The sequence below is a fragment of the Cryptomeria japonica genome, chromosome 4, assembly GCF_030272615.1.
Source record: "Cryptomeria japonica chromosome 4, Sugi_1.0, whole genome shotgun sequence".
NCBI lineage: Eukaryota > Viridiplantae > Streptophyta > Pinopsida > Cupressales > Cupressaceae > Cryptomeria > Cryptomeria japonica.
In genome coordinates, this window is record NC_081408.1 from 214,376,665 (window position 1) to 214,448,753 (window position 72,089).

The 72,089-nt window shown below is 36.9% G+C and overlaps 1 protein-coding gene across 2 annotated transcripts; it reads right to left on the reverse strand.

Annotated features, from left to right (window-relative positions):
* Positions 1–10,687: 10,687 nt before the first annotated feature.
* Positions 10,688–31,591, reverse strand: LOC131061167 (26S proteasome regulatory subunit 6A homolog). 2 transcript variants are annotated; one of them, XM_057994699.2, is made up of 11 exons: positions 31,405–31,591; positions 30,995–31,193; positions 30,785–30,901; positions 30,501–30,608; positions 29,934–30,125; positions 29,168–29,359; positions 15,736–15,854; positions 13,679–13,766; positions 11,650–11,769; positions 11,421–11,561; positions 10,688–11,086 (listed from the first exon to the last, which is right to left on the reverse strand). In XM_057994699.2, exons 2-11 carry the CDS (start codon positions 31,112–31,114, stop codon positions 11,009–11,011), a joined length of 1,275 nt encoding a protein of 424 aa, XP_057850682.1. In that variant the 5' UTR covers positions 31,115–31,193; positions 31,405–31,591; the 3' UTR covers positions 10,688–11,008. The 2 variants fall into 2 exon arrangements, with proteins under 2 accessions (XP_057850682.1, XP_059075716.1); XM_059219733.1 differs by having other exon boundaries at positions 30,995–31,584.
* Positions 31,592–72,089: the final 40,498 nt, after the last annotated feature.

Here is a 72,089-nt window from a genome sequence, read left to right on the forward strand (position 1 = left end):
CTTGTTTATTTCATTTGTTTTCCATCAAATGATGTATGTTTGATGTACATTTGATTCAATTCAACTTCATGAATCTAAAGAGAGTCATGTTTGCATTGCTTCAATATGTGCATCTCTAAGGTGATTGTTGTTAATGTTAATGTGGCTCAGTATTTCCTTCCATCGAATTTGGCTTCTTTAGTATGTTAAATTGTTGATTTGCATGCTAATGTACAAGATTTGTTCCTATATCCTCCAGATTCAGTCAATATTATTAAATCGAATGTGTGTTAGTGTTCATCACCTTCTTGCACCCCCTTTATCTTTTATTATTTCTTTCTTGTTGGTTAGTTAGTTTTAGTTTTAGCTTTCTAACTTATGTAGATAAATCATAAATATTCGAATCAACAGGTCCCTTAACAAGTACCGCTATGTCAACCACGAAGTTACCCAACACCGTCATGACCTGAATACAGAGACCTTGGAGTTGTTAGTCTTTCAAGATTGATTGCTTTTCAGGAGAGGTGGTATGCGCATTCATGTTCTACCTACTTGTTGGTGAGTTTGTCAAAACTCCCATCAAAACCTAGCACATTATAGAATGTGGAGCCTAAGTGTAGATTATCTTGAACAATGTCTTCGCTATCAAATTTCAACCTCAAGACATCATATGTGTCCATGGTGTATTTAGTTGCAACCTTTAAAATATTCTTTTTTTTTTACTATATTTTGCAACTATACATTCCTAGGGTGATGGGAAATTGAATAGCTATCTTCCTTCTTTGAACACACGTTTTATTGACCTCATAAGTTTTTGTACACAACTCAATCAAAATGAATTTATCTTCCACATACCTGGGTAGTTTTTAGGGAAAACCATCATAGCCTCCTATCCTTATGTAAGTGAGCATAGGGAATTGTAAAAAGTAACTCCCATACACCTTTATCATTGTAACTACCTCAAATGAAATTCCCCATTCCAGGTGTCCTTGTAACTCCCTTACAAACTTCATAGTGAATACGTCATTCACTCTTCTAAAATTTAGCATAGCTCTTTTGTAATTGCAAATATGTGAAGTCATATATCTATATATTATCATCATATTCTTTCACATAATTCATATCCATCCAATATTATGTGCGAGCTAAAACGTAAAATAGATAAGATAACATATAAAAGGATTTGTTTAGTTGAAACTAAGTGAACATAGAGTGTCTAGTTACTCACTAATCAAACTTTCCCAATCTAGGTACATTTCTCCAACACATGTGACCTAAACAAAGAAAAACATCCATTCATCCAAATTAAACACATCCTCATTTCTTTTGAGCTTGTGCAATAGAATGATTATGTCTACAATTTTCCCTTTCAAATATGATTTGTGAATTGTCTTAGGTAGGTGAGATTGCCCAGTCCTAGGTGTGGTGAACCAATCCTTTGCAAAGAAATTCCTATAGTGACCCTTCTTCTCATTGAACTCACATTGTGCCAATGTAAATTCCCAGTGGGCATATTCTACTCTGTTTAGGAGACAAAAGTGATTTTGAATTATAGCTTAGTCTAGGGTTATGGGAACCTCATTAGAATTAGTCTTAATTTCTCTGGTATTCGGATAATACTTGTTGATACATTCCAACACAAGGTTTGTGCACTGTATAGCCATCGAGAATGCAACCGCCTCTAATAACCCACTCTCTATCAATATTTCAGTCACGATATGTCACCCCGAGTTCTTAACTTGAGTCCAAGATTCATCCAAATTTATATATCCTAACTTGGCGTCTCCAGTTTTCAGTCATGAACACTAGAGCCCATTTAGGTGTTCATACACTAGATATTTATTTCATGTTTTCTCTTTTTTTTGTAATTTTTTTTTTGGCAAGAATTCAACTAACACCCCCTTTTTTTTTTAACTTGAATCACTTTCTAAAATGCAATTATAAAAACCCTAGCTTTATGCAAAAGAAGTCATTCAATAGCTTCGAAACAACTCACTTCTTTTTGCAATAATGGTAGCACAGCTATTTTCATGTACTGGACTCATATTCCCTCTCGCATTTCTCCTTTGTACTTTCAAATGAGGATTTTTCAAGTAATAAAAGAAATTAAAGGCTTTATTTTGATGCATTCAATGCTCACCTACCTTGGCTCTGAGTAATTAATGCCCAATATTCTCTATTAGTCAAATCAACTCTTCTTTTTTAAAGTGATTGAGAAAATTCGTCGAGCTCCAACACAAGTTTTAAAACTTCACCTCAGCTTCGCTTAACAATAATCCTTTTGTCTTCATTTCATTACTACTTTCTTCAGTTAGGAATAAACGCCAAGCTTTGATAAAAGTTTTAAACTTCATTCTATCTTTGCCTAACTCAGGTCATTTGGCTTTGCCTTTTTCTCTTTTTGGTTCAAACATGGATGTTGAACTCTACCTCAACTCTTCTATCTTTTTCACAATTCTTCTTGTTTAGATTTATTTTTACTTTGGGATTTCAACTTGAGCAATTGGGTTCCAATACGGTTAAGAAACTGTGTCGAAGTCCGATGCCTAATTTAAAACCAAAGGGGGAGGGGGTTCCACATTCATACATAAGGCAAGGAAAAGGGAGATGAAAACAGTTAGAGTTTGGGTGTCGAACTCCAAAGAGACATTTATAATTTAAAACTTGGACAAACTTTGAACATAGGTTAATTATCGAAAGAGTTGTCGGTATCTGACATGGTAAATAAAACTCGACTAAAAACCACTTCACTTCTCAAAAGTGATGGAGGGGAGGGAAAATAAGGACTGAGACTAGTTCGGGAAGGCTTATCGAACAATAACAAGTGCTTTAAAACCAAAACAAAAATTTGACATACTTTTAAAATGACTAAGTGGCAAGACTTACATAAGCACAGAGACGCACAAAAATCATTTGAACTGGTTAAATGAAGGGTAAGGCAAAAAATTATTGGGAAGAATGAAATTTAAGCAACAAATCTTTAGATGCACAACACTCCATTCCCATTATAAAATCAACAATTTATCCATCTCAAAAAAAATTGGCATTATAATAGTATAAAAAGAAAAATTCTCCAAATTTCTTCATAATTAATTTCATGTATAGAGAGGGTTTCATGTTCTCCAAAATCACCAAAATTTACTGTGTGAAAAAGAACCAATTTACCCTTATAAAACCCCATTCACTTTTTGAAATAAAATAATAAAATAAATAAATAAATAAAACTTTCAATTCCCAAATATTCAAATTTAGCCCCAAATATGCAATACGTTCCAAATGAATACAAATAAGCCATAATTAAATTCTCAAAACATTTTATAACCAATAAAAACCATAAAACTCGTATCAACATTAAATCTTACAAACAAAAGAAATTAAACATAAACATACAGACACTCTTCACGGGTCGATCACAAAGGGCATTAGGGTTTCAAAATGTTACTGATTGTGATATCCAAAGTATAACATTTGTAATAACATAGGAAATTGTAATTTCCGGAATACAAAAAACAATGTATCGCTCCTCTCCGCGCAACGGCTCTCCCGCCCACATCTGTTTGAATGCGTCTGCTCCTTCTCATGGAGGATCCTGCCCCGCCTCCTATGGATGTCGTAATTGGTGCCGCTGTAGGTGATGGTGGTTCTGATGTCGGCGTCGATGTAGTCTGCGCGGGTGTTGTGTTTTTTGCCCAGCCTTTGTTGGCCCCTGCGTCTCTGCTTGACACAATCATGGATACCAGAGATATGGGTACTGTTTCTACTGAGGTTATGGGTGTCGATTCTGCTATTGTGGGTGCAGATGCTGCTCCTTTTGTTACCTCTACTGTCGTGGGTGATCCTGTTGTGAATGTTAAAGTTCCTCCCAGACCTCCTTCCTTTGTTGGTGGGTGAAGCTTTGCTCTCATGGTCAGATCTGTTGGTCATCCTTCCAAGGGAATTCATCCTCTTCCCTGTGTTAAGACTTCCTCTATTGTGGTTTGTGGTCAAGAGGTTGTGGAAAATGTTGATTTCTACTAACAGTGTGTTTTGGTTAGCAGATTTGCTGGGTTTTGGTCTTTTCTTCTCGACTTTCATCGTTAGGTGAGTGATTCCTGGAAGCCTTCAGTTGCTCATAGCATTGAGTTTTTCCTTGTGCTAAAGGCTTTTTCATTGCTTCCTTTACCTCAACTCATGACCGCGATTTGGTTTTGGGTAAGTTGTGGGCCGGGGTGATCACTCTCTCTCTATCAAGCCCTGGACTACTTCCTTCAACCCTCTTACCGAACCTCTTAATGTCCGTTCGATCTGGGTCCACCTTTTTAATCTTCACATCCATTTCTGGGAGCTTTCTTGTTATGAGACTATCAATAACTCTATTGGAAATTTCTTGAAGGTTGATGATGCCATGTCATCCATGGGTTATTCTACCTTTGTTTGCATGTTAATTGATATCGACATATCTTTGCCCCTCCCTAAGGATGTGGTTCTTATGGTTGGGGATGGACCTTGGACTCAATCATTGGATTATGAGGGTCTCCCCTTTCATTGTCAAAGATGCTTACATCAATAGGTCACTTAGCTTCAGATTCTTCTCGCTCACGCTGCAGAGGTCTTGCTACTTGGTGGAAGGATGCTACTGCTAATCACTTTATAGTCAATGTTTCTGAGTCTAATCCTATCGACTCCTATCAGATGGATGATGTCTCCTCCCAAGATGAGGTGCCCCTTATTACTGATAAAGTCTATACTCAGTACTATTTTGGGTGTTTCTCTCCATTCTTGAGTTGGTTTTTGGGTTGTTGCAAGTTTGACAAGTTTTTGTGTTTGACCTATCCGACCTTGCTTGTTTTGGGTTTGCACCCTAGTTTTGTTTGTCTCTCTTTTGCCACCTATGGTCTGTTGTGTGCTAATTGATAGCCTTTAGGCTATGCTAAGGGTCAACGCCCTTGTTAACGCTTCTTTTATAATAAAAAAAAAACATAGGAAACTGTACTTGAATTGAGTGCAATGGGTGAGAGTTAAACATTTATGGCCAATGTGACATCTCCTTATAAACACCGTTGAGGTATGCACACACTTGTTTAGCAAGTGAATTCAATGCCATGTACTTGCAACCACTCAACACACATCAAGGGTACTTGTGCATGTACAATTTCCTCGAGCGGGGTCAAATACCACATATATAATTTCATATCATTTAACCAATTTAAAACAAATCATCATTTGATTTTAACATCAATATTTCAAACATCATAAATCATTATCATATTATCATTTCATCTTAGCAAGAAGATTGATGTCATAAAATATCATACTTTCACAAATACACTAAATCTACATTTAACAAAATATCTCAAACATCATTAAACTTAATCATACAAAATCAAGCAAACACTATTTCTCGCAGATCACAAAATAGCACATCAGATCCTCACAAGGAACCAAGCACAATAATACACATGAACACATATCAATGCAATAACATCAACGATCGACACATTGAGAGATCTTTATCTCAAATATGCGACGATCCATACACATCATAAATCATCAGGGCACCATAAACACGTTCAAGCAACACATATTATGATCACACAAAGAAAAACACACTTGCAACACATACATCCCTAGATAAATGGTTAGAGCCTGCAGAGATATACAAATCTCAAAGTTGCAAATGGGAAGAGCATTACACATATATTAAGCTTATTACTAAAGATGAGGTTATTAAGTATGCAACCTTACATTTATAGTAAATTGCACACAAATAGTGGTATAGTGGATCGATTGCTAAAGGCCATGAACCCATCAACTTGTACAAGTTTTTTTAAGTTACTAATTGAGAGGTTTGAGAGAAAGGATGAGGAAATACATTTCAATTATCGGCTCAACTCAAATAATAGATCAATGGAGAACTATAGACAAAAAATCAAAAGCTATCTATATTGGTTCTTGATGTCATAGTAAAGAGGTCAACTATGTTTTTGATAAAGGGATGAGTCTCTAAAATGATTGGTTAAAGCCTTTGAACCACCTTTCCTACATGAGGCAATCGAGAGCGTCTTAGAGCTTGAAACCTCTATGCCAAGGAATAGGTTTCGAAAAAAGACATTCCCTACCAAAAAAGATTTATCATAAGAAGATACAATAATTGAAAAATCACCCATTAAGACAAGATCCAAAGGCAAAGAATGAGTTGAGAAGGAAGAACTCATGCTTCACTTGCAAGGAGCCTCATTCATATAGGCACAAGTGTTTTAGAAAGGGTCAAATGCACTTCATTATAGTAGTATCTAAAAATGAGTCAAGACCTAAGGAACCAAGGCTACCATGCAAAGAAGAGGAAGAACTTGAACTAGGGATCGAAGAATGAGAAGTCAATTCAAAGGAAGAAAAGGGAAAGCCTAGAGGTTTCTTTGCTAAGCTCTGTGGTGTTCCCAAGTATAACTCTTTTTGGATTAAAGAGGTTTCAAAAGGACAAGAAGTTACTATATTCATTTATATAGGATCCACTTATAATTTTAAAGATGAAGATCTAGTGGCAAGGTGAGGACTAAAATTAGAAGACTTCAAAGGCTTCAATGTAATGGTCATTGATGGATTCTATATCTAATGCACCAAAAAGATCCCTCATCTAAATCTTCCCCTAGGATGTTACACTATGGAAGATGATTTCTACATGGTCAATATAGGAGACAATGGCATGGCTTTGGACATTCAATGTTTGCTCTTATTTGGAGAAATTACATAGAGCTTACAAATCATGGACCATAAGTTATAAACTAAAGAAAGGGATGTTATACTTCATGGAATAATGAAAGTAGTGCCCAAAACTAATTTTCCAAAGGAAACAAGGGAATTTTCAATCACAAACAGGTAAATCAATTTGTGTAATTCTTGGTAATAGAAACTATCTTGAAGGGGGAAAAGGTATATCTCATGGAGGTGAAACATCTTTTGATTAAACATAGCAAGGTTTTTGATAGAACCCCTCTTGGGAGACCACTTGAAAAATATTTTGAACATATTATTAAATTATAATAGAGAACTAAGTCTCTCGTTACCACCACTTATATCCATCTCAAGAGGCATAAGGATGAGAATGGGAATACAATAAGGGAATTGCCAAATATAGGGTACTTTAGGCCCACGCTAAGTTATTGGCTCCTTTATATTTCTTATCAAGAAGAAAGATAGCACAATGAAAATGACTCTAGATAACACAATAAGAATAACTTCAAGCATTCAGATATGTGGATGAAAACCCACATATATGTAAGAGATCAAGGGACAAGAACTTTGTAGGTCTTGTGTTGGAGGATGAAAACCCCTTAAGTTAGGAACAATCTCACATAAAGGTTATTTGAACTTTATTGGTTGTGGATCTTCAACAATATCAAGTCAGCCTGATTTGTAGATTATTTTGGGAGGTATTTCTAATTTGTATTAGAACTATGTAATTGTTATCTTAATTATTTGGGCATACTTTTATATTCTCTATTATGGTTTCTAACCTAGTCGTGTTTGGTAATGGGTATCAAGCTCGTGTAATAAATGAAGGGTTCTACAACTTTATCTTGTTTATGAACCTAACTTGTAAATTTACATAATTTGTCAATGAAATTTTTGATTTAATTGCTTATTTATCTATCATTTGTTTACAAATCCAAGTAGGTAATACTAGATATTTAATGTGAGCAAGTGAATGTGAAAAGGGATTTTCTAGGTTTGTCAGGCTTGATAAAATAAATTAAGATTTATCATTTCAAAATAAATCAATGAAGTTTGAAGGGATTCTTCCCATAGTATGTTGGTTAAGTGGTGGTGGTGTTGTTGTGACCATCAAGGTGTGAGCCCCCACTAGGCCATTGTGATTGTAGGCTTGTGCCTTCCCTGATCCAATATGTTCGCGGGGTTTGAGCCTCAACGTTGTTAAATGGGGATGAGGTCCCTTGATTGTGAACTCACTAATTCATAGCTCCAAGTCAAAAGCAATTCACGTAGTACCAGAGAGCATGTCATGTTAGTGCCATTGATCATATTAAAAATTTTACGCAGCACTTGCATCACTAATCATGTTAAAAAGGTTACCTAGTACTATAAAAAAAAATGAATGAAGTTTGAAGCATATTTGTCAAAGACATTACAACTTCAGTATTAATGCTTTTGACTCTCTATTTTGTGTTTCCTCTAAGGATGACAAGTCTTCTCAAGATGTTGGGTCTTCTCTTCTCATTCTCTCTATGGCAAGTCATGTACCTAAGGTGGTTGGCATGTCCCTAGAGAGTCCGATTCCTCCAATTTTTGTGGCTCTTCTTGGTGAGTCCTACCTAAGTCTTAATGTAGTTGCTTGGCTTCTTGTACTATTCTTATTATCCCTTGAACTCCAATTAAACGTCTATATGCTCCTAATGGAATTGATTGTTGGTAGGCATCTCTAGGGAAATGTTTGTCTATTTGTGGGGCACCCATGAATGGACCCTCTAAGGGGATATCCCCCCTTCTAGGTTTGACTTAAAAGATAATATTTGTTAGACAATTGTTCAAGGCCGAAAAATGGGTCTTTCCAAATTCATCTCCTAATCACACACCAAAGTTAAGAGTATGAGATTAAATAGGGTAAGGTTTGGCATTCTTTAGCCTAGATTCTTGATTGCTTTGGGCATGAGCTATAATGTACTCCTAATCCCCAATCCCCAACAAGTGGTATGTGTTATGAAGTATCCTCGACCCTCAAAACTTCACTACTCCCATATTTTGCAATTTTCACTTTCAACCACCTTCACAACCCAAAGCACCATTAATGACCAAATTGACACCATCTCAATGACACCCAATTCCAACATTGAAAGTTAAGAATGTCATTTTCTCATTAATGTGATGGTTGTGTTTCTAACCTGAATGATTTCATACAAGCTCCAAGCAACCATTTCAACAAATTCTGCGAGATTTTGACTTGTTCCACCACATTAATGACACTCTTCTAAATTAATTTCTCACAAGAATTTAGGTAACCAAATGAAATAGTATAAATATGAACTCATTTCACATATTAAATGTCAAGTCACAGTTTTTTTTATTTCCATGTGACTATAATACAAGAGCAAGACCTTACAATCCGTGCATACTCAATGACCATTAGAGCTACTCATTTTGCAAATCATTAAAAACAATTATCCTATATAAAATGTTTGTAACTATATGTCTCCTTGGCCAATTGTAGATTTGCAAGAAAACTAACACAAATAAATGCAAAAGTTCTTTATTAGTTTTCTCTCACCACATTTACTAATAATCAAATGTTATTTATAATGGTTTTTGTTTTAAGCATAAAATATTAGAAAGTTTGAAGATGGATTATTATTAGTTATTAAATGTGCAAATATAAGGCTCAAGTCTAGGAAGCATTTGATTCTCCATACACCTTAAAACAATCAATATCTCTAACAAGAAGTTTTCTCTCACCACATTTACTAATAAGCAAATGTTATTTATAATGGTTTTTGTTTTAAGCATAAATATTAGAAAGTTTGAAGACCGATTATTATTAGTTATTAAATGTGCAAATATAAGGCTCAAGTCTAGGAAGCATTTGATCCTCCATACACCTTAAAACAATCAATATCTTTAACCAGTTGTTAGGAAGAAATTGGTTTATAAGCACTTCATGATTCAATATTATTCTTTAAAAAACTTTTCAAGATAGCCATCAAATTTTGGCTTAAATTATAATTGTTTTTAATCAACATTTTGAATCACACTCGATGTTCCATTGTTAAAAAGAGGAACAGAGGAGCATGAAGAATTGGAATGCACATATAGCCTTAAAAATAAAAGGTGTGATAGTGTTACATAAGTGGTGCATTGATAACACAAAATCAACAAGAGTCGTCCAAAGCATTGTTTCTTTGTAGACTTTGGTAAGGCGTTCAATTCATCTTTAGGATATCTACAGAGACCTTAATTATTTGCCATCCATCATACAAAGAATCAATTATTTGCCATCCATTATACAAAGAATTATTAATGAATTCCAAACTTTTGACAGAATTGGCCCTCCCCTTGGCCCGATTCCCCAACCCTGAAATTCTGAAATTGGTGTATAAGGTTAAGAGGCACTAAGTTTCCTTTGGGCATTGCAAATTTACAGTTTTCCCAGGACAAGGTAGTGAGACATCTTTCTCTGTTACTAACTACTTGGGTTTCTTAATCCTCTCACATCAAGTAGTACACTCCTGTCTCCTCTAAACATGAAGGGCCATCTAGTTCTTCCAACCTGCATCATAAGGATTTGACTCAATCCAAGCTCTAATCGCATGTTTCCCCTTTGCTTCAAATAATCAAACTTGATATTACGAGATGTTCACATTAGCTTATACCATGTATCAGCCTTCTAGGTGATTACAAATGTGGTCATGATGGATAAACATTATATTTGCCAAGTAACCCTAGAAATAACCTTCAATATTTGTTACAAAATGTGCATTGCAATGTCATTACTGTTATTCACATTCTTCACTGATGAAGTCACAAGTGAGCATAGAACATAAACATGATATCTGTCGTGTGACCCTAAAAATCATTCTGATTCTTGTTATAATCATATTAAACTGCCATTCCTAAAAATGAGATAAGTTCAGCCTTTTTTATTGAAGCGGGCATGAGGTATTAAGAATATAGTTGCAGGCCAGAACCCATTCTAACGGATTCTGTTAGACTGACCCAGTTATGTAAGCAGAATAAATATTAATAAATTCTAATGAATTTGGCATTGTATCAGATATCAAATGTTAATTTCAAAAAAAATGCCTCAACATCCCACATGAACGGTCATAATGCCATCCATAATTGAAGCCTCTTCAAAGATGGTTCAGTGCTTTATAGTGTAGTTCTGAGGAGAATTCAGTGTTGCAACATTTACAAACCAATATACATAATGTTATGAGCATTTTAAGATCACTTGTGTAACACAAATTCAGCTCAAGATGAACTGAATATCAAAATGTCTCTTCAATATAAATTTCAACTGCGAGATGGTCTGATCATAGGTCTATGCATAGTAATTCAAGCTGGCCTTCTTTTTAGCTTGTACTTGAATGATTCCTTCGTTAAAATCTTCATGGGTTACCTACAAACAATAAATACATCATCAGCCTTCAAATCCACAATTTCCCAATGATATAATCATCCAGCCAGTATTAGATGTCCATGGATCAAAAGGAAATAGAAGCTCTGACCAAAGTTTTTAAGGCGACATTAACAAGAGAATTAAGCTTGTACAAGCACGGATATAAATTTTCCCACAAAACTTCAAATGAATATGAATAGACAGATACAACCATATAATCATCTTCCAGATATTAGATTTCAGTTAGAAATCTACAGAAATCAGAACAAAATGAGCTAGAACATCAACCTCATCAATGCAATGTCCTTATGAAAGGAAAAAGCACAGCATATACCTCAGTTGCATCCCTACGTAGTGCAAGCATACCAGCTTCTACACAAACAGCTTTCAATTGTGCACCATTAAAATCATCAGTGGAACGTGCAAGCTCTTCAAAGTTGACATCAGGGTTAACAGTCATTTTCCTTGAATGAATCTGCATCAGCAAAAATAAACTTGGGCAGATGAATATACAGCAGAATATTTTACACAAATTTACATCATTGGTTTAGGATGATATTTACCTGTAGTATACGTGCTCTGGCATCCTCAGTTGGGTGAGGAAACTCAATCTTTCGATCTAGACGACCAGAACGCATTAGGGCTGGGTCTAAAATATCTGCACGATTTGTGGCTGCTATAACCTGTACATATTATCAAGATTTATACGAAAGTCTTCCTATAATATGTTATATGCAACAAAGAGAACACAATTGTTTTTGTATTTCCCATAATGTAGCATTAAGTACATAATCTTTGCCTAAAGGATTGTTTTTAATTCATAACTTTTTATCCAGGAAGTAGATTTTGATAAATAAAAAAAATTTAATCTACGTAAAATTGTATTATAAACTTTCTAACAAATGGGTTTCACTTTAGCATTTATATCTTGTAAGATATAATTGTTTCTCAGTCTCTGCAAAAGTTGAATTAAATGTTGTCCATCCAAATGCATAAGTCTAACAAATGGGTTTCACTCTAGCATTTATATCTTGTAAGATATAATTGTTTCTCATTCTCGGTAGAACCCAACACCCTAGCAAACTTTTTGATTGTGGGAAGGAAGTCTAGTCCTATGAAGGTGACAAATGCTGGAATAAATGTTGTTGGTATAATCAGAGAGCTCCACAAAATCCTGTGGTCCACAAGGCCATCAACATCAACCTGGCTGAGTGAGCTTAAATATAAAAAGGATGGAGAAAAATTTCATTCTTGAGTTCACTGCTAGCTTGGAGATTGTAGATTATTGTTACAGTTGCAAGCCTTAGAGAGAAATGTTATACAGTTGAAGACAGGGATAAACTGTGAAGGTGGCGATGAAAAGTACAACTATAATCCTGCCAGACAAGATGAAAAGAGTGTTCTAAAGTGAGGCGCAATCGCACATTTAGTAGTAGTTAAAGTGAGCTCTAGTTCTCACCTAAAAGGATGAAATGTGCAAGACCTTTCCACCATTTTATCCAAAGATATGACGTGAACATATGGGTTTGTCCCTGTTCACATTGGTATGTAAGTGTGGACCAGTAGCAAAAATTTGCAAAAAATCATGATAACTTGCAACTGATCACGCGTGACGAGTTTGGTTATCTGATCTGAATCAGATTACCATTTTTCCCATACTCAGCACGAATTCTGAGGCACTGAAAAAACAGCAAAACATGTGATTTAATCCCAATTTTGCACTAAATTAATAACACTGTTATTTAATCCCAATTTTGCACTAAATTAATAACACTGTTTTTTTCTCTACTCTTATGAATTCTTCAGCATTTTTTTAATTTCCCAATTATTTTCTGTTGAATTGAAAAATTCTTTATCATTTGGCTTGCCAAGTCAGTCCTGAAAAATATTTTTTCTAATCTTTCGGTTTGCCAGATCAACCCCAAAAAGATTTTTACTAACATGGAACGGACCATAAAGTTTGTACTGGTCCATGCATATTTGATGTTTCTCAATGAATGATGACTGTCCTCATTCACCAACTGTTTGTAAGAATTGTGAGGCTAATCCTATGTTAAATGGTTGAGTATGTTTGTATTCATATATATTGTTTGACAAAGCTGTGTCCTGCTAAGGAGGTGTCACGAGATCATTGCAATTATGGTGAATGGAATGAATATCCCAATTCATGTACAAAGTTTATTCCCTTTGTTGTGATAGAGGTCGAATGGAGGAAGGGGCAGCATGCAAGGTGTAAAAATTGTTACACATGACTGGCTTGGTTATATAATACATAAGATGATCATAGATTAGCTTGTTGGGTTGTCAAAAGGACGTACCAACACCCACATGAAGAACAGAAAATAGTTGAGGATTAAGCAGAATGAGATAAGATGTCCTAGAAAATAGAACATAAACTACTGTAAAAATACCGTCCAATATTGAACAAAGAATTAGCCATCTATTAGAATGCATCAATGTATGTTGGCAAATATTATTTTTATACCAAACAATTAAAAATAAGACAATAAAAAATGTCTCTAGGCTGGGATTCTTGTTAATAACACATCTTGATTTTAAAGTGATAAAAGATAATAAAATTCAAGATCTCACCTTTATACGATCATCACTGCTAAAGCCGTCGAGTTGATTCAATAGCTCTAGCATAGTGCGTTGAACTTCTCTATCACCGCTTACTTCACTGCGAACAGAACTCAATTATAACTGTAGTGAATTCAAAAGAAAAAACATACAAATATCTTAACTTGATTTTACCACTTCCAACTGTTAGTATATCTACACTGGTAGCTCATAACCTACCAGATATGATATTCACAACACTCTACTTTATTTGAAAACCAATATCTAAACCTTATATCCTCATAAAATCATCTAAATTCTGACAATGAAATTACAGATCTGAACTGTCTCCATATCACAATAAGTTTTGGCATCAAAATGGCCAAGGAAGCTTATCCAACAATCTACCCATCCTTATTTTATTCTCCTTAGGCCAGTTTTTGCCTTTATTCTTCTAAAATAATATAAATTTCAATGGCTTTATTTATATTTTGTTACCTTAAAATAGACTTGTGTTTTCTTCTCTTTCTACTAGAATACCTTTATGTTTATTCTCACCCTACTTACCAGAATAGGAACATGCTTTAATCTTAACCTGTTTCCTAGAATCAGCATTTCCCCATCTTCTTTCTTTACACAATATTAAGCTATTTACACAAAAGGTATAAATGAGGATGAAATAAAAAAAAAATAGTACATGAGAAATTGTAAACTAAAATAATTGAAATACTCATTATGTTTATTCTCACCCTGCTTCCAGGAATAGGAACATGCTTTAATCTTAACCTGTTTCGTAGAATCAACATTTCCCCATCTACTTTATATACACAATATATGAGGATGAAATTAAAAAAAAATACATGAGAAATTGTAAACTAAGCATAATTGAAATACTGAACGAGTTTTTTTTCAACTAAAAACTTGCAAAGAAAACTCACCAAATTTTTGGCAAGTTTTTCACAAAAACTCAGCGAGTATCTGGCAAAAACTCAGCTGCATAAAAAAAGAGGCCCAGACACCTCAAAAAATTATCCAAAATTTTTTTCTTCAAGTCAACCTCATTATCTTCATCAGAATATATACATGAAATATAACATTCTAAGTCATGTATATATATTGGTAGGATGTTTGAGAGTGGCTTCAGATCTTTAATAGTTATAATGCAAATTCCAAGTTTTAGAAAATCTTACAAATTTTTGGACTTAGTCAAATTTCAATTACCAGTCAGCTCCTATCAGCATTCTATCTCATTCACTTTATCTACACTGAATTCTTGACCTATCTCTCTCCCTATCACTCTTCCTCTATCCCCTCTCTCTACTACTATCTCACTCTCTCCTCTCTCCCCTAGGATCTAGACCTATCTCTCTACCTCTCTCTCTCTCACCCTCAGACCCCCATGAGGGGTGCTACCCTCAACCTCATTTTGGCAAGGTGAAGGAGCCATAGCGAACTCATAGGACTAGACCCTCTAGTTCTACCTCTCCTCTAGTTTTCACTAGAGCTGGGAAGAGGAAGATGTAAAATGTTTTGATGCAGTATTTACTTTTAGTTTTACAAAAACAATTTGCTATTTTCATTTTGTTTCAGACTATTAGCCATCAGCATTCCACATTAGGATGCCATTTTGTACCCAATTTGCTTTTAAATCAATCAAATATAACTAGACTCGTCTTGTTTCTTTTATGTACTCATTTATTGACTCATTGGATGCATCTCCTCATTGAATTTTGCAAAAAATATGCATTTCTAATGAAATTTAAGAAAAAATTTAAGTTGTCAAGCTTTTTGTCAAGCCAGATTTTTGGGCCTTGCCAAGTCCATGTTTTTCAACTATGCATTTAAGAAAAGCAGTAAACAAGAACAAGCATACATAAAAAAGGTTAATTATTTTTCAATGCTGTGACAAAGGTTTAACTACACTTGAACAAAAAGCAACAGAAAAGTCACTTACCATATTGTTCAAAATTCACACACAATATGCAAATCCCTTGAGATATTCAAGCTTAAAACACAATCCAATTTTACAATTTAGAATAGTTTACAATTGTGAGCTTGCCAACAACAATAAAAATGAAAAAGCCCAATACCTGTCAAAACGTTTGGTTCCAATTGCATCAACCTCATCAATAAAGATAATACAAGGAGCTTTCTCTTTTGCAAGCTGAAATGCATCTCGAACAAGTTTCGCACCATCTCCAATAAACATCTAAATTGCAAATGTGCAGACAAAAATCAACATTAGCCACACTCTTACAAAGCAAATGATGATAAAGGACTTTTTATGTAATTGAAATCAAATGAAGATCAAAACAGGACTTTTTAAGTAATTCAAATCAATTTGTTTGATGAGCTTGAACAAATTAAAAAAATATAAAAAGAACCATATACTCTCAGTTCTACTGAGATTCATTAATATAAATCATACCTCTTTGTGACAAATAAAGCCAAATGTGTTCTATTTGGCTTCAAGGAAGTATGTCCTAATCATCTCTAGTATAGTACCACTAGAAATGCCAAAGACTAATGCACACTTTTCACATGATGAACATTCAAACCTTAGTTACCAAGAAACAGGCACGAATACAGGAAACACAAATCTTTTGGGACATTGGGAACATTCCATCTTTTTTTTTATATTAAGTATCATAGAATCACAAAGCTCCTTTCGAGCAAACTTATTACAACTACTAGCTCCTTTCGAGCACCAAACTAGAAACAGCAATTGGAAGACCAAGGGTCACAACTTAGAAATCCACTTTAAACAACCAATGGAAGACCAAGAGTCACAACTTAGAATTCTACACAAAGGTGTCCCTCATGGGAGTTGAACTTGGGTCTCCACATTGAGAACTCAATGCTTTAACCAACTAAGCTCAACCCCTTGGACATAAAATATAAGGAAATCTGGGTTAAAGGCATCATGTTAGCCGAGGGCAGGGGGAGTGTAGGAAACAGGTTGGGTTTGTTTTGACTCTAGAGTGAGTAAAACCTAATCTTTTTTTTTGTTTGTTTTTTAATTTAAGATAATCTGCTTCAGATTCATCCCTGAAATGCCTGTCATTTCCAGAAAACGTCCCAGAAATGCGGTCAGCAATTCGATGGCATATTCAGGAAGAAGCCTGCAGTTAACAAAATCCTGTGATGTTTCCAAGGTAACATAGTTATAAACAAACCTCATTCTGAAATTACACATTAGAAGGTAAGTAACATGCTGAATCTTCCTGATTGCTCTGGATAAAGCTCAATACAACAACTCCCCTATTTGTAAATAGCAAAGGCTTGCTAGAGCACTCTGATAAAAGTGCCAAGACCCTTTGAAAAATTGCATAGACGCCAAGCTTGGAATTCGACTGGCACCCCTATTTATACACTTATAAATAATTACAATTTTAAAAATTGATGTTGTCTTAATTTTATGCAAAAATTGTTGTCGACACAAATTGTATAAAATTTTCTAAATTAATTTAAAAACATTATATTATATCTTATAATCTATTTAATTTCCATCAATTTAAAAATAAAAAATATATAAAGATGGCAAATTAAAAATAATTTATTTTTCTTCTACATTCAATATCAAAGATCTGACTTCATGCTAGCAGATAATACTGATTCTCAAGATAATATCGATTCTAATTAGGCTTAGATCAGTTATGTGTTCACTCTTGGTTGGGAATTAATTTCCTCGCAGAGAAGCTCCAACATATAGTTGCCTTATTTTCAACAAAAACAAGATACAACATAGTCATTAGTTGCCTTATTTTCTGTGACATCTAGATTGTTCCCAGGATAACAAAGAACCCAGTCTATCATGTCATTACCAAGCATGTTCAAGATCATCACATCCATCAATTGGTTGATAATAGAGACATTTGACTTTATTATTGTTCTACAGAGGAGTACATTGCAGATATAATGACTAAACCACTTAGTAGAGATACATTTGTCAAATTTAGAGATAAACATGGACTCGTACCTAGTTGAGTTATTAAGGGGGGTGTTAGATATATTGTAATAGAAATATGCATTATTTTCAAAGTGGACCTTACCTCACCTATATTAGGATATTTAGTTTATCTGTCAAGATATTACTCTTGTCTGCTTATAGCGTTTGTTTTCCAGATATCTAATTGTTTACATGTTGTAACACATTGATGGGCACAAATACAGTAGGCCTATGTCACTCGTTTTTTACTCTGTACTGTTGCATCCATTTTCTCTAATAAGCATTTTCTGATATCATAATCAATCTACCAGGCTATGGTCTATCAGTAGGTTAGAGCACTTAGTGCCGCTATGACCACCCAACTTCAAAAGTGGGCATGCATCCTCTAGGGAAACGAACTTTAGACCACAAATGGAAAAGTTAAGTTAGCATCCTCCCTCTCTCCGGCACTAACATGGAAAGCAATTTTGATGCCATGTCTTGTGATCTCAATCTAACATGTCTTGTTATCGATGGGATGTCCATAAACTTAAAAGCTGTTTATTGATGTGGAATATCCCTTTGATATGATTTAGTTCCATATTCTTTCCCCCTTCTCAATCAGAAACAAGGCAAGTGGCCCTAGGTAGTCCCAGATAAAACCAAAGCAAGTGCACAATAGGCTTAATTACCAATTTCTATCCACAAACTATTTGCAAAAGTCTGAGAGGTTTCTTTTCATTGTCATGATTTTAAAACGCTGAAAGTCTATTGCCTCGTGTTGCAAACACTGATGGATTGGAAAATCAAAAATCCCTTTCTTTCACCGCATGTCTGTTGAAGACAATCTGTTTGAACTTAGACACAACATGTCTACATAATGATAAAATAACTGCAATTCAACTCTCTCCTCTCAGCTGGGGAGAAAGCTGAAAGCATCTTGTTTTGAAATTGCTATGGGCATCCGGAAAAACAGTGGAAAAAAAACCACTGGTTGAACATTTTCACATGTCGTTACAAAAAACATCAAGAAATCATAACAAATCCTTCAATTTTGCCCTAAACCCAATCAAGATCATCAAGAATGGAAACAGGGGATCGAAAAGAATAGACCTTACTAAATGGGCGGTGCGTTCTGGTAGTCATTTTTCAACTGAATTCTCGGCAACGCAAAAAAAAAATGGCGTCCAACATTAGACAATCACCATATATAGCCTATCAGCTAATTAATCTATTTATAACCCATCAAGCAATCATGTAGATAAGAGAAGGAAACGCAAGAGAGGGAGAACTGAAACGAGATCATCATTTAAGTAGTAATAATTTCTTATATTGTTAATGATCAACTTAGGTTTTTAGATTTCATTAATGTATCTACAGTATTAGGTCGATAGAGGTAGGTAATATTATTAATTTCTACAGTGTTTTGTCATTTCTATATATTATAACATTCTCTCAGTTAATATGAACAAGACATTTTACCAGTGAATCTGATTTACACATGGTATCAGAGCTACGGCACGGAACCTGTTTTTCTCTGAAAATCTGCACATTTTTTAACACCTAGGGTTTCTGCAACTTTGCCTAGGGTTTTGACCCTCTGTTTCAAGGCAAAAAGAAATTTTGATCGCAGATTCTTGGTGGGTTTTTCGAAACCTCAACTGGGTCACTATCAGATTTTTCAGGGTCTGCAGATTTTTTTTGCCTAGGGTTTTGACCCTTTGTTTCAAAGCGAAATTTTATTCGGGTTGCAAAATCGTTGTGGTTTTTTTGAGAGCTCAGCTGGGTTGTAATTGGATTTTTCTGGGTGCATCGTTTTTCGTGCCTCGATTTTTGAGCCTGTGGATTTAATCCTTCATTTTCAGAAAATTTATTCTGATTTTAGATTCTTTCTGGGTTTTTTGCAAGGATTTCTGGGTCTTCATCAGATTTTCTGGATCAGTTGAAAATTTTACCTCAAAAACTTTGCTATGGTTTTGAGATTATCTCCTTCATTTGAAGTCAAAAAACTTTTTATTTGCAGAATCTTTGTGGGTTTTTCGAGATCTGAACTAATTGTCATCAGATTTTTCCGGGTCTTCCAAAAAAATTTCTGCCTCAAAAACCGTGCCAAGGTTTCAATTTCTGCCTCCGAATCCGACTAACAGAATTTGTTTCTAAAAACCCTCTGTTTTCATCCTCTGGTTTTCGTGCCTTCACCAATTCGACCTTGGGGTATGTGATGGCATCGCTAAAGAACATTATGCTCGAAAGCAGCCAGAAATTCAATGGCCGCAACTACAACACCTGGAAGCAGCGTATGTTGACAATTTTTTAGTACCGATGTCTTGATGCAGTTGTTCTAGGCACGTCTCAACGTCCAGACACTGCAGGAAAATATCAGGACAAATGGGATGAGTGCAACCGGGAAGCCGTCATGCTCATCAAACTCTCTGTTACCGATGAGCAGCTACCTTAGGTACCGTCCGGCAAAACTGCAAAAGGAAATATGGGATCATTTGAAGAGTCTTCATGAAACCTCTGACAAGAGCAAAGCATTCTTTCTTAAGAATATGCTCTTCACGATCATGACGGATGAGAAAACATCTCTTCAAGAGCATCTGACAAAGATCAAGGATATTCGCGACCAACTGGAAGCTATTGGTCGAAAAATGGAGGAAGAAGATATGGTGGTCATTACTATGAAGAGTCTCCCACACTTGTATGAGCATTTCATCGAAACACTCAATATCACTTCCACTGACATCGATTTGAAGTTTTCCGATCTTTGTAACAAGCTTTTACAGCAAGATCAGTGGCGACAGCAATTTGGAAGCAATACCAGTTCTCCCTCCACCGAGCAAGCGTTCTCTACCAAATCTTCTGCTAAGAACAAAGGGAAGGCTCAATCTTCTCAGCCGAAAGGCTCTAGTTCTTCTCAGGACAGCAAGAAGAAAAAGAACGTTCAGTGCAATTATTGTCACAAGTTTGGTCACATGAAGGCCGAGTGTCGATTTCGATTGGCTTCTGAACAAAAGAAGCAGGGAGGGTCTCAACACTCTGAGCAGAAAGAATCTGCTTTCTATGCTTTTATGGCCAAGAGAATAGCAGATCCAATACACTATTCTGCCCGGTATATTGATTCAAGAGCTTCGCGGCATCTTACTCATCGTCGAGATTGGTTCACGAAATTTGAACCATTTTCGGATTCAATGATCTTCAAAGGAGGAGAAGAGTACATAGTTGTTGGTAAGGTCACTGTCCAAATTCACTCGGGAGGTAGAAATTTATTTTTTCTTGATGTCTACTATGTTCCAGGCATGGAACATAATTTGCTCTTCATCAATCAAATCATGAGGCATTCTCCTCAATTATATGTTGTCTTCAGTTCGTCCATCTACGGCATCATTGATAGGGAGACTCGTACTACAATCGCTATGGGACTTGAAGATCAAGGTTTGTATAGACTTGCTGATTCTGTGATTCTCAAGAGCATGCTATGGTTGCTAGGAGTACATTCATCAGAACACTTTGCCATCAACATTTTGGGCACTTAAATGTGCACTATCTCTCTCAGTTATATCGGGAGGGTTTGGTTGCTAGTCTACCTGAGATCCAACCTCAAAATCATGGAGTTTGTGCAGCCTATCAAGCTGGGAAGCAGCATCGGACACCATTCTCAAATGGTGATTCTTGGAGAGCCTCTAAGGTCCTTCAATTGGTTCACATTGATGTATGTGGGCCAATAAACACTCCATCCGTTACTGGTTGCAGGTACTTCTTGTTATTTGTTGACGATTTCAGTCATAAAATGTGGGTGTATTTTCTGAAAAAATAAATCAGATGTGTTCAATAAATTTTAGCAGTTTAAGGCCTTAGTGGAGAAAGAATCCAGTTCTCAGATTGTCACTCTAAGGTCAGATATTGGGGGGGGGGGGTTTTGTTCCAATGACTTCTCTACATTTTGTGCTACACGTGGCATTAAACGCCAACTCACCACCCATACACACCTCAGCAGAATGGTGTAATTGAACGTAGAAATCACACCATTACTGAAATGGCTCATTCTATGATAGAACATAGAAATGTTCTTAAGAAATACTGGGCTGAAGTAGTTTATGCTGAAGTCTACCTTCTGAATCGGTCACCTACCCATGCTGTCAAGAAGATGTCTCTTGAAGAAGCCCAGTTAGGACGCAAGCCTAAAGTGGGCCATTTGAAAGGCTTTGGTTCTACCGCTCATGTCTGGATTCCAGACGCCAAGCAGGCTAAGCTGGATTCAAAGAGCCAAACACTTAAGGCCTACAGGTTGATTGATGTGGAGACAGGTCGTCTCATTTTCAATCGTGATGTTGTGGTTGATGAGACTACTGGTCCATTTATGCCATCTACTACTCCTAGTCCTGCTACTCCATCTGTGAAGACTTCTGATGTTGGTGTTCGTCTTTCTCTTGGTTCCCATGATGGGAGGGCTTCAGAGCATTCTAACTCTGAAGATGAGGAATCTACCGATCCAACACCACCTGATTTGTCACAGGATTTGCATCCAGATGACTTTGTTCCAAAAACTCCAGGGGATGTTGTTCCTCCAATGCCAAATGTTGGTACTTCTACCCTCAGGCCTAAATGGTGGGCCAAGACAATAGGAGATCTTCATGATGATGAGCTTATTGAGGGCAGATCCACTCAAAGAAAGAGAAAGCAACAAAATACAGTCAACTTTGCACTTATGGCCAACATCCACAACATCCATGAGCCCCAAACGTATTCTGAAGCTAAAGGCATTCCTGAGTGAGAAAAGGCTATGGAGACCGAATACCATAGTCTTATGAAGAATCACACTTGGGTTCTTTCTAATTTACCTCCTAGGAAGAAACCTATCAGCTGTAAATGGGTTTACAAAGTCAAGTATCATGCAGATGATACTTTGGATAAGTACAAGGCCAGATTGGTTGCTCAAGGTTTTACACAGCAAGGGCATTGACTACGAGGAGACTTTTGCTCCTACTGCCAAGATGAGTACCATTCGTCTTCTTCTCACCATTGCAGCTCAATTTAGATGGAAACTTCACCAAATGGATGTTAAGAGTGCATTCCTCAACGGTGAGTTGCAGGAAGAAGTTTATATGACTCAACCCCCTGGCTTCAAGGTTCCTGGTAAGGAACATCAAGTTTGCAGATTGGTAAAAGCCCTCTATGGCCTGAAGCAAGCCCCTCGAGCTTGGTACTTCAAGATTGGTCAGTATTTGGTTGAACATGGTTTTCAACGTAGTCCCTCTAACACTAATCTGTACGTCAAACTTTCCAGTGATGAGATCCTTTTTCTTGTTGTCTACTTGGATGACTTGATCATTACTGGAAATTCAGCACATTTGATTGTCGCAATCAAACAGGACTTGTGCCAAGCTTTTGACATGACAGATTTGGGGCTTCTCCATTATTGCTTAGGTGTCGAAGTGTGGCAAACTGATGACAATATTTTTATTTCACAGTCCAAGTATGCCCACAGTTTGCTGGATAAGTTTCGAATGCAAGATTGTAAACCTGCTTCCACACCTATGGAGAAAGGGCTGAAGTTATCAGCCAAGTCTAATTCACCTGCAGTAGATGAAACAAAATTCAAACAGCTAGTAGGCAGCCTCATCTATCTCACTGCCACTAGACCTAACATCAGTTTCGTTGTCAACTACATCTCTCGCTTCATGAGAGCTCCAAAAAGTTGATCATTGGATTGCAGCGAAGAGAGTGTTACAATATGTGAAAGGCACTTCAGACTATGGCATTCTGTATACTAGGTGCAACGATCCAAAGCTGATTGGTTATACTGACTCAGATTGGGCAGGATCGGTGGATGACAGAAAATCCACTTCTGGGTACGTATTCAATTTGGGTACCGGTCCCGTCACTTAGGCGAGCAAGAAGCAACAAGTCGTGGCTCTTTACTCGACCGAAGCCGAATACCGGGGAACAGTCAAGGCCGCATGTGATGCAATTTGGCTCCGAAGGATGCTCTCTGACATGCAGATGCCACAGACATGTACTTCTCCCTTGTATACTGATAATCAAGGGGTGCTCAAACTGGCCAAAAATCCTATGTTACCCCGAGTTTCCGGGACGGGGATGTCAGGGGACAGCGGGACGCGTTTCCGGGACGGCAAATATTTTTGCCAAATTTGGGGACAAGGGACGGCAAAGGGGACGACTATAAAATATAGGGAAAATTTAAAATATATAGGAAAATTCTAAATGTTCATATGAAAAAATGGATAAAGCATGCATATATACATTATATTAATACGAAAACATGGATATAGCGTGTATGATACTATGAAAACATTTTAGAATGTAAATTCTGAACATACAACATTGTCAATACTCGATATGCGATTATGCATTCATAATTCAGAATTTCAATTCATTCACATTGTCAATATGCATATCATAATAGATATTAAAGAAATAACAAACAAAATGTCAAAATGCCCAAAGGCTACACTGCTGCCATATAGTTTCATTGTCAATTACGATATGAAAATCAAATAGTACTAATGAATTAATATTTTAATATTTTGATTTCCTATTTATAATTTATTATTTATTAATTTTAAATTTTTAAATGTTTAACAATTAATTTAACAATTTAATATTTTATATTTATAATATGAATTAATTTTAAACGTTTGATATGAATTAAATTTTAATAAATTTAAAACTTAATTAAAATTTTATTATTTTGATTTCCTTTTTATAATTTATTATTTATTAATTTAAATTTTTAAATGTTTAACAATTTAATATTTTCTATTTATAATATGAATTAATTTTAAACGTTTGATATGAATTAAATTTTAATAAATTTAAAATTTAATTAATGTTGCCTTTTAATTTTTTTAATAACAATTTGAATTTATAGGGGCCCATATTAGACAATTAAAAAAAAATGAAAATACCACATTTTTCATTTTTTAAATATTTTTTAATAGTCTTAGATGTACAACATTTTTCATTTTTTAAATATTTTTTAATAGTCTTAGATGTGGGGGACTCGTCGTCCCCAGGACGGATCGGGGACGTCCCAACCGTCCACAGGACGTACGGATGTCCCCCCCAACTAGGGCAGACATCCCCTCTAAATTCTTGGCAATTCGGGGACAAGGGGAAACGCCCCCTGGCCATCCTCAAGTCCCTAAAACGTCCCCAGGACTAGGACGGGGGTTTTCAGACCAGGGACATGTCCCCGAGTTACATAGCAAAAATCTAATCTTCCATGAACGTACCAAGCATGTCGAACTTCATTGCCACTACATCCGCAAGCTGGTAGAAGACGGATCAGTTCAGTTGCAGTATGTTCCAACAGCGGATCAGACTGCGGATATTCTCACCAACTCTCTAAGTCCGGATAAATTTGTAAAATTCAAGTGGCAACTTGGTGTTTTTGATTGATTGACCATTAAGGGAGGGTGTTAGAATAATAATTTCTTATATTGTTAATAGTCAACTTAGGTTGTTAGATTTCATTAATGTATCTACAGTATTAAGTAGATAGAGGTAGGTAATATTATTAATTTCTACAGTGTTTTGTCATTTCTATATATTGTAACATTCTCTCAGTTAATATGAACAAGATATTTTACCAGTGAATCTGATTTTCACAAGTAGGCCACCCCATGATAGATGACTGACGTGTCTGCCATAGGTGGCCAAGGGGGTATAAAGCCTGCTAATGGGTTTAGATAGGAGGATTTTCAAGCACCCTATTAATTTCCTCTATAACCTCTAATGATTGATTGATGGAGACATCATAAGCAAGTAAATAAGGTGACATGAATAGGAAGGGCAGGGGCAAGCATTCCCACTAGGTAGCCCACCCCATGATGGATGGCTGGCGTGTCTACCACATGTGGGCCTACGGATATAAAATTTGCTCTTGCTTTGGGCCAACCTATCATGCTCCTCATACAAACCCTATTATGGTTGAATACTAATAATGAATATAGATGTGACAACTCATCTAATGGATTAAGATGACTGTTAATATATACATATTTGTACTTATATGTGTGATCCCTAACCCTTGTACAAATAATTGGTTTTATGAATTTTATATATATATATATATGATTGCAGGACCTACACCAGGATTTATCTTGATTAAATCATTTTAATTGGTAAAGTTATAACCTTAACTAATTAAAGCTTTTATTTCAAAGCAATTTGTAATTCTAGAGCAAGATTCAGGGCAATCCCAAAAGGGGAAATTACATTTCTACAAGTTTCAATAATTCGTTCTTGGAAAAGCCCTTGAATAGTACATGTGAAGTGTGGTGGTTACAAATAGACATCTACACATCTCTAGCATTATGAATATCTTGATTGATCCAACCAATTGTGCCCATGTCCTTGAGTGCATTATTCATTGCATGCACACAAGGAGCCCACCAAATGTGATTGTAGGCCACCTCAATCAGCTTCCCTACAACTCTGCATAAATCAGTTGTATCTGTCATTGCTCACAACACATTCTCCAACCCAACCTAATCAGAAGCATCTCTAAGGATATAAAACTGATAATCGGCATCCTTGCACTTCCCTAAGGCTAACAATCAACATTCCTAAAGAAATAAAGGCCCTCTATACATGCGACCATGATATTGATGAGTGCACAATGCCTAGTGCCTATCCACCCATGCATGACTATGTATGTGACCATGATCTTGGAATAGTGCTTATCCAAAATTGTTGTCCTCGTTTTTGTGTCCCATGGTGGCATATATGATGCTAGAATAGTTCTTATCCAAAATTGTTGTCCTCATTTTTGTCTCCCATAGTGGCATATATGATGGTCCTACCATAATATATGTATATGTATATGTATATGCCATTGGCAAAGAAAAATATGCCAATGGAGTCACCTGCCTCATCTTTATTTTGCACACTGAATAAATCAACCACCATGTTGGCAGTTACTAATTCTACATTTCTCTTTCCACTATTTTGCACCTGAACTACATGGAAATGCAGCAAATCATGGCTCTTTATAAGTTTTAGTACTATTACTAATTCTACATTTCTCTTTACACTCTTTTGCACCTGAACTACACGGAAATGCAGTAAATCATGGCTCTTTAAAAGTTTTAGTACTAGCAACAGCAGTACAACCCCTTGGCGGAATGGTACAAACTATAGATGCTTTTCCTTCACCACAACCCTACAAACTATTTGGTGCAGCCCTTTGTTTGAGTGACAACTGGTCACATACCTTCACACCTTTATGTTAAACATGAAGGATATGTGCATTAACTCTTAAATTATTGCCTTGAAATTCAACTTGACAAAAATGATATCTACCCAGCCTAGTGCCCCCAATTGCCCCAGGTTTTGCTAATAGTTTGGTTGCAAACTGTATGAAAGAGGACTTCTTATCAAATTAACCGTTGGAAAATTCTTCTAATAGCTTCAGAAGTGCAATTAAAAATGTTTACTCACAATAGACCACCTCCAATCACTCCACTGTGGATCAACCAGAGGCCTTTAACAAATTTGGAGGCCATCATTTCCATCTGACAAAAATAAAACATTATGGTTCACACTCTCCATCATCCTTGTTGCCCATGGACAAGGCACTAGCTTGGTTTTCGACTTCCAATTAATCTGTGATATCTGATGCTCAAATGGATATATCATCATGGTAAAATGACCAAATATCCTAATGCCAGAAATTTCATCATGCAATGTAATAAATAAGCTAGAAAAATATGTAAAAACTAAAAAGGAATGGTTAGGTTATTATAAGAGAAAGGACAGCAGATTTTGGAAGTTAAAGGCTCTGGAGGAGCCATCATATTTTTTAAGATTTTTATCAAAAACCAAATGACTTGTGTCACTTTATTGGTAACAACATTCACATTATGTCAACAAAATGCAAGTTTTGAAATGATGGAATTCAACTTGCTCATGAATGGATATGACTTATTCCCTACTGCAAAATGTAAGTTTCAATTTGCCAAATAGAATTTATTCAAGCCCAGTACGTCAATTTTTAATCACACATCGTACTTTCTCCCCTTCATACTCTGGGATGCAAGGGTTTGAATGGTGAAAATTTATATACCCTACATGTTGCCGAATCTGACTTATGAAGATTGTGTTTACACAAAGTTTCTGTTGTTTCATTGTGTTAATCATTCACACATTCCTATGGAAATTAAACAAAAGAGTCTCAGATTTACAATTATCATCCTTTTTCTAGATTAGCTAGGTTTTCCTGTGTGTATTTAGTCCATCTAGGGTTCCTTTCCCAGCCTTTTGTTTTTCAAGTTCTTTTTGTGCTTTCTAGTAATAAATACAAAAAAATGCAAAATCCACCATCCTTGGAGGGAGCTGAACCTCTCAAACGCAGAGGGTAATCACCTTGTTGGTGAAATTCCCATGTTCTGTTAATGTATTTGTTGCTGTCCATGGGGTGAATCACAACATATTTAACAAAGAATCAAGGCAACAAATGCAAACATTAGCATATCTAAACATAAGCACCTTTCTGAGTCATTGCAAGAGTACAACCTCATTATAAATGAGCATAACATCACATAATAAAAACTCAAAATAGAATAGAATTCTAAAATGTGCCCACACTTATGTGATTACAGATAGATCCATTTAGATTCAAGCTCACCGATTCAAGGCTCCATCATATCCATGCTAAACATTTAGAGGCTAAGGAACACTCTCTTTGAAATGTCTCCTTATTCACTATGAGATCCAAGGACCACTACCTATATGGAGACTCAAGCAACAGTTTATCTACTTTCTTCAGAGATTCTAACCAGTAGTGCTTGGCCCTTTATCTTCAGGAGGTCATCACCTTTCAGCACAAATCCCTGCAAGGGGTCCCTACAGGCCCAAGAGCTCTCCATGCTGATCAAATCTCTTTCTTCCAACCCATTTAAGTGATTGGTGGCACTAAACACCCTTTGGATACTGCTACTTCACATATGGAGGCAAATAGACCTACGACACAACATTTATCTAGCATACCAGTGATACTCAAATTTCCCTGCACAATGTCCTTCAGCAACATGATTCAGGTCCTTTTCAATGTCATCTCCTTCTTGACAACATGAATGTACTCCTTCTTGACCACCCCTTGGGCCATAGGTACAAACACACATTATAAGTTTCTTCACTACTACAGAAGTAACACTACCCTCGGATTCTAGAAGAGATTCTAGATTTAGATTTGATTATATCGATTATCTTTATACCACGCTGCTAAATTTGTTTCTCTCTATTCTTGTCCAATTTCTGAATGATAACAATGCTTTTCAGGGTTGAAGGGCCAGGAGTCCCATTGGCTGCTCTACTTTGAATTACAAAAAAATTACCAAGTCTATAAAGTAGAAATGTATATTTATATCGTTACCTATGGGATTCGAGCAAAAACTACACTTACCCTATCTGAAATTCAAAAAAACACAACATACACAATAATGATCACAAAAAATCAAATTACTGTTGTCAAACCACTACTAATCAATATACACTGCAAAATTCCCCATCATCCATCTACTCTATTGGTGGGTAAATTCTATTTGGCATAAAGAACTGCAGTTCCATACCTGGACAAGTTGTGGACCTGCAAGCTTTAGAAAGGTTGCATTAGTCTGTGCGGCACATGCACGTGCCATGAGTGTTTTACCAGTGCCGGGGGGACCATAAAGCAGCACACCTTTTGGTGGACGAATTCCAAGTTTCTCAAAACTCTCCTTGTGAGTCATGGGCAGAACAATTGCCTCAACCAACTCGGTAATCTGTACAGAAGAACAAATTCATCAGCTCTCCTGATTTTCATACATGATAAATCACAGACACACAATTACAAACCAAAACTCTTAGAATCTCACAATTAAAAACTGGGAAACTCCTAAAATGACATAAATAAATAGTCGTACACCTGACTCTATTCTATGTAATTCAATGCTTCACAAAGAGTTCTATTCAGAATACATTATGAACTTTTGTGTGATACTGATTTATCGCCTTACAAAGGAACATTATTAAGGCAGGCAGAGAGCACTTGACTGTATACATTTCAGTGCTTACTAGGTCAAATATATATCACATATTCAGGGCATGCTTCATGGCAAAATCTAGGCATATATCTATCTTAAAATTTTCAGTCACATATTGGCAACCAAAAAACGGTGCTCAAATTAAATAGTCTAAGAAATCAAACAATTGCAAAGAAAATAAATCTAAATAGTAAGATGGATTAGGTGCAAATAAAGATAAAGTTAAAATAAATAAATTATCAATAAATTTGATTTACAGAACATTAATACAGATAGTACATTCCTTTTATTGCAGAATCTGGTGGCTTATTACCTGTTTTTCAAGCCCCCCAATGTCATTGTAATCCTCAGTTGGTTTTTCATCTACTTCCATAGCCTTCACCCGAGAATCATATTCGGATGGCAAAGTGTCAAGTATTAAATAGCTATCTTTATTCACTCCCACTAGATCCCCAGGCTTGAGTTTGTCTGGATCTACTAGCCCAACCACAGGCAAAAAGATTGTCTGCAACCACAATTAAATAAAATATTTAATGTCACTCAAAATATATTATATTATGCATTGGTTGAAGCTTCTTTAAGGCCATCAATTTAACGAGATTCTGATGGTGTCCTAGAGAAAAAAATGATTTTAGAAAATGAAGGAAGCAGCTTTCAAATAATCAAATAATATGCCAGAAAGGGATGTTAGATTTTGTATATAAACCAAAGAATCTGTTTCCAGCATCATAATCACACTATGTCAAGAAATTCACTCTCATACAAATTGTAATGAAAAATAAAAATGCACTATCATTTTTTGTTTAGTGAGAAATACAACATCATTCAAAAATATTACCTGAAAAAGTACAATTCCGTAAATAGCAGCTATAATACTTACTTGCCGTGTTGATGTCTTCAGCACGACACATTTGCCTTTCCTCTGAGAATCTAAATCAACATTTGCACCATCCTCTTCGGCTTCTTCCTCAGGGTTCATCTCCAATATCTAATGAGAATAAAACAAAAATTAGATGGATTACCAATACCACCGTTTCCCATAATTTTGACCAAAAAACAATTAGGTTCGATCCAATCTCTCAGCCTACCATTTGTTTTGTCTTTCGAAAAGTAAAGTTGCAATAAATCTAACCTACACAATTAAAACTGTGTTCAAAATCATACCTCAACGATATTACCCACTAAGTACGGAAGTTGTTTGTTTAATTTGATTTTCTCCTGATTTTCCTTTATTTTCTCTTTGGTTCCATCCAATTCCAGTGTTGTTCTCTGCACCTCATCCTTCAAACAACACATAAACCAAACAAATAACTAACTGCGGGGTATTTCCTTTAAAAGAAGAGCAGAAAACAAGAAAAAAGACATTATAGATACCTTCAGAATACGGTTCTCGGTATCAAGAAGCCGAGCTCCCCTTATAAGCTCTTCCGTGGTCATTGAAGATAGCTCATCCTCGCCTTCAAAAATGCTATCTTCCGTCATGCTCGATGTCATTTTCACTCAAACCAAAGGAGAAGATGGACGCATAAATTTGCTCTTCCCCGTACCTCCGAATTTGCAGAAACCTAACCTTCTGCACAGGCGACAAAGATGACAATCAACGAAGAACTCCTAGGGTTTGTGGATCGCAGATTTCTTCTGCTGCATCCACCGAAAAAAAAAATCTCCAAAAAAGCTTTCTTTCACAAACCGTTTGCCAAAGGAAGGGTTAAATCTAGATTTGTTTTGGAAACTTGTGTAATTAAGAGCCCAAGGCCTTTCTTATATTCAATCCGGAAACTTACTAGAGCAACGATTCGCCTCGTCTGAGAAGCGTGCTTGCTCGTCGTTGGATTTCGCCGTCACTGTTTTTACTTCTCGCTTTCACTGTTATTAGTCCTTCTGCTTTGATAGGGTTTCATAGCATTTTTAGTCTAGATCATTGCCCCTTTTTTTTTATCCTCGGCATTGTGCAGATTTACTTTAAGAAATATTCTGCTTTGGTATGTAATAAAGCTACTTTAATATGCAACGATCTTATTTTAATTGAAAAAATTGTAAATGATTTAAGAGAACATTTGAAGGCACACGAAGGTTTTTTGGTGAAGAGGTCGTAATGTAAGTAAACACATTCGCAAGATTAAAATCATGATTTTCTTTTTGAAAAGAAAAAGTAGTAAATTAACTTCATATTTGAAGGTTGTCCGTTAGAGATAGTAAAAGAATATAAATATTAGGGAATTTATTTCTACAATAAGTTCAATTGGGAGACTTGTAGGTCTAAAAGGATTCAAGGAGGACGGAAGGCTTCTTATTTATTGCAAAATAGATGTAGGAAAGCAAAATTATGGGATTGGAAAACCAAGAAAATCCTTTTTGGTTCATCGATTACATCTGTTATCCTTTATGTTTGTGAGATTTGGGAAAGTATCTTGTCAAACAACCACAAGTGGAGACAACTAGAAAGAATCCAAAAGCATATTATCATTAGTAGCCTCAAGGTCAAGGCAACAGTCCCTTATGAGATTCTTCTAGTGAAAGTGAGAATGTTCCTAGTGGAGGCCTCTGCTAATCTATTTGCTAAGTTATTTAAAAAAGGTTAGAAACATGGACAAGCACCGCTAGCCCAAAATTGTTGTTGAGGAGAAATTAAAACAAAGGAAGAGGACTAAGAGAAGACAAAATATCAAGTGGTTGAGCAAGTGGTACATCAAGTTGCAAGATTGTCCCAACAATAATGAAGAGATTAAAAACAAAGTATGTGCTCGAGAAAAATTTAGAATTACCATTTGGACAAAACAAGTTGGTTGAAAAACTCTTGATTAAATGGCAATCACAAGGAGTGAGGAGATTAGGCAGGCAAGCAATCTCAAAGGGAAGACCTGGAACAAAGTGGAGGAAGCAAAATTCTTGAGCAACAACCACGACAGGAAAGGAATAGAGGCACAATTCTGCAATGGGTCTATAAAAATAGTAAGTGGATGGATAAATGTTTCAATCATAATTAGGAAGGGCATAGATCCAATAAACAAGATGAATGGTAGGGGAAAGAGAGAAATGGATACCCTGGATCGTCATATCGGGGATGGAATTATCAGAACAAAATTATACATAGAAAAATTAGGGTGGCAACTCGAAGTGGAATCTTTATCAGGATAGATAGCAGGGATTGTCGTGACTACAACCGTAAAGGTAAGCACCTACAAGGAACATCTTGAATGGGAACAAGCGACTAGAGCATCAGGAGTATGGGAGGAACTCTCAACTTTCTGAATTTTTAAGAAATGGAGGTTTCAAAAAAGGCAAGAATGGGTGGTCCAAGCAAACAGAACTCCTAAAGGCGAATTTATTTGACAATTGGCAAAGCAGAGATAATGCAATGCCAGGCTCAAAGGAATGGGCATGCACTAGCGAACCGTGGAAAGAGAAAGGGATAATGGTTAGGGATGAAGGGCCATCACAACAATATGCAGATTGGCCTAGTAAGTCATCCAATCCCTGTTTAATAAATCACTCTATTACAATTTATGGGAATAAAATTAGGAATGTGAGGGGAAGATTAAAAGAATTGGGAATGTTTATCAAATAGGGAGGAAGTCCTAAGGAGGTTGGAATCATAGAAACTTGTTGTCACAAAAAATGGGGATCCCACACTCAAGTTAGAGCTCTTCCAAATGGATATTTTCTGGTAGAATTCCCCAACCTATTAGAAAAAGAGAACGCCCTAAATAGTGGACCACATTACTTGGACAATACAAGGATGCATCTAATTGATTGGTACCCTCACTTTAATCCTTGGGAGCATAAAGTGGGGGAAGGTCCAGTATGGATCCAATCATACAACATTCTGACGGACTATTGGGGGGAAGAGATTCTCCGAGAAATTGGTAAGGGATTGGGAACCTTTATATATATAGACAAATTCTAAAGGATGGGGTTTGGGGAGCTTACACCAGAATGTGTATAGGATTAATTCCCTAGCCAACCTTGCCATTGGTAATAGAGATTCATACAAAAAGGAGGAGTGTGGAAACATAAAGTAGATAGAGAATATCTAATGATGGTATGCCCTAAGTGTAAATCCAAAGAGCATGGAATGTTGATTTGAAATGGATCAATTGAAGTTAATATAGCAAATGAATACAACCAAAGACTAGCTCATCATAGCAAGAGGTTTGAGACCCATCACTGGGAGATGTTCATTGGATTAAGGAGCAAGAGACAAAGGATCCAATGGTGGATATCAAGGATATGAGTGGACAAGCATGGGAGGTGGGTAGGATGAGTATTATGCACACACTTGCAACAAAGGAAATATATGGCTTAGGAATTAATCAAGATCAGTCAGAATATCCCCTGTTCAGTAAGGAGGACAATTCGAGTAAAGAGGATAATATTGAGGGTCTTGGATTAGTAGACAAGGAGAAGGCAGATACTTAGGAAACTACAAATGAAGGTATGATTAAAGAAGAGGATGAAAATGAATCCAATAAGCCCGGCATTGAAGAGTCATGGATGATGATTAAAAACTTGAAAGATAATCCCAGGAACTCATGTCAAAAAAGGGGGGCATATATAAGGAAGTGGAAGAGTTGACTACCAATTTAATAGAGGAGGCAAATGCAAATGTCATTCTTGTGGAATATGTGTTAAATGTAGGGCATGAAGTGACAAAAATAGAGAGTTTTGATTCTGATTATGAGTTTGATGGAAGTTATGAGGAAGACCGAGGAGATATTTTGGCTGAAAAAAGTATAGAGAAAACACATTCTAAGTTGAATAAGATGAATATTGAAGGAAAGAAGCAGAGGGAGCACAAATCTATAAAAGCCAAGCTGGCAATAGGAGGAAGTACAAAGGGTCAAAGAAATTTGAGAAATGGGAAGGAAATATTCATTCTCGAGGAGGCATGAAGGTTATTACCTAGAATGTTAGGGGCATTAATGCCCCTGCCAAATGGCACTTAATCAAGTGCCAAATAGACACGAGTAAAATTGATATGGTACTACTACATGAAACTAAGTGGAGTAAAGAAGAGTATCAAATTAGAATGAAATCCTAAAGACAGTGGAAGGGGCTTTTTGTGGAATCAAACAGTGTTTTTGGTGGGTTGGGCATGGTCTGGAACCCACAATCCTATCAAATGTGCAATAATCTTAGGAAGTTAGAACTGGATGGTAGCAAGTTGTAAATCCCTCAATCAGAACAAAACATTTATAGTAATAAATGTATATGGGCCTATCTCAACTCTAGCTAAACGAGAATTATGGAGTGAAATCATGCAATATTTGAAGCAACAAAGTGGTGTAAAAATCATTATAGGGGGTGACTTGAATGCTACACTAGACAATTCAGAAAAGCAGGGTGGACCGCAAAATTTAACAAGGTTGTAGCTTGATTTCCAGGCCTTTGTAGATGAAAACAACCTAAGAGGTGTCCTAATGAAGAACGAGAGATACACTTGGACTAATCATGGGTAGGGATTTACTAATATAGCAGAAAAGTTGGATCAATTTTTCTTGTCTCAGGACTGGGAGATCACCACTGATACCTATGAGGCGACCATTCTACCATTCACCAATTCAAACCATGACCTAGTGCAACTAATCATAAATCTAGATTGCCACAAAGGTGGATCCCCCTTCAAGTTTGAAAACGTGTGGATCTAGAAAACATGTGGATCAGAGATCCTAATTTATATGACTTGGTTAAGGTTTAGTGGAATGAGATAAGGATTGGGGACCATTCCAAGTTGTATTTGTTCAACAAGAAGCTCCCACGCATCAAAAGCAAATTGAAGGAATGGAATGAGGAGTACTTCAAAAACATCTTTGATGAGAAAAATAGAGTGGAGGAAGAGTTATGGAAGTTAAATGAGGCAATAATTGAGAAAGGTATGGAGCTAGAAGATTATAAGAAGGAAAAAGGATTAAAAAGTCAAACTAGCAGAGATCAGGGCAAGAGAAGAGTTCTATTGGAGTCAAAAGTCAAGAGAAGTGTGGCTAAAGGAGGGGGACAAAAACACCAAATTATTTTACAGAACCACAATTGCCAACTAAAGTAAGAAGAGGATTGTAGAAATAGAGAAGGAAGATGAAATGATGACTCAATCTATGGAAGAAGATAACCAGGAAGCAGTGAGATATTTTCAATCCATTATGAACCGAGAGACACAAGATCGCAGAGAGGAAAGAGACAAAATTTTAAGTGAATTCCTTCATTGATTAGTGAGGCAGACAACATGGAACTATATAAGCAAGTATGGAATAAGTCATAATTGTCACTTTTCAACTTAGCCGAGACAAACCTTAGGGACCGGATGACTTCTTTTTCTAAATTCTATTAGTTCTTTTGGGATATTCTGAAAGAAGATCTTCTCAAGGCGGTGGAGGAGTCCAGGAAAAAAATGTCTATGTTGGGGACCCTTAATCATACCTTCATAGCATTAGTTCCCAAGAAGAAAGAAGCACATATCATAAGTGATTATTAACCAATAGTATTATGTAATAAAATATTCAAGATAATAACTAAGATAATAGCCAATAGACTAAAAAGAGTGATTAGTATGATTGTTTTAGGAGAGCAAAGCAGTTTCTCCCAAAGTAAGGTTTCAATGTTGCCTATGAAGCAATTCATTCAACCAAGAAATCAAGAACTCCCAAAATGGTCATCAAATTAGATATATTGAAGGTATATAATCTTGTGGATAGACATTTTTTGCTTGGTGTCTTGGGTAAGTTTAGATTTTGAGACGAATGGATTGAGTGGATTGGTAGTTGCATAAGGTCTCCCAAGATTTTAGTATTGGTCAATAGAGTATCGCAGGGATTTTTTGAAACTTCAAGAGGTATAAGACAAGGTGGCCCCCTATCATCCTTTCTCTCTATAATCATGGAAGAATCACTTGGAAGAAGCATTATGCAAGCCAGGACAGATGGTTAGTGGACGAGTATTGATATCACCCCTGGTATTGACTCAACCATCAATTAACAATTCGCAGATAACACAATACTATTTGGGAGTGCTATTAGGAGTGAAGCAATAACTATAAAGAAATTGTTGGATGACTGCAGTAAAGCCTCAGGGCAAAGTGTCAATCGGAGGAAGTTTGAAGTCTTCTTCCTCAATGTTCAACCTAGCCTTCAAAGGGAGATTGCCAGGATATTGGGCTTAAGAGTGGCTAATTTTCTAGGAGATTCTTAGGGATGTTGTTATTTATCGGATCAAATAAAAATGCTATTGGGAAAGTTTAACCAATAGCTGCAAGAAGTAGATGTAACTTTGGAAGGGGAAATGGTTGAATTTAGTCAGCAAAATACTACTAATCAAGGCGATGCTTGCTATTTTTCTAATATATCCCATGTCCCGTATGAAGATCCTTGGAGCTTTGGAAGATATCCTCATTCAAATCATGAAGAGGTTCTTTTGGAATGGGGCTAATGACACATAGAAATTCCTATTAATTTTATGGGAAAAGGTATGCAAACCCTAAGGTGCTGGAGGAGTTGGGGTTAAACAACTCAATATCATGAACAATTCTATGGGAGCTATATTAGTATGGAATATGTATAAGGGAAACCAAAAATGGGTTCAAATCCTAAGGAGAAAATATCTTGATGCTGATGATCCAAATTCAAATATTTTCCACAAGGAACCCTTTGAAAGGCTTTGCAATTTGAAATTTTATCCTTGACAATAAGGAAGTAATTACAAAGCATATCACCTGAGAAATCAAAATTGCCAACGTGCCTCCTTTTGGGAGGATTCCTGGGAGGGCTATTCAAAGCTTCAAAATTTATCGCACCTAGAGGAGCTTAAGAAGGAGACTATCAGTGCATGGGGAAGCAAGGTTTTCAATTACAGAGGCATCACTATCATCAACAATATTCCAAAATGGGAATGAGTCCTTCAATGATGTAAATGCTCCTCAAGATAAAAAAAGACAACCCAACAAAAATTTTGAAGAACAAATGCTTATCCATTTTAGACTAGGTTGATGTGATCAAATGGTGTGCTTCTGCTGATGATGAATATAAGGTCAAAATCAAGTATAAATTAAGGGAGGTTGTGATGGATGACAATCAATGGCCAAAGAATCTCCTATGGGGCAAGCATTACTTACCCAAAGCTGGAGTATTCTCATGGATGGCTATATAGAACATGACTCTCACTCGAGATAGACTGACTAAGCTTTGCATTCTTGAATCGGGAAGATTCCCTCTATGTAAGAGCAATGATGAAATTCAAATCACCTCCTTCTCACATGTACTTATGCAAAAGCTTGCTGGAAACATTTCACTACTAAGCTGAATTTACAAGGTCCATATCCTCAGAGTTTGAAAGATTGGTTTGGCATGTGGTCGAAATGGCACAAAGAATAAGTATTTAGAAGCCATTGGCAGGTTATACCATCCTCAGTTATATGGGAATTGTGGAAGGAGTGCAATAGAAGGATCTTCAAGGAACAATTGATGCCAAGAGAAATCCTAATTAAGAAAATGGAGGCCTTGATTGTTGAAGTAACAAATTATGGTTGCTAGAAACAAATATATAAAAGGAAATTAACTATTATAATCGAGATGAGGAGATGATTAAATTATTCAAAGGGTTGGTCGTTCCTCTACTAGTGGGAGATAACGAAGCCAACCGAACCTCAGATCATTGAAAGAATGCTAGGTGGTGAACCCGAAAGGCTTATTGGGTCAAAATTAATTTTGATGACACTTTGAAAGGTAACCCAAGACCTTGCGGAATAGGGTATATGGCACACAACGAGCTTGGAAATGTGATTGTAGGAAAATATGAATTTATTGGCGATATGACTAACAATATAGTGGAATTCAAAGCTGCTCTCAGGGGATTAGGATTAGGTAAGGAAATTGGAGCTGGAAAAATCCATTTGGAAGGGGACTCTTTAGTAACCATTAATGCCATTAGGCAAAACCATATGCCTAATTAGAAATTGAGTAGGTGGCGTGTTCTAATTAAGAAGTTGATTGATAGTCTACAAGAATTCAAGATCAATCGTGTCTATCAGGAACCAAATGGGATGGCAAACGAGTTGCAAAAAGAGCCTCATAAGACATGGTAAGACAACGATTTGGTATTGGTCGGTTTTTCAATTGGATGTGGTAGATCGCACATGCAGCTTGGATTCTGGGCAACCAGAATTGAGTACTTTCAAAAAAAATACATCATATCTCACTCCTTGGCAATAGAGCCATACTACACGTGTTCATACAAGGGATCATTTCCTATGCGATCTTCAAAAGATTGGACTACTACTTATGAATGGTCGATCCAATTGTGGTGGCAGGTATTACTTGTCACCAATCTTATAGATGATGGAATCAACGCCACCTTAATTCACAATCGATCGGGGCCTTGAAGTGGATGTATATCTCATGATGAAGACAAGTGTGGGAGGTTTATTTAAGGTAGCATTGGCATGCAAAAACTCACTCTGGCAAAAATCCTAAAATTGTGATTTGAGATTGTTGGCATAAACATGGACATGCCATAACTACTAGAATCAACCAAAAGACAAATGACATTCTTAGGTGAAGTCACAAATAAGAGGCTAGTCACTATCGTGATGTATGGGCACCTATTGGTGTTGCATACGGTGAAATTGATTTTGGGGAAGGAATTTTTGAAGGCTTTTTGCTACCATAGGGTGAATATGGACATCGCTGCGATGTTTTTAGCATTATTGTTATATGGTGGAGTGACAAAAGGGAAAGCTAAAAAGTTGTCTCAAATTTTTTTTAAGCATAAATTTCTAGGGGAGATTGACGTAGCACTAAACAATGTGACCCAAAATTTAACAATTCCCCTTCCACAATTATTACATGACAAGCAATGGGGACAATGAAATAAAAAAGGTCCCAATTGTGAGGACTTTGGAGCCATATGTATTAGAGGAGTGTTGGGAGGCTATGGGTCGCAACATCCTCTTCTTGTAGAGACTCTTGGGGATGATAACATGCAAAGAGGATGATTGGATTAGCACTTACACGAAGGAGGAGGATTTGGTGGTTGTTGAAGAAGAAAACCAAGATGATGTTGGGAATCTTGGTCCATCTACAATTGGAGAGGAATGGCCAGAGAATGTCATGTGGGATTTTATGTAGATAGCCAAAATCCCAACTCATCATGCGTGTGGTCTGGAGTATCCTATGGTTGCTCATGTCGTTGCTGCTCAACAAACCCTTGCAGATGAAGATGAGGAAGTTGAGACTAAAGAAGATGAGTAATATGTTTGTCATTATGGGATTGTGCTATTATAGATAATATTGTCTATATATATGGTATTAGTATAGTTCTTGCATCATTGGTGGGTTTATTGTAGATTGCCCGCATTTTGTAAATGTCACTGGGTTTCTGGATGGCTTGCAGTTTGGGGGTAGTTCTGGTGGGTTCACCCCCCAATTTATTAAGATTTTCTATGTTGAGTTTGGAACAGGGTACATGTCTTCGATCTATATAGGGTAAACATGTATCTTTTGGATATATGGACACAATGATCATAATGTAATGCACTTTTATCATCAATACAATGGGAGTTGGCCCTTACCAACTATATTTTGACCCAAAAAAAAGCTAGTTGAAAAAAGCACAATATATTAAAGAGTTTAACCCCTTGAGGGAACATGAAGAAAACAACTACCTAAGGGTGACAATTAATGGAAATGCATTTACTTCTAGTTGTGCAACTAACAACCGGTTTTCATCATCTTAGATGTGAGACAGGTAGATAGGCAATCCCCAAGGAAGTGTAGGATGAAAGAACTTATATTTTATGCAATAAAGGGTTGGTGAAAAATGTGTTGGAATTCAATAACACTGTGAGGGGGGGGGGGGGGGGGGGGTGAATCAGTGTTATACTGGGAAGTCCAATTTTAACCTTATTAAAACATGCATACACCAATCGGTATACCGGTACATACAGAATTGAAAGAAGTAAAGCAACCAATAAGCCAATCACATAAATGAGAACCATAACACATAGAATTATACATGGAAAACCTGAAAGAGGAAAAACCACGATGTGATTTGTGACCCACAATATCAATCCACTGGCCATATGAAGAGATATTACAAAATATAAGGGGCTTGCACTTGCAGGAAGGCTTATAGCCTAGAGCACACTGCTCAATCATAAAAGGAGCCTCACTGAATACATATAAATACAGACTACAATCTGGAGAAGTGTTGAATTGCTAAGATAGCATCTTCTATGCCAAAATACTGTTCCGGTTTAAGCTTTGTATGTTCCAGTCTTAAACCCTAAACCCTTTACCAGAATAACCCTTACAAAAATATCCTCACATACATAGTCTCTCTGATATATTTTGCAGCATATCTCATCCACATATCCATCACCATATCTATATAAAAAATGATCTAATCCATTTGACCTATATACCCTATACAACTTATCATGCCTTATGTCGGATTGCAAAGATTATTACAATATCAAATTACATGTCGGCTAGATAACATAAATACATGAATATCAAAATTAATTGTCAATGTCGGATCCAAGAGATGTCGGCCTCCAATACCGATAACCATATTCTAAACCATGTCGGCCTGCATTTCCGGTAACCAAAGAAATCTTTCTATCCTGTCGATGTCGGTGCTAGTGTAGTGTTTGTGAAGTGCCTGTCGGTACACAACTGAACCAAAATATGAAGTCGGAACAAGATACCATGTTGCCATCAATGACAACATAGTGAAACCAACCGATTGAGTGTCAATTGCCAACAAAACGAATGCCACTTCATGTTTGAATGTGCAGCTTATGAGGACATTCGTACATAATATGAAAGCAATTTTAAAGTGAGCAGTCTAAATGAGTTATTTGAGGAGGAAAGGCTTCACAAAACTGCAAGCTTCTTAATCAAGATCCACAATAGAAGAATTAACACGGAAAGGAACTTGAAAATTGTCAACAATGATACTCTTGGTCAATTAAAACTCATTCATTCATTTATTGTACTATCGGACTTAATATTTATGAGAATTGGGAAAATGGATAAATTTTGATTAACAATGTTTATTTTAATGAGTATTTCACTTAACTTAAATTTCTTTCCTCGCTTATTTTCTTTTAGTGCTTAATAATTGCTCTATTAAATTAAATTAAATTTTTTTATCTCATTATTTATTACATTTTATAATCAAGTGGGGTTGTTCATCAAACCTTGGCATGTGGGATTTAACCCTTCAGAGGAGCTTTTGAATCGTGTCCCGATGTGGGTTCGATTACCTAGATTTCCAATGGAATGTTGTCGGGAGGATGTGTTGCGCATGCTAGCTTCATTGCTTGGGAAGCCTGTTGGATCTTCTACGCAAACCTTGAGGAGGAATGTAATGACTTTTGCTCATATCTGTGTTGAAATTGATCTTAGTAAGCCTTTTCTAGATGCTATAGATATATGTGTGGGTTCTTACTTCTGGGTGCAACAATTGGATTATGAAACTCTTCCTTTTCATTGTCGGTTGTGTCATGAATATGAGAACCTGTAGCATAGATGTCCTAGAGCCAAGCATGTGGAACCACGAGCTTGCCCCTACGCCACCCCTTTATGGTTGACAAGGGGAAGGATATTGCACAGGGTGAGGTTGAGAGTGCTGATGGTTTTGCTCCTATCAAAGCTCATGCCAAGAAACGAGATAAAAAAAGGACATTTAGGGAAAGGTAGGAGGAGGACACTTTTAACAGATTCGAATCTCTGGATGATCTCAGGCAGCAGGAAGTGAAACCAGGCTTGATAAACCTAGACCAAGGGGTGGTGGACTCTATTCATGAGGGCCATATTTCGTGTGTTTCCTTGGATATGAAGGGAGATGGGAATTTGCAAATGGATATGGATCAACGGTTAGAAGTTCCAGAAGTGCTTGCTCCTTTGGTTGATGTTCCAAAAGGGGATGAGGATTCTCCATAGCCTAGGCGTAAGGTAGTATTGGATGCGTCGAAAATCAACAAGCCCTCTTCTTAGCTAGGCCTTATGCAAAAGGACCTAAAGAAAGGTGGGGCAGAGAAAGCAATTAAAGTTGATATGAAGAAGGATTTGGAGAAAATTAAGTTAATGGGTGAATCTTTGGTGGAGTCAGGGTCAATCAAGACTCTATATTCATACTTTTTGAATCCCCTGAAATGATTATTCTATCACGGAATGTAAGGGGCTTGAATAGCGGCCCTAGACAAAAACTAATCATGATTTGATTAGAAGTCAAGGTCCTAATGCTCTTTTTCTTCAGGGAGACGAAGCTTTCAATGGAGTCTATGTCTAGTTTAGCATCTAAGTTATGGAGGAATGGGGAGTGTCAGTGCACTGGTGCTATTAGATCATCTGGGGGTGTGGCTTGCTTATGGAATCTAAGGAAGATAAACCCTATGGTTTGTATGTCTTCTAAATCTTCTATATCAATGTTTGCTTCTAGTTTCAAGATGGGGGAGATTATCCTTTTCTCAAACATCTATGCACCTATAGATTTTAAGGGTAAGCAGTTGTTGTGGTCCCATATCAGTTTTGTTCGTAGTATGGCACCCCTTCACCCATGGATTATGGCAGGAGATTTTAATGCTATCTCTGAGTTGACTGAGAAGCGGGGGGGTAATACGAGGTTGGAACCCTCAGCGCTGCTACTTCGGGAAAGCATGGATACTCTGAATTTAGTGGATATCAAGCCTAGGAATGGTCGATTCAACTGGAATAATCGTAGGCTTGGAGAGCATTGTACTGCTGAGAGATTGGACCGGTTTCTAGTTTCATGCTACTGTGTGGGTGGTAATTGGTCTTTGCGTTTAGAAATATTGGATTGGAGAGGTTCAGATAATTGGCCTATCAAGATTTTCGTCAATTCCACTCAGATTCCTTGCAGTCCTTCATTCAGGTTCCATCTCATGTGGTTGTGTGACCCTTCTTTGTATGATTGTGTGGTTGAATGATGGAGGTGTGGTAGACCTGTTTTTGGTACAGATACGTACACCTTTGCTAAGCAGCTTCAATTTGTGAAGTATCAACTCAAGCGATGGAATAGACAGTGTTTTGGAAATGTTTTTCATGCAAAGGCATTGGCTCGGGTGGAGTTGGATAGGATTATGAGAGTTATAAGGGATAATGGAGTGACTAAGGATTTGGTTCAGGAGGAGATGTGAGCGGTGACTATCCTAGAGGAGTGGGAGGTAAGGGAGGAAGTGTATTGGAAGCAGAAGGCGCACATAGAGTGGCTTCAAGAAGGGGAAAAAAATATTGCTTTCTTCTTTAATTCAGTGAAAGTTAGAAGACATGGAAACTCCATCCCAACTCTGGTGAATGATAGGGGGAGCAACTTTCCTCTTTTTTTGATATATCAAGTGAAGTTGTGTAGTACTTTGCCTCTCTCTTTAGGGAGGATTCTCTTCGGGGGTCACCTGAGGAGGCCCAAGTTCTCTCGTGTTTTCCTTCTCTGGTTTTTAGAGAAATGAATGAAAATCTTATGAAGGACATCACTCTTGAGGAACTAGAAGAGACTATTTTTCAAATGAAGAAAGGGAAAGCTCCCATCCCAAATGGCTTTCCGATTGAATTTTTTCAATAATTCTAGGACATTATTAAGGTGGATCTTTCGGTAGTGGTCCAAGAGTCTTAGAGGAATAAGCAGATGCTATGGGCTTTAAATTCTAATTTTCTTACGCTTATCCCTAAGTGAGAGGGGACAAATAGATTAAGTCAATTTCACCCCATTTCTTTGTGTAATGTGATATATAAAATTATCTCTAAGCTTATCATAGATAGATTGAAGAATGGGCTTAAGGAGCTGATTTCAGAGGAACAAAGTGGTTTAGTGGCAGGAATGCAAATTTTGGATGGGATTGTCATCGAAACAAAGGCTATTTATTTTATGGCCAAATCTAAGGAAAAGTCAATGTTCATCAAGTTAGATATGGCTAAGGCTTATGACAGAGTCAGATGGTCCTTCTTGGAGAAGGTGCTTGGTACATAAGGTTTTGAGGTAGATTGGATTTGATGGGTTATGAGTTGTGTTGCTTTAGTTTCCTTTTTGGTGTTAGTTAATGGGGAGCATTCTGAGCTCTTCGGTGCCTCCCATGGATTGCGACAAGGGGACCCCCTCTCTCCCTATTTATTTATTCTCCTTGCTGAAGGATTGGGGAGGCTTATTCGTAGGAATGTTGAGTCTGGTTTTATCCAAGGATGGTGGTGGGAAGGTGAATTGCTTCCATAGTCTCATTTGCAAATTTTTGATGACACCAGCTTTATGGGTATGACTATAGTTAGAGAAGATTCTAATCTTCTGAGGGTGATGTACATGTATCTGGCTGCTTCAGGTCAGATGATTAATGAGGATACATCTTCCATTTACTGTTTTAATACTTTGAGAGCCATCCAGCAGGGTGGCCCAAATTTTGTGATTTCAGATTTGTGATCTCCCTTTGGCTTATCTTGGTGTACCTATTGTGGTTGGCAGGGTGCCAAGGGGGGCATGGAAAAATATTTTGGATAAATTTTAAGCGAAAGTTAACCATTGGACCCATAGGTGGTTATCCTTTGCAGGTCGTGTGCAGATAATAAAGTCTATGTTGTAGGCACTTCCCATTTACAAGTGTATACTCCAGGTTGCCCTAGTGGGTTTTTTTAGGAATTAGATTTAGTCACTAGACAAATTTTATGGGCTAGATATTTGGAGTCCTCCAAATGGAGTCTGGTTAAGTGGGAGGTGGTTTGCAGTCCGAAGTAATTCGAGGGTCTTGGGCTTCGACAAATGACTTTGGTTGGAGTGGCTTTGGCTACGAAGCTATATTGGAGATGGTGTATTGAGCAAGAGAGGACTTGGGCCCAAGTATTATTTCAGAAGTATATATTAGGGACCTCTCTGCGAGATATCCCCCGCTTTCCCCTCGGTGATTTTGGGCACTCTGAAAAAAAAGGGGCGATGCTTAGTAAGTAAGGTTTATTTTGGATTTGTAAGAAGGGGAATGAGGCTCATTTCTAGTTGGACTCGTGGGATGGATTCCCTCCCATCATTTCTCAGTTCCCTACTTTGTAGAATCTTTGCCAAAGGTTCCTGGAGGCGGGTTGGTTCTAGGTTAGCAATTTCAAAACCTTCACTTCTTGTAGGTAGATGGAGATTGCAAGTTGGAAGGCTATGGATGCTTGGCCGGATGTCAAATTGCAAGAGGATTTTGCTGAGTTGTATAGTATTCTCTCTAGCAGGCTTTGTAACTCTCTTCATGATGAGAACGTACTGGCCTGGTCCCCTAATCCGAAGGTTATTTATACTATTGTTACTGGATACCAGGGGTTCCTGGCTCAAAGGTTAGTTGGGGAGGAAGGTTTGGAATAAGTTTTCTTGGCCAAAATGTAATTGTTTTATCTGGTTGTTGGCTTGGAACAACTGTTTGACTTGGGAAAATATTCAGAAGAGGGGTTTTCAAGGTCCTTCTATCTGTGTTCTATGAGGGATGGATGAGGAGAACTCTACTCATTTTTTTTCCGTTGTTCCTTCACTCTTCAGCTTTGGCATTTTTGGTGGGATGTTTGGCAGAGTTCTTGTATTCATGCTTCTTCCTTGATTTATTTTTGGGGTTTATTGGGTAAGCCTCCTTCTTTGACTTTATTTTTGTAGGATGTGTGGTATGTGGGTGTTGCTTTCATTTTGTGGCAGATCTGGTTGGAACATAATCGTAGAATTTTCCATGGAGAGAAAAGGTTTGTGCAACAAATCTGGCAGAGAGTCCTACATATGGTTCAAGAGACGATGGAAGCTAAATGTGAGGTGTTTTTTTTCCTTTGGAGGAAAGGGATGCAATTGTGGCGGAGAGATTGGGGATTCAAGGGTTGTCTATGGCTTCTGCATGTGTCAAGAGAGGGCAGCGGGTGAAATAGAAAATTCAGAGGGGAGGGAGGTGGCATTGCCCTCCTGAAGGTGTGTTGAAGATTAATACGAATGTCTCCTCTAGAGGTAATCCTAACACCGCTGGTATCGAAGGGATTGGCAGGGATTCTTTAGGGTCAGTGATGTTTCTTTTTTCTTTCCATGAAGGGATGCAGACTGTCAACCTCATGGAAGGATTGGCCATTCTTCGGTCTTTTGAGAAGGCTTGTGCGTTAGGGTGGAGGAGGATTATTTGGGAGTCTAACTTCCAGGTTTTGATTGTTTTGCTTATTAAAAAGAAAATGGACGGGGTCAATTAACAGCTAGCTACGGTGGTGCAACAAATTTTGAAGGTTAGTTTTATGATGGATCAGGTGACTTTTGTACATATCCCAAGGGAGTGGAATAAGGTTGTTGACTGTTTGGCGAAATGGGCTTATGAGCGGTTAGATGGTGGTCAACTCGAGGATTGGGAGTTGGTTCCCTTGTAGCATTGCATTGAGTTAGAATGAATTCTTGCTGAGGATAGGGATGGTAGTGGAAAAGGATGATTTTTTTGTTCTTTGTGCTTGTCTCTGTGCTTTATGGGACCATGGCTCTTTTGTTCCTTTGTATTGATGTTTTTTGAATTTCAATAAAGTTTTTACCTTTTTCAAAAAATAATTTTTTTTTTTTTGAATTGATTTATTTATTGTTTCGATAAATGAAAAATAAAATTACAAATATTTTTTTCATTATTATATTTAATTATAATGAAAAAATTAATAAAAATAAATCTATTCATAAATAAACAATAAAATCAATATGGATTCATTGTAGGGGTTGACCTCGTAGTGAAACGGTAGTTGTAAGCGCAACGTTGATGTTGCGTTCACAATTCGACTCTTACCCAAGCCAACAAGAGGAGAGAGGTATGATGATAGGATATGAAGGAAGGAGGCAATGCTTGGATGGTGAGGATAAAATAGTGTTGCCATGCAAGAAGTCATGGCGGAAGAAAGTCATGGCATGGTGCATGGAGGGAGGAGAATATTCTTGGAGGGAGTTGACCCGCAACAAAGGTGTGCGAGATTTGAAGTAGTAGGAAGGCAAAGGAGATAGTGGAAGACAGAGGGAGAGGAAAGGGATGGTGGAGGAGGCAAGGAGTAGAGATGAAGAGGGGGAGAGGAGGTAGGAGGAGGAAGGTGATTAAGAAGAGACCGAAGGAATTGAGAGGACGAAGGGGAGGTCGAAGATGAGGTGACTAGTAGAGAGAGATAAGGAGGAAGTAAGGAGAGATAAGGAGGAGGAGAGATAAGCAGAGGAAATATATTGTAATGCCCCCATTTTTAAATAGGATATAATAATAATAATACTATAAATGAGATGGTCAAAGGGTATGAAACAAATTTCTAATTTTGACATATTCAGATATTTTTATTTATCATGTGTTGGAGTTGTTTCTACAGATTTTATGTAATGACATCTATTTAATGCTTTATTTGAGAACATTGTATCCTATCATATTATGTCGTTGTTGCATTTTAAATATTAATGCTAATGCTAAAATGAATGAAAGGTATCAATTGGCGCATTGTTTCTTTATATTGCCAACCGTATATCTCCAAAAGGGAACCCCATATTTATGAGGGGACAATTTCTAACAACCTTTGACACAAACCTATTGGTGTGGCGTTGCATCCAATTACCGTACATGTTCCTACAAGAAAATACTAATATGCCATGACATGCCAAGATAATCACAGTCTTATTGGGATCGCTAAAAATAATAAAATGCATTTAAAAGAATTTGAATTAAGAAATCACTAGCATCAATTAATTAAATATAAATGGGGTTCAAAGCGAGCAATCAAGGTTAAGAGTTACACCTTTTCAAAAAGTAATATTTGTGAAAGGTTATGACTGTAATGTCCCCATTTTGAAATATTATTTAATAAAATTAAAAAAATACAAAAGAATAAAAATAAAAAATTTAAATTAAAATATAAAAGAATATAATTAAATATAGTTAAAATTAATGAATGGTCAAAAGGCATGAAATGATATGTTGTGACTCCTCCAAATATGAGGTATGGAAGGGAGAAGAGATTTCATTTGAAGGGAGATAATTGGAGGAATCAGAAGTGTAGATTTGATTGTGAAAGGGTGTGTCCCTTTCAAATGACAAAAATAATGAAGAGTTGCACTCTTTCAAAAGGTGCTAATGATGAAGAGGTGTGACCTCTCCCTCACATTAAGAGATATAAAGGAAATTAATGAAAATCTTTCAAGGATATCCCCATCAATCATTAAGACAAGAAATAAAATCAGAAAGGAATCGCATGTCCAATATCAGCCATTGGAGAAAGGAACAAGGAATTGGGCAATCAATATTAAAACTGGTATGTTGTATTAGTTTGATACATCTATATTATTCACATTAATAATATATTGAAAATGTTATAGAATCATATATAGAACTTGTATTATTGTATTTTAAACCCATATATGTATTGGATTTTGCAATTCACGTATATAACAATGGTTCTTTGGAATAATCCTTAATAGTACATTGAATACAATACTTTGGAGATATTTTGCTATTAGACATGCAAAATTTATTTGTGGCACTCTATTCTATTCCTATCATGGTTGCTTATTCATTGTGATGTACTTAGAAGAGACTATACTTATCATGTTAATTTATCCAAGCTACGTGTCATTCATTATAAATAAGAAACATGTTTCTTTACATAATAATTATGTATGTTTACATCACATAAATACACTCTTGTAGATAGAGGTAGGAGATGTAATGGAGGGGTGACAAGGGGCCTTTTCCTTGAGGATTCAAGGAACCCAATTACATTCTCTACCAAACTCCACAAGATATTATCAACTTGGGAGAAATAGGACATGATGGGCAAGCTAGTACGGGTTGCCAAGTGGAGCAAGAGGATTGTAGAAGGTACTCTATCTTGGGCTTGGTGTAGAAATGGATCCAAGAAAACCTTTGTGTCTTTTTCTCTCCAACTCTTATGTATTATTAATTTAAGTGTTTTTGTCTAACTCTAACAATAAGATAAATATGAATGTGTACTTATCTTATGTTTTATATGCAAGATCTACATGCAAGAGTTCAATTTTTTAGCAAGTTGTTGATTGGTAAGTTCAAAACCTAACCCTAATTTGTGTAATTCATGTTTTTTAGGTAAAATTTAGCGCAATTTTGGAAGGGAACATTACAAATGTAGAGGAGAGAAGGGTGAGGGAGTATGAAGAAGGACGATGGGTGGAGTTTATAAAGGAGGTCAAAGAGGGTGGAGGACGATAGAAAGAAGGACAGAGAGAGCGTTAGGAAGGAAGAGGTTAAAAAAAAAAAGGAGCACAAAATGAGGACAAAGAGGTGTTAATGCCTCAGATATGATGTACTCAGGGATGGTTCTGCCATTGTGGTCTCATTGGTTCAAATCTCTAGCCAAAATTGTTCACCAATCAAAAAAATAAAATGGATTCAATGTATAAAATATAAAGATATTAAATATAATATAATATATGAATTATAATTTGATATTTCTTATTTAAGTTGATCATATTTTACATTTAGATTGGTTAAATTACTCATTTGCAAGTGAATGACATGTTAAATATTGTTATTGCAAATGTTGGCAACTGTTGGAGAGAAATTAACATTGAGAGAGAGAGAGAGAGAGAGAGAGAGAGAGAGAGAGAGAGAGAGAGAGAGAGAGAGAGAGAGAGAGAGAGAGAGAGAGAGAGAGATGCCAACTTTCGATTGTTATTACAAAATCGTTGATCAAAATTTAGTTTATCTTTTATCTCTCTTTTTATTTATATCTCTTCTCTCTTTAACACCCCATCTCTCCATGTTACTGTATCAATCTCCCTCTATATGTCTCTATTTATCCATCTTTATCTTCCTTTCTCTGCTTTGATTTCTCTATATCTCCTTTGTTTCTCTTTTTCTTACCCCCCTCTCTATCCTAGTTTTATCCATCGATCTTTCCCTTCTTATATATTTTGTCTATCTCAATATTTTTAATTCTCTATCTCTATTTTGATATTCTTCTCATTGTTTTGTATGTGCTTTAATAACAAACAACCCAAAATAAATAATATGTGACAATTCCAATAAAGAGGCCCCTTCTCTTTAAAAGAATTACTAAGATTTACTTTGACATTGTTAATTCATGTGGATTATGTATATCATGTATATACACAAACATAGTGAGAAACATGTAGATGGAGAAGCAAAACCCCTCTCTCTCTCTCTCTCTCTCTCTCTCTCTCTCTCACACACACACACACACACACACACACACACACACACACACACACACACACACACACACACACACACACACACACACACACACACACACACACACACACACACACACACACACACACACACACACACACACACATTTTGCAGAATATTGCTTGAATGCAATTTTTTTCCTAACTCATTATCACTACGCTCCTATCCATCACATCAAAGGCCCTTTTCAAAGTTACTAATTCCTTTAGGAGTTTATTGATATCCAATCGTATGATCTAATGTCCAAATATAGTTTCTTTAACATCCACATTCTTAATAAAAACATTGAAAATCAATCCGTTGATCTTAATATCCATCAATGTAATTTAATTTTTTTAATTAATCACTACCATCACAAAATACTTGCTAATAATGGATCTTATATTGAAGTCATGGCTACATCATCATCTCTACATTTGAAATACCCACCAAAAATAAAATATTCATTCTAATGAAAACAATGATTGAGAAATCTACTACCAGATTCTTATCCCTCTCTCAACCCATTTAATGGAGAAAGCATCAAACAATTCAATGCCATCTAAGGAAACATTCATATATTACTTGAAAACCTCTTATTTTTATGAGATTTTTTTTTCTCTTATTTAGGTAATTTGAAATCACCCTCAACTTTGAGATTCTTCACATTATGCTTCAATGTCATATTAAAACCTAACAACAAAGCATAATACTCTACAATATTATTGGTGCACTCAAAACCTAGTTTAAAGAACTTAAATGGATTACCCTTAGGGGAGATGAGCATAATTCATAATTTTTCTCCGTCCTTGTCGAATGTCTCATTAAAAACTAATTGTACATCGTTTTTCAACACTTTAGGGTCCTCTTGGGTTTGTGGAGAATCGCCCTCTTCACCTATATTATTGCTCTCTCCTTTGGAATTCGTCCTAACTATGTCAATATTGAACAATTGTTAGTTAATCTCAATAGTATATTAAATCACACCCTTTGTTCTAGATTTAATCTCACATCCAATATATTTAGGGGAATCATAATATAGGAAGACTTCATCTAGGTATTTCTCTAATCACAGTATACCGTCTTTTAGATAAGAGCATACCACAATGTGGAAGGTAAGTAAATTATTGTTAGATTCATTTTATATTCTTTCTTAGGATATGCATCCAATCTTATGTTAGCATCTATCATGCCCACTTTTACACGAGGACACGAATACAAACCAATGTTTTTTTTATGTCAATTAACTAGCTCTAAATAGGTTACATATGATGGTACAATATGCATACTTGACAATAATGTACATGTAATGCTATGATGAGCACAACACGAGTAGTGATAGAAGGAAGGAAGATTGATTATCACTAGACCCAATACACACACACACCTTGTGATGGTATAATAGAACTAATTTGAATATGACACCTCTATATGAGGTGCCACTGAGGAGGCCCCCCAAAAATGTTATAAAATAAGCCAAAGATTTTTCTTTGTTTGTTTATTATTTGTTTTCTCTTATTTTCATGAAATTAGAGTGATGAAATAATAATTTCACAAAAGATCCCCCTATTTTAGCAGTACTTATACTTTCCTTTTATTGGTTTTTTAAAATTAAAAAATTCATTAATTTCATCCTTAGTCTCCTATGAGAATAGATTTCATCATCTAGACAATTGGTTAATTAACATTCTTAATTAATTTAATCATTTAATAGATTTCAATATATGTAACTATTTAATTCAGTGCACCTACACTATTCACAAAAAATATTATTATTTTCAAGAAATGATTAATGAAAACCCCGAAACTTATTTTAATCGGATACATTTTTATTTAATATCTTTACACTTTAATTATCAATTTCAATGATCTATGTTAGAGCATTAATTATTGTTGTCATAAAATTTTGCACCCTTTCCCGAGATATTAACTCAAACAACCTTGTGAAACATGGAAACAACCTCCAAGTGTGGGACCTTGACATGCGAGGTTGAGTCTCCAAAGAAGGCCAACTTCCTTTCCAACTAGGGTGCAATGTTGAACCGACCCAACACTTTTAAAGCTTATTCCTAAACCTATATTAATGACCTGTAGAGGAAAAGGGAAGAAGGAATACAAAAAATAAAAGAGTTGATGCACAAAAATTAGAATTGGTCTTCCCTTGCCTATGATTGCACAAAACATCAAAGAAAGATATCCAACATAAACAAATCTCTAGCTTGTCCAGTCTCCTAAAGACTCGTATGAAGATAATAATTCATGAGGTGTTAAAAAGGAAAGAGCATTCAGAATGTAACACCTATGAGCTAAATTAGCACAACCACACAATCAGGAAACAAATAAAAGTACTCAGATATAGAGGTAGATCAATCTTACACTGGATATATGAAAGAGACAAGGTAAAATAGGTAGCTTTATTAATACAAGGCAAGGCTAAATTATAGATACAAAAATCATGAATTTCTATATGAGAATTGAAGGGAGAGAGCCTCGAAAATATGTTACAAAATTTCCTTTATAGTGCAGGCATAACTCTGATTGGGCATTCAACTTTAGAAACCCTAACCAACTAGGGTTAGGTTATAATAGGAAAGAAGATACATGAATCAGATCAAAGATCTGATTGCTTGCATGTAGAGAAGGACAAAAAGGAGGCATTGATACTGTATGCGGGAAAAGTGGATCGATAAAACTCAATATGTGAAAATATTTCAAAATACTAGTCCACACACACACAGAGGACTTCTTGGTGCAAGCTATGGAGTAATAACGTATTACTCAGCTTCCCAAGGAGGGTCCCATGGTTCTCTATCTCACAATGTCCCTCAAACCAATGTTTTTGTTCTCAGATCACTGAGCAAAATGGTTTAGGGATGGCAAATGCAAGAACGAGGGATGCTTTGATAGATTTTAGTATGAGATGCATTCTAAGCTATGCATGATTTTAAAATGCAATAAACTAAATGATAAGATGACAAGATTAGTATGAATACTATCCTAGCATACTATATTTAGTCTATGATTGAACTAAAATGATAAAGAAATTGTAGTCACATAAATCTGTCCACTTAATTAAATAAATACTTAGTATTTATTTGATTATTTAACCATCAATTAATAATTAATTAAATTAATATTTAATTAATTCATCTTAACCCTCTTCTCCTATTAATTAAATAAATTATTCAATTTATTTGATTTAATTCACTTAACCAAATTCAGACCATTCATTAAATAAATAAATCATATTTATTTAATCAAATATTCTCTCACATTTAAATAAATTAATATTTATTTAAATCCCCCAAAATCCCACCTCTCACATTTAAATAAATAAATCATTTATTTAAATCACCTTTATCCTCCACCCACTTGTATTTTCCTACAAAAGCAAGTTGCACAACTATTTTAAATAAATTATTTATTTAAAATCCTATTTATCCTCACCCACTTGAAACCTTTAATGGTTTCCCTTAAAGTAGTCAAACTTGATGGCTTTAAAGTCTTCAAACTTGATGGCTTCCTTCTATAGTCTTCTTAAGACTTTAATGGTTTTCCTTAAAGTCTTCAAGCCTTTAATGGTTTCCCTCAAAGTCTTCAAGCATTTTAAATGCTTTATCTTCTTTTTCTCATTTAAATAAATTAATATTTATTTAAATATTTATCCAAATTCAACTTACACCATTTAATTGAAATAAATGATTTTATTTTAATTGAAAATACCAAAATTTCTCCCACTTGCATTTTCCTACAAAATCCACTTGTATGCCTAAACCCCTTCTAAATTCTTCTAAACCCTTCCTAATTAGCCTAATCCATCCCCTAAATATTGTCACATTCCTAAGCAAATTGGAGTCACTTCTCAAAGACTCCAAAGTCTTTGAAAAGCAATTAATGCTTTGTGTGTTCAACAAATTAACCCTCAAAGTCTTGGATAACCTTTGAAAGCTTCCAACCTTCAACCACTAAATGGCTCAAAGTCTTTGATAACCATTGAAGGCTTTCAACCTTCAACCACTTAATCCCCAAAGTCTCCAATAACCATTAATGGTTACCTCAAACCCTCCCACATGGTTAAAACATTTGTTTTGACTCAACCTCTACCCAACCCAAAGGTCTCATCAGGCCATTAATGCTTTGACCATGATTATCTCTTAAACATTTGCACAAAGGTTTATCCTTGCATTAACTCCTAATCCAGTGGGTAATCTTAATTTAGACTTGACCCTTACCTTCTAGATAACCATGAGGTCTTCTCAGGCCTTTAATGCCTCCAACCTCTTCTCTCAACCCAATCCTATGTTGACACTTGTCACCATTTTATTGGTGCCAATTGTGCACATGGATCCCCAACTTTCAAACTTGGCCCTTGATTAAACCATTCAATCTTAACCCTTCATTTCTCCATTTCTTCTATAAATAGAACCCTTCTCCTCAAGCAAAAGGAAGCATTTTAGAGTATTGTTGTTATACTGGCATTAGCATAGAGTTTTTTCATAGCATCACTATCTACTCTTGCATAGTATTTTCTTATCATATTCAACCATCTTGAATCTCCATATGGCATCCATGGCTAGTGCTAAAAGCTGAGAGCTACACTCATTTGGGACTTGGAGAGGAGAGGAACAAGGGAGGAGCAACTATGAGCATCTTGATTAGCTATTTCATTTTATGTTTATATGCTTTCTATTTCATGCTTAATATCTCTCTTGATATGCCTGTTTAGGATAATCTTTTGTTGCTAACACTAACGTTTGTTTCTTGTGCTCTTGTGTGTGTTGCCATCAAACAGATTTTCTAATCCTTTTTGCAGAGCATCATTTGGTGAACCCGACGTGAATCGAACACGTAAAAAGAACAACTTTTTTTTTTAACCAATAACATGTTTGAATGTTGAAAATGTCACACAGGTTGCGCTTTTGACACTGTTTTGGTGCGTTTGACATTATTTTGGCGCTATTCACTCTGTTTCAGTGCTTTTCCCTTCTCTGTCTTTCCCTTTCTTTTAATACGTTTGTGTTAAATAGTGCCTCTGTTCAAACGCAGACTAGCGCTATTGTAACAAAACGTTGTACAAATCACTTTGTAACCAAAAAAAAAAAAAAAACCAAAAAAAAAATAAAAAAAAATTAGGCTTGTAGAAGCCCACCAAATAGGCCGATTTTACTAACTATTTTTCTCTTTTGTGCAGATTTAAATTAGATTAAAGAGTAGATTTATATTTTTTACTAACTTGTTTTTGAAGTTGGTTTTAAAAATGAATTCACTTTTTATTTTGGTTTAAAATTAACTTCACATTTCAAATTTGGGCTTTTGAAAAAGAATCACACATTTGTTTGGGGCTATTAAAAAGAATTTCATTGTTCAAAGGTAAAAAGAACCACAAACTTATACAAAAACAACTTTATTTTTTTTGCAAGTTAGAAAACAAATTTCGTTTTGGTGCTTAAAATCAACAAGGCAAATTTTATTTCTTGCATCAAGATAAAACTCACAATCCACACTTCCATTTTTGGTGCAAATAAAATTCACAATCAACTTGTCTCATTTTTAAAGCAATTTTACTTCAGGCAAACGTGTTTTTCATTAAGTTGACCAGGATTTCAAATTCTAGTTTACTCAAACAATTGCCTTTGAAAATTAAAAAAAACACCATGATTGTTGGAGCAACATCTCCAAATAGTTAGATCACATTGCAATGACAGATTAAAAAGAACAAGTGTTTTTCGTGCTTGGCACACTTGTGCAAAGAGTTGGTCGAGTGGTTCTACTTCTAACACACACTATCCTCTCCCTTGGCTTTCGTGGTCCTAGGTGCAAGAGAAAAGTGTTAGTAACACTCAAAATTTTATCTTTTTAAGAGAGGCCTGCCAAGAGACACATCACTCTTGGGAACGACCTTGAGCGGTAAATCCTTCGAGCCGCTATAGAAATCAGGTGTGAGCGAAAGCTGTAGCCTTGGGTATAGCTGTTCCTACAGTGTAACTGGCCGAAAGGACAAATGGGCCCCACCACCAGTTACAAGGCTCTTAAGTGAGTCACTGCAGAATGAACTTATGTCCAAAAACATCGAACATGACTAAACACCTTTAAGTAGTAGCCCACCCGTTCTATTGATTGAGGATATTTGAGGTATAATTTAGTGCAAGAGCATAGATGGTTTTGCTCCCAAGATACTCACCATACATATTTCCTTGAGTAGAAACATAGCTTTTTGAAAGGTCACTTGTGGCTGGATAAAAGTGGTGACTCCCCCATCATAGGGATCATCTATTTGTTATGCTCGTGCAAGACTTAGTATATCACATCCTTACCTGCCACGGTGGGATTCATAAGGTATGTAGTACCAAAGTCGAAGAAATATCAAGATGTGGGCTAAATTTATCACAACTGGCCATTTGACCTTAGGGATAAAGAGTGTTTGAAGTGTGTTCGTTTTACAGACCTAGTGCAAATTGAGCCGACTTCAGGCTTTGGAATTACACCTTAAAATAAATCTAAAGGAAGGGTCAAAAACAAGTCCAAGGATTGGGTTGATCTAGACCCATACTCATTTGTGCCTTTTGAGGCAACATTCTTGTGTTTGTGTGCTTGCTTTGTTTTTCTTGTCAAAGAAAAATCAGAAAATCAATCCCAAAAACAAAGTATTCATCCAACATCTGTCAACACAACCAAAAACATCAAAAACAAGGTACAAACAACAAAGAGACAAATTTTATGACCATTCTTCACATCTTGCGAAAGAAGAAGTGTCATCAGAATATCACCTTGAAAAGGAGACCACTAAGCTCAAAGGCTTTGATCAAAAGGAGGAAATTCTTCTATCTCAATAGACAAATTTTTGTCTCACATAGAGTCTTTCTACATCGCATGCGTCTATACCTTCAAGAAAAAAAAAAAAAAACAAACGAGTTTGATTCAGAATCATTGAACCGCAGAGCTTTTATGCAATATAGGGCTCTGAGTTATCACAAAAATCAAGGAGGAAAGATTAATCCCAACTTCTTCCCAAAACGTCTGTATCACCTACAACACAGCTCGAGAAGTGCCACCAACGCCTGAAAGGGAAGAGGTAGAGTTTGTTCCATTTGTAACACAAAGTTTTTATTGAAGTTGAAAAACAAAACATCCATCATCTCATTCATACATCATTATTCCATCATCAATTCATCCCAAAACTCTCAAAACATTAAGAGGTTCTTGTCCCAAGTTCTCTTTTAGATATTGCTTGAAATCAAACACATCACATCACTTTTAGATTGTTTCTACATCTAGGATAAGCTCATCCTAAGAGACACATCTACGCAGGTTAAAACTAGTTCATGAGTGAATCCTCTCATTGCTAGGTAGTCAAAATCTGTAACACATCTCAGATTTCTCTACACCTTATCACATCCAAACTCCTCAAAACAAACAAGCAATTCAAAGAAGGAATTCTGGTTACATCTACCTTTAGAGTGCTAGAGATCTACATATCATACAATCCACTAATCATCCATCTTTCCTCAAAACAACTCATCATCATCATCAATCAACTTCAAACATAAACTTGCAAACAAAATGGCTCAAACCCGATCGCGATCAAGGCAACGAGAAATAGAAATTGAGGAAGAAGAGGACAACCTCAATGAATTTCAAGAAGCACTTGGAGGAAATGGGAATGATGAAAACCCAGGTACACCCACTCCTTCAACAATCGAAAGGGTTCAGCATAATCCTCATTTTAACAGATTATTTGATGAAATACTAAGGAGCAACGCAGATGCTCACTTCTTAAAACTCGCTCAAGAAGGAGCCAAACTCCCCTCAGACTTTGATCTTGCCCAATTAAGACAAGCATCAGAAAGACAAAGTCGCCATGAGGAAGAAAGGCGTAGAGATCCCATCAGATATAACATCCCTCGAGGTAACCCACCACCTCCTCCTCCTAATGAAATGGAGATGTTGCGGCAACAAGTCGAGAATCTCGCCCAACAACTTCATAGTGGTGTTAAGACCAATCAATTCTCACTTAACGACATCTGTCCCTATCCGTTTGATAGGAATCTTTATATGCCACCCTTTCCACGCGGGTTTGAAACACCCAAATTTGAAAAATATAGAGGAAAGGGGGATCCCCGTGATCATGTCCGAGAATTTCATTCTGCTTGTCTTGAAGTAGCTTATGAGGACACATACCTAATGCGCCTTTTTCCCCAAAGCTTGGGAGGAACAACCACATCATGGTTTTCCCGACTTCCAGGTGGCATTAGAACATTTGAGGAACTCATCCAGAAGTTCCTATCTCATTACTCTTATAATATTGAACGCGACATCACCATGGCTGATCTATGCAACACCAAACAAAAACCAGGTGAATTATTCTCAGTATTCCTGCAACGATGGCGCCAAATGTCTAGCAGACGTTCTCTTCAGTTACCTGAACGAGAACTAGTGGAAATTTTCATTTCCAACTTAAACGAAGAAATGGAATTTCACCTGGATGTCAAAGACACAGACTCTTTTAACGATATGATCACCAAGGGTATAAAATGTGAAAGGGCACTCATCAAAAAAGGACTCATCAAAATCTTTAATGAACCAAAAGATGCTCCTCGCCCGCGCTTCAATAGCGATAAACCGAACTTCTGGAACAAGAATAAGAACATCGTCAACGATGGAGTTGTGGATGCTCGGACTGTCCAAAATGCACAACCTGTGGTTCGGTTTGCAGGACAAAATCCTCCACCTCAAAATAACACAAATGTTCCTCTTAATCAAGGTCGCATCACATCTCATGATGAACCAAGACCTCGTCCACAAAAACAAAAACGCACATACACTCCCTTAGGGGAACCCATTGAAACAGTGATGCGACAACTCATTTCTCAGAATTTGATCACTCTACCTAAGTTATCAAATTATGAGCCTCAAGTCAAACCGGCATGGTGGAGAGATACTGAACATTGTGAGTTCCATCAAGGAAGAGGACATAAGACAAGTAATTGTCATCGATTGAAAGATCTCATTCAGGATCTTATTGACCGAGGAGAAATTGAAATTGAAGGACATGACCCAAAAACAACCAATAATGATCATCAGATGTTCAAGAATCCACTTCCATCACAAGATCAAAGGGGTCCTTCCACTTCCAGACGAGGTCCTGATACCACTGATTATACGCAAGCTGCGTATAACTACACTGTCAATCACCTGTATGATGCCAGTGAACAAATTGCAACTATCACCTTCAAAAATCCCACCTCAAATTGCAATGTTGTTACGCGTCGTGGCAAAGTTACCATCAAGGTAGCTCCACAAGGCACCACCTCCATCCCAAAGCAGTACAATCTTGTGGAACAATTAGACAAAACCCCTGCGCTTATATCCATTTTAGAGCTATTACGCCTGTCACCATCTCATAAAACTATCTTGGATCAAGCACTCCAAGAGGCGTCAGTCCCTACAAACTTGAATACAGACCAATTTCAAGCCATGGTTGGAAATCTAAAGTCATCACCTTGTCTCACTTTTTCTGAAAGTGACAACTCTTCCTTCCAGCAACCTCATAACGCCTCACTCCACATTGAAGGCTTCGTCAACCAACACAGGATCAAGCGAGTCTTGATAGATAATGGAGCAGGCCTAAACATCTGTACACTACAGTTGGTCACAGCATTGGGATATGCAATAGAATCAGTGGATCCTCGCAAGAAGATCACCATCAAGGCCTATGATGATGCAGAGCGTTCATCCAAAGGAGCGGTGGTGCTACCAATCCGAGTGGGCCCTGTGGTAAAACACATAATTTGTCAGGTTCTGGACCTTCCTCTGCCATATAATCTATTATTAGGAAGACCTTGGATACATGCCATGCAAGCCGTTCCATCTACCTACCATCAATGTATCAAGTTCCCACATAATGGTGCAGAGATCACAATCCTGGGTGATGCAAATCCCTTTGCATTTTGCCATAATATCAGCCATCAACCAGAAATTACTGTTCCTAATAATAGGGAAGCCATTTCCTCTACATCATATGTAAGTCCCACCTCTCTTGCCAGTTTGAACACCCCTATACCCAAGCAAGAAAAGCTTAAAATGAAAGTCGCAGAGGAAGGTCCCGGGGAATATAACTTGAGTCAGCTCTTTTGTGTGGGACAAATGCCCACTTCTCCTAGAACACATGGTAAACCACAGCAGTTGCTCCAGCAACCACTAATCACGCCTGCATGTGCCTTAACGCCTTTCATTCTTGGAAAGAGTCAAGAGGAAGAGACACAAGATGAGGACCTAGCGGACTGGATCTATAAAGATCCCATCACCACTGACAAACCGCAAGTTACACTTCCTACGGAACAATATGGCAAAGGCCTCCTCATTATGCAAAGAATGGGATATGATGGTCAGAGTGCTTTGGGATACTGCAAACAAGGACGACACGAACCGCTGCTACCAGAATTCAAGCCCAAAGGTAATACAGGCCTAGGCTTTGAAAAAGAGATCCTTCCTACACTCAGATTTAAAGGAAAACCTAGCAAACCATTTTGCCCACCTACTGTAAAGAGGACACCTTTCATAATCAAAGCACCATCAAGCAATATTGTCATTGCCCCATCGAGGCTCACAACCCCACCGCAACCATCACCAGTGCCAAACATACCACCAATCGAACCAGTAATCCCGTCAATAACACCAATAGCAGCAGCAACTGTATCAGAACCCGCAGCAACATCTATGGCGCCAGTAGTTCTAGCAGAAGCCACTGAGTCACCATTACCAATACTTCCAGTAACAAATCCTTTAAACCCCATCACGGTTCCTGCAGCATTGATCACCACAAAAGTACATAAACCAATCACGCCTGCAGTATTTAACTCCAAAGACATCCCAGTATGGTATAGCAATCGGATGCTGGAAAGTGATTCAGAGACCGACTCACATGAGTGGGAATTCGATTCAGTGCAACTTAACACTTCAGATGAGGAAGACACATCACCACCTCCGCCACGCAAAGACATTCCTGTTTACGGAGAAGCACAGATAAAGACCACTTGGGTACCTGAGCTGGAAACATCTTCCACAGACCCTACGTCTCATCCTACGCCTGATTCTGACAGGGAAAGTACCATCAACTACCTTCACCACACTGTCTTAACCCTCACTGATACATCTCCCGCACTTAACCTAATCGATGACGTAATGCCCATTGTCCACCCTGAACTCATTGAATGGAACCAACCAAATCCCCCATGTCTTGACCTCTTCCAAAACGATGAGGCTATCATTGACTTTTTGGAATTAAGGGATAATCTACGAAGCGGGGATCACAAAGCTGGATTCGCCATTGAACTTAATAGCACAGCATACTTCGGAGCGGATGCCAAACCCTTCAGCTGCAAAAATATAACATTAAAACATGGATCTTCCAGTGAAAACCACACTGTGGCACTGTTTGATCCAACAAAAGTAAAAAGAAAGAGCGTATCCAACGGTGAAAACCTCTCTGAGGCGCCGGAGGATGAAGGGTTTGACATTCTCCCTGCTAGTACACAACAGGAACGATCGACGATTCTCATTGAGGAGACTAAAGAATACAATGTGGGGACTCCTGAAAACCCTCATATCATACATCTGGCATCTCTTCTCACTCCAGAGGAACAACCTCAATTTATAGAGTTCTTCCAACAGCGTCAGATCAACTTTGCATGGTCATATGCAGACATGCCTGGGCTTGATCCTGATTTAGTCATGCATCATCTCACAGTAGCAAAAGGAGCCAAACCTGTCAAGCAGAAGCTTCGTAAGATGCATCCTCAGATTGCCGTGCTAGTCAAAACAGAACTCAAGAAACTCCTGGATGTTGGTTTCATTAGGCCAATTGATTATGCAGAATGGATCTCCAACATTGTGCCTGTCGGCAAACCAAAAGGGGGCATCCGCATTTGTACTGACTTCAGAGATCTGAATAAGGCATGTCCTAAGGATGACTTCCCTCTACCAAATATCGACATCATAGTGGATCTGACAGCAGGACATGCCATGCTTTCACTCATGGATGGCTTTTCAGGATACAACCAGATAAAGATCGCACCCGAAGATCAACATAAGACAGCCTTCACATGTCCATGGGGCACATACTGCTGGAATGTAATGCCTTTTGGTCTAAAGAATGCAGGAGCGACCTATCAAAGAGCAATGACCACCATCTTCCATGACATGATGCATACTATGATGGAAGATTATGTGGATGACTTACTAGCAAAATCACTTACTAGAGAAGGACATCTCCACATCTTAGATAAAATCTTTGATAGACTGGAACAATACCATGTTCGACTCAACCCAAAGAAATGTGTCTTTGGAGTAACCTCCGGGAAGCTTCTAGGATACATTGTCTCAAGCAAAGGTATTGAGGTCGACCCAGCAAAGGTAAAAGCAATCATGGACATGCCACCTCCAAAGAATATCAGTCAGCTAAGGACACTACAAGGACGACTTCAATCCATCTGTAGATTCATTGCACAATTAGCTGATAAGTGTCACCCATTCACACACCTGCTACACAAGAACATCCGCTTTCAGTGGGATGCCCGATGCCAGCAAGCATTTCAGGCACTTAAAAACTATCTCATGAATCCACCATTGTTGATGCCACCAGATCCAAGTAGACCGTTGTTACTTTATATCTCAGCGACAAGTACAGCATTAGGTGTATTACTGGCACAACATAATGCAGAAGGCAAAGAGTGTGCTATATACTACATCTCTCGTACACTGGTTGGCTATGAACTCAATTACACACCTATTGAGCGAGCTTGCCTAGCAGTAATCTTAGCAGCCACTAAACTGAGGCACTATCTGTTGACACACAAGGTGCAACTCATTGCAAAGATTGATCCACTCAAGTACTTACTCAGCAAAGCAGCATTGACAGGTCGCTTGGCCAAATGGGTAATGATTCTAAGTGAATTTGACATTGAGTATGTGGACCGTAAAGCTATCAAAGGTCAAGTTATTGCAGATCAGTTGGCTGATGCACCTCTCATAGGCGATCATCCTCTCATTTCCAATTTTCCAGATGAAGAGATATTCATGATCACAGAAGTACAACCATGGAAACTATATTTTGATGGTTCATACACTAGGCACGGCTCGGGGGCAGGCATTCTGTTTATCACACCTCAAGGTGATAGCATCCCGAAGTCTTACAGGCTCACATTTCCATGCACAAACAACATAGCAGAGTATGAGGCCTTGATCACAGGACTCAGGTTAGCCGTACAATGGAAATTACAAGAACTACAAGTATATGGCGATTCCCAACTAGTCATTCGACAAGCAACAGATGAATATCAGACCAAAGATGACAAACTCATGCCATATAAGCAAATGGTGGACACTCTAAAGACATCATTTACTACTATCACTTTTGAGCAGATACCAAGAGATCAGAATCGAGCTGCTGACGCCATGGCTACCATCGCATCTCTACTAGATCTTCCACAGAATTCAACACGCTACGAGTTCTTGGTAGAACAGCTTTGGATCCTCGCTTATGATATCCCCGAATCTGAAATGATATGTCGCCTTGTTGGTTCCGAATCCCCATGGTACGGTGAGTTCTACACCTATCTTCGCGATCACACCCTTCCTCCCAACTAATCAAATAACCAACGTAAAACCTTCATTCGCCAAACTGCTCGATATACCATTATTGCCGAAACCCTATACCGACGTAGTCTTGATGGTACTCTCCTTCGATGTCTGGAACAGGATGAGATAACAAAGGTTTTGGAAAAGGTACATGAAGGAATTTGCGGGACTCACTCAAGTGGTCCATCACTAGCCAAGAAGATCATGCGAGCTGGATACTATTGGCCATCTATGGAAAAGGATTCCTACTACTTTGTCAGGAAATGCAAGAAATGTCAAGTTCACGGCGACCTGATACATGCACCGGCCCAGGAACTGCAACCAATCACGACACCATGGCCTTTCTGTCAATGGGGTCTTGATCTTGTGGGTAAAATCCATCCATCTTCATCCAATGGCCATAAATTCATTATTACCGCCACCGAATATTTCACCAAGTGGATCGAAGCTGTTCCACTTACCCAAGTCACCGGCAAGCAGATCGCCTCATTCATCCTCAATTACATCATCTGTCGGTATGGTGTGCCCATGTCCATTGTCACAGATAACGGTCTTCCTTTCAAAAATCAGGATGTCCGTGAGCTTTGTGAGAAATTTCATATCCAACACCGCTTTTCCACTCCCTATTACCCACAAGGCAATGGTCAGGCCGAAGCATCCAATAAAAACATATTGAGGATCCTAAAGAAGACAGTCAATGATGCCGGTCGTGATTGGCATGTTCAATTGAATCCAGCGCTATGGGCATATCGAACTAGCATTCGAACCCCTACAGGTGCAACTCCTTATTCATTGGTCTATGGTGCAGAAGCTATCTTGCCTATTGAGGTCGAGATACCATCATTAAGGGTTTCCTTGCACAATCTCATTGATGATGACGCATACAGAGTCTCACGCCTTCAGGACTTGGAGCTACTTGATGAGAAGCGACAAGCTGCATACAACCATCTCAAAGCCTATCAGCAGCGCATGAGTAGAAGCTACAATCACCGAGTTAGATCTCGTACATTTGAGGTAGGTGATCTTGTTCTTCGAGAAAATCCTCGCAACCAACCAAACAGAGAACATCAAGGCAAGTTTGAATCAAACTGGTTGGGCCCATATGTTGTCACTGCTGTATTCGGGTCCGGGGCATATCAGTTGGCTACATCAGAAGGAGAACCGCTCGCAGATCCAATCAACAGCATGCACCTCAAACGGTTTTACACATAAGCTATACAGAGCATCAGGCTCCCCTGCCTATCAGAAAATACCAAAAAAACATTCAGAAAAATGTCCTGAAGAAAATATAAAAACATTCAAAAAAGTAAAGAAAAATCATGCATCCAAATGGTGAACAACCACTCCGGTGGCACCTTGGGTAAGAACGATGGTGAAAACCTGGCAAACAGGCGCCACTCGTAAAGGCTATGGCTCCATTATCTTTCAGACTTGTGGCGATCACATCTACTTCATACATACATCCATCCATCCATCAACCATGGCTTGTTATTCCTCTGCAATTATGATAGTACTCCATACATCTTGCATCCCGCTTTTTCATAGTCATGTCTAAAACTGGGGGCAATGCCTTTAACCTATTGATGGAAGTGGATTCTACATTGTCTTATGATTCATTAAGTTCTTCATTCAAACAATCATCAAAAATCCAAAAACATTCAAAAATATCTCGCAAAAATACCAAAAACATTCAAAACAATTCAAAATCCAAAAACATCGACAAAACCATTGAAAAATCACACAAAAACATGGCAACACCTTGTACATACTCATCCATGCAGATACCAAAACAAACATTGCGACAAACTACTCACACAATGACCATTTACCAATCAAACCACACAATCGACATTAACAAATCCAAACCTGTCTTTAAACAAGGATGCATCCTTCCTTACCAAAACAAAGACAAGATGACATTTTCTTTGACAAGAAAATTATGTTAAGCTGTCAAATACTTGGTTGATTTGTGAGTAATTCATTTGTTTATCTGTATCGGGATCTTTTCAACATTGTTTTGTATCGTTTGTGCATTATTTCCGATGAAGTTCTGGGGCATGTACTAATGGTGTCTACGTGGGAAGTGGCTACGTGATCTTATGCCAAATGCAGTCATAGATCACTACGGCTTGCTGACTACAGCGTATATCTCGACCATATGAGCATGAACCATTACCAAGGATCCATATTCTTTATTCTTTATGTATATATTGTTTGTTTACAGGTACAATGCTCATTCTTTGGTTCCTCCTCATCCAATTTGGATAAAGGTTTTTATTTCTTAGTACGGTATGCACTTGTCTCAGGATATGATCAGCCTAAGATCAAGGAGGATGATCCAAGTCATGCATGAAAGGAGATAATCCTTATCTGTTCCGCAAGCAATACTCAGGTCAACTTGATCCATTATATCAAGTTGCTTGTATTAACTTGCTATATAAAAATCCATGTAAGAAATACTCTGGTCATCTTGAATCTTTATGTCAAGTTGCTTGTATTTTCTTACAACATTTTAAAGCTCAATGATGAAAAATAAAGCACCATGGATCGTCATTCCATCTCATTTGTATATATTGCATTTCGTTGCATTCCACCCATCCATACATTCATAATAGCTGCATATCATGCATACATAGTCATAATAATGCATACTCTATTTTACTCATCTTCTTCCATAGGACTCGGTCCTAGTCCTCCATATCTTCTATCTAACATCGAATCCCCCCTCACCCTCCCCATCTCGATAATCAACATCACATACCCTTCATTGTTTCCCATCAACCCAATCAAGCCACGTTCATCACCATCCATCTCTAATAGGAGGGATTGTGTTTCCCATCCTCATTCATCCACAAAATTAAGCCAGTTACTCTATCTGCATAGGTACATCAACTCATGCACACCTAGACTATCAACAGATACTCTGATCAAGTATCTTCGGGTCTCAACAGGTAATCGATTATGGTAATCCTAGACTACATCAGGCATTTATCATAATGACCTAGTCTCAACGGGGCTACCATGATTCCCCACAACCATCCATCACACGCACATCCTATCAATTGATTAGCCAATCAAACACAATCCAACGGACAATTACATCAATTGTCTAAGTCTCAACGAGTATTTTGCTTCATATACCTTGACTTCATCGGGCAATTACATCACTTGTCTAAGTCACCATCAGGTCACTTTGATTCACTTACTCAGACTTTATCATGTTCAAGCGACCAACTGACATCAACTGTCACGCTTTGACTTGACCGGGGCAATTCAACCGATTCCACCAGATTGTCCAACCAATTTTGATCAATTGTATAGCATCAATCAAAAACCCCACACTACATCTGCTATGTATCTCTTGCATGACCTCAAGGTACTCGCTGGCTTGTTGTTTCTTCATATTCACTCCATTTTCTCCCATTCTTTCATCATTAGTTCTAATTTCTTCTATTCTACCTCCCCTCCACTTTTCATTCTTTTTCGAGAGATCGCCCGATTTTTCAAAACAACATTCGGCCCATCTCTCGAGGGGGCATACCACCCATTAAATTTACATTTTATGGGGCATTTCTTCACACCTATTTTTCTTTCTTTGAAACGACGCGATAAACCGCACCGTCTCAAAGAGGGGCAAATGTAGTCACATAAATCTGTCCACTTAATTAAATAAATACTTAGTATTTATTTGATTATTTAACCATCAATTAATAATTAATTAAATTAATATTTAATTAATTCATCTTAACCCTCTTCTCCTATTAATTAAATAAATTATTCAATTTATTTGATTTAATTCACTTAACCAAATTCAGACCATTCATTAAATAAATAAATCATATTTATTTAATCAAATATTCTCTCACATTTAAATAAATTAATATTTATTTAAATCCCCCAAAATCCCACCTCTCACATTTAAATAAATAAATCATTTATTTAAATCACCTTTATCCTCCACCCACTTGTATTTTCCTACAAAAGCAAGTTGCACAACTATTTTAAATAAATTATTTATTTAAAATCCTATTTATCCTCACCCACTTGAAACCTTTAATGGTTTCCCTTAAAGTAGTCAAACTTGATGGCTTTAAAGTCTTCAAACTTGATGGCTTCCTTCTATAGTCTTCTTAAGACTTTAATGGTTTTCCTTAAAGTCTTCAAGCCTTTAATGGTTTCCCTCAAAGTCTTCAAGCATTTTAAATGCTTTATCTTCTTTTTCTCATTTAAATAAATTAATATTTATTTAAATATTTATCCAAATTCAACTTACACCATTTAATTGAAATAAATGATTTTATTTTAATTGAAAATACCAAAATTTCTCCCACTTGCATTTTCCTACAAAATCCACTTGTATGCCTAAACCCCTTCTAAATTCTTCTAAACCCTTCCTAATTAGCCTAATCCATCCCCTAAATATTGTCACATTCCTAAGCAAATTGGAGTCACTTCTCAAAGACTCCAAAGTCTTTGAAAAGCAATTAATGCTTTGTGTGTTCAACAAATTAACCCTCAAAGTCTTGGATAACCTTTGAAAGCTTCCAACCTTCAACCACTAAATGGCTCAAAGTCTTTGATAACCATTGAAGGCTTTCAACCTTCAACCACTTAATCCCCAAAGTCTCCAATAACCATTAATGGTTACCTCAAACCCTCCCACATGGTTAAAACATTTGTTTTGACTCAACCTCTACCCAACCCAAAGGTCTCATCAGGCCATTAATGCTTTGACCATGATTATCTCTTAAACATTTGCACAAAGGTTTATCCTTGCATTAACTCCTAATCCAGTGGGTAATCTTAATTTAGACTTGACCCTTACCTTCTAGATAACCATGAGGTCTTCTCAGGCCTTTAATGCCTCCAACCTCTTCTCTCAACCCAATCCTATGTTGACACTTGTCACCATTTTATTGGTGCCAATTGTGCACATGGATCCCCAACTTTCAAACTTGGCCCTTGATTAAACCATTCAATCTTAACCCTTCATTTCTCCATTTCTTCTATAAATAGAACCCTTCTCCTCAAGCAAAAGGAAGCATTTTAGAGTATTGTTGTTATACTGGCATTAGCATAGAGTTTTTTCATAGCATCACTATCTACTCTTGCATAGTATTTTCTTATCATATTCAACCATCTTGAATCTCCATATGGCATCCATGGCTAGTGCTAAAAGCTGAGAGCTACACTCATTTGGGACTTGGAGAGGAGAGGAACAAGGGAGGAGCAACTATGAGCATCTTGATTAGCTATTTCATTTTATGTTTATATGCTTTCTATTTCATGCTTAATATCTCTCTTGATATGCCTGTTTAGGATAATCTTTTGTTGCTAACACTAACGTTTGTTTCTTGTGCTCTTGTGTGTGTTGCCATCAAACAGATTTTCTAATCCTTTTTGCAGAGCATCAGAAATTATTCTAAACATGCATATTTAGTCTAATTCCTGATTTTAAAAGAGGCTAAATGATGAGCATATATGAAATGAGAAAGCTTGAATGTATTTGAGCATAAGTGTGATGCTACAAATTTGAAGGATGATTTTGAAAATGGAGGAACGAGAGCTCTATTTATAGCACAAACAGGGCAATGGATGGTCAAGATTGAAAGGTTTAATCAAGGGCCAAGTTTGAAAGTTGGGGATCCATGTGCACAATTGGAACCAATGAAATGGCGACAAGTGTCAACATAGGGTTGGGTTGAGAGAAGGGGTTGGAGGCATTAAAGGCCTGAGAAGACCTCATGGTTATCTAGAGGCTAAGGGTCAAGTCTAAGTTAGGATTACCCACTGGATTAAGAGTTAATCCAAGGATAAACCTTTGTGCAAATGATTAAGAGATAATCATGGTCAAAGCATTAAAGGCCTGATGAGACCTTTGGGTTGGGTGAAGGTTGAGTCAAAACAAATGTTTTAACCATGTAGGAGGGTTTGATTTAACCATTAATGGTTATTGGAGACTTTGGGGATTAAGTGGTTGAAGGTTGAAAGCCTTCAATGGTTATCAAAGACTTTGAGCCATTTAGTGGTTGAAGGTTGAAAGCCTTTAATGGTTATCAAAGACTTTGAGGGTTTGAGAAGTGACTTCCCTTTGCTTAGGGATGTGACAAAGTTTAGAAGAGGGGTTAGGTTAATTAGAAGTGATTAGAAGATTCTAGAAGGGATTAGGAAGGGGTTTGGGATTTTGCAAGTGGATGGAGGGATAATAGGATTTAATTGAATTAAATGATTTAATTCAATTTGGTTGCAATTAAATAAATTAGATTTATTCAATTTAGGATAACTATTTAATTAAATTTGAATTTAATTAAAAATGGATAGGGGGGATTTAATTGAATAAAATGATTTATTCATTAAATGGTATAGTGAATTTAATTTAAATAAATTGAGTAATTTACTTAATTAAATAGAAGAATGTGGATAATTTAATTAAATTAGATTTAATCAAATAGAGAAATGAACATAAAATATTCATTTAGGAATATGGTCATTTTTATACGTCTACATTTTGCCCCTCTTTGAAGTGACGTGTGTGCACATGTTATTTCAAAGAAAATGACGTGTTTTTGTGATTTATGATCAATGCAATTTTTGTGTTGCTTTTTTGATTTGCAAGTCGTGCCCCAGATTCGATATGATGTGTGATGCCCCAGATTCAATATTTTGATGGTGATGCCCCTTCGGGAGATGAATCAATTTTTTTTGAAAATTTTTGATTTGATTTGATGAGTTGCGTACCTTGTTTCAAGTTCAATGTGTGAAGACTGATTTGTGTTACAAGCTGATATGGGTTGGAAACTTGAGTTGTGTTACAAGCTGATATGGGTGGGAAACTTGAGTTGTTTTACAAGTTTATGTGATTGTGGAGACTTGAGTTGTGTTACAAGTTTTGATATGGTTTTTGATAACTTGAGTTGTTTTACAAGTTGATATGAAATGAGAGGATTTTGAACGTGATGTAGATAAGCAAACTGATATTGGATTTGATGTTGAGATTTGATATGATAATGCCCCCTCGGGAGATCGTTCATGCATACAAAGCATGAATGATCTCTCGAAAGAAGAAGAATGTTGTTTGAAAGGTATAAGAGTAGATAGTGATGGCATGCATGAGTTTGATAAGATTGATTAGATTGAGTGGAATGAGAGCAAGTCTGGTTTCAGGTATGACACCTCCTGTATAAGACATGGATGATCGAGCATCTGGTTTCAAGAATGATACTACCTGTATAAGATATGGATGATTGAGCGTCTGGTTTCAAGAATGATACTGCCTGTATAAGACATGGATGATTGAGTGTCTGGTTTCAGGAATGATATATCCTGTATAAGACCGATCAAAATGCCTGGTTTCAGGAACAATATATCCTGTATAAGAGTTGATCAAAAACATCTGGTTTCAAGAACGATATATCCTGTATAAGAGCTGATCAAAACATCTGGTTTCAAGAAAGATACATCCTGTATAAGACATGATAGAAGATAGTTTGGAAGAATGATAGAAGATAGTTTAGAAGAATGATAGAAGATAGGTTGGAAGAATGATAGAAGATAGGAAGTGAAGAATGATAGAAGATAGTTTAGAAGAATGATAGAAGATAGGTTGGAAGAATGATAGAGATATGAAAGTGAAGAAAGATTCCATGATGATGTGATAGATATGCATGCGAG

Bases quoted from the DNA above. Each gene is read 5' to 3' on its own strand.
- LOC131061167 (XM_057994699.2), bottom strand. From the start codon at position 31,114: ATGACATCGAGCATGACGGAAGATAGCATTTTTGAAGGCGAGGATGAG. The intron at 30,609-30,784 runs GTATGATTTTGA...TATTCTCATTAG, and splicing joins TAGTGGGTAATATCGTTGAG to ATATTGGAGATGAACCCTGA. The intron at 11,562-11,649 runs GTAAATATCATC...TTGCTGATGCAG, and splicing joins CCAGAGCACGTATACTACAG to ATTCATTCAAGGAAAATGAC.